General features: G+C 36.2%; 2 protein-coding genes across 4 annotated transcripts in view; both read left to right on the plus strand.

Moving 5' to 3' along the window:
* Positions 1-33622: 33622 nt before the first annotated feature.
* Positions 33623-51434, plus strand: ATP6V0D2 (ATPase H+ transporting V0 subunit d2). The gene is made up of 8 exons (XM_035318519.1): positions 33623-33902; positions 39565-39736; positions 41607-41785; positions 43687-43766; positions 45605-45682; positions 48893-49069; positions 50435-50512; positions 51031-51434. The coding sequence occupies exons 1-8, from the start codon at positions 33773-33775 to the stop codon at positions 51190-51192; spliced, it is 1056 nt and encodes a 351-aa protein (XP_035174410.1). The 5' UTR covers positions 33623-33772; the 3' UTR covers positions 51193-51434.
* A 19778-nt stretch (positions 51435-71212) lies between these two features.
* The window catches only part of WWP1 (WW domain containing E3 ubiquitin protein ligase 1), a 61819-nt gene continuing 60942 nt past the window's right edge, over positions 71213-72089 (plus strand). For all 3 annotated transcript variants that reach the window (XM_035318513.1, XM_035318512.1, XM_035318514.1), the window contains exon 1: positions 71213-71623. The gene's annotated coding sequence lies outside the window, so the exon portion shown is untranslated. The remainder of the gene's footprint in view (positions 71624-72089) is intronic.

Here is a 72089-nt window from a genome sequence, read left to right on the forward strand (position 1 = left end):
GGTGTAAATAATTATACAAACTGTTTAATGAAATGAGAATAACAGAATATTTCATATGTGTTTTATGGGGCTTTTGGGGCTTCTGTTTGTGTAGAAATTTTTTATTTTTCCTGTGAGGAAAAAAAGTCCTGAAATAAAGCCCTGTCTTCAGACCTCAGTATCCTGTGATGGGTCCAATTTGAAATTTAAATACATAAGAATTTTTCCTAAAAAAAAAATAAAAAAAAAAGTTTGTAAAATATTTTCATAAGTATACTAACATGTGTTTTCTATAAGCAATATAGAAATATTTAGAAATATTATATATAATATATATTATATATAATATTATTGCTTATATTATATAATATAAATATAATAAATATTATATAATATACATTTCTATTATATATAATAGAAATATTATATATAATATATAATATATAGAAATAGTTACACCATTTCTGCACTGAGAAATAGCCAAGTAAAATGGCTGAAAATTGCCATCTAGTGGCTTTGCAACGAGTATCTCAAGCTGGATAATGGCACCATACTGCAGTCTTGTGAGCAAAAGTGGTGCTTGTATGATTCTTCTCAGGCCACTACATAAAAGATTAAGAATTTGGGAGGAGAGAACAGCATTTTCTCCCCTAATTTTTGTGCTATATCAGACCCACAGGTTTTTATTTGTGGCAGCAATAGGAAGTTTTCCAATTAGAGAAATGCACTTCGAAAGCACTGACCTTTTCATAGAACACATCATCTAGTAGTACATCATGACTATGACTTTAACAATCACTAATGCATATAGTTAGCTCTATTTTCTGAGTATATACATACCTCTGTATTGGTGTGTATATATATATGTATATATATCATTCACCACATTGCTGTTTTGGCCTTGGCACTCTGTAAATAATTTCATTTCCTAGAAGCAAAACTGAACTTAAGTTAGTTGTCAAAGACATTGAAATTATTGCTATAAAACTGGTTTCTACATTTATTTCATCATTCTTTTTTGTCTAAAACTCCTTATCTCTAATGTCTGTTAGACTCTATTTCTACACAATGTCTTGTATGAGAGAAAAGACCTAACTTTTATCCCCTTCTTCAGATACATTACTCCTGGTATGGCCATGCCAGTTCACTTGGATGGTATCCCTACCTGTAGGTTGTTTTTTTTTTTTTTGTTTTTTTTTTTCTATATTCCTGCTACAGTACTGTCATCCGAAAGATGATATATATACATATATATATATATATGTTCTTACATCCAGTAAGAACTGGCATCTCCTAAAATAGATGTATTGCGTGCAGATTTTGTGAAGGCTGGGTGGCAGCACACTAAACCACTCCAGTTATAACAGTCTTTCCCAGCTGCTTGAAAGCTGGAGGACTTTCCAATTCCTAAAGATAAGAAGAGGAAGCAAAAGGAAGAAACAGGAGAGAAGTTTCTTGAGAAGCCCGAAGAATCCAAATTAGATATGTAAGTGTTAAAACAGACCTAAACCCAACAAATTTATATAGTTGTGTTTTGTCAATGGCATATGATCTATCCACTTTAAACATTTATTAAGTCTCAGTTTACAGAGATGTGGTTGACAAATAGTTGCTAACAGGAAAATATTTACCATGGGAGATATAAAATCTGAAGAGGACTGACTGGAACAACATAATGAGAAATTCTGGCTCTTATATGCAGAGAATTATCAACTATTGCTTAGATCTTGCTCCAACATTTGATTTGATTCAAAATTAGAAATTCAAAAGTGGTGGATTACTTTTCTTACCAGAGCATATGTACCTTGAATGAATTGCAATGTAGCTGAATTTTACCTGCCAAGGTACCTGGGATGGTAACTCCAGAAACAAGTAGTAATTCTTTGTGTGCTGGTATTACTGACATTATTTATCATCCATGGTTTTAGGAAATTGAGGTGGGAAAAGTATTTCAAATGAGAATAGGAAGTAAGAAGTGAAAGGGAAGAAAGAATTAGCAATAGAAGTAGAGGAAAATGTAGATAAAAACAAAGAAAAAAAGAAAAGAATAAGTAGACAATATAGCCTTCCAAAAAGGAGTAAGTTTCCAGAGGAAGTGGTGCATCAGTGATGCAGGTGAGGACTGGGCAGGTTATAGAGTAGATCCTGGTGCCCCAGAGGTGAACAGAGACAACAGAAGTGCTCATGGGAAGCTGACAAGTTCTGAACATTTTTTGCAGTAAGGCTTGAATATGGCCTAAGGGCCTAGTTTTGTGCTCAGGGGATTTGGGAACCCATCTCAACCCAGTCATGCAAGGGTGTATATGCCAAATGTTTCTTGGATTAAGAATGGCCCTGTCCAAGAGAAAGAAAAAAAAATAAAAAAATAAAAATAAAAAATAAAAAGGAAGACAGTGGGTGAACAAAGACAACTTTGATGATGACAAGTTGTTTTCTAGGAAATGGAACACTTTCATGGCTTCATTGTGTTAAGTTTTGAGCCCCCCACTACAAGAAAGACATTGAGGCCCTGGAGTGGCTGAGGGAACTGGAGTTGTTTAGTCTGGAGAAGAGGAGGCTCAGGGGAGACCTTATGGCTCTCTACAACTACCTGAAAGAAAGTTGTGGGAAGCTTGGGGTCAGCCTCTTCTAGGGACAGGATGAGAGGGAATGGCCTCAAGTTGCACCAGGGGAGGTTCAGGTTGGAAAATAGGAGAAATTTCTTAGAAAGAGTGGTTAGGCATGGGAATGGGTTGCCCAGGGAGATGTTGGAGTCGCTGTCCCTGGGGGTATTCAAGGAAAGGTTGGATGTGGTACACAGGGACATGGTTTAGTGGGTAATATTGGTAGGGAGATGGCTGGACCAGATGAACTTGGAGGTCTTTTCCAACTTTAATGATTCTATGATGGACCACATAATAAAAGATTTGAATACACTGAGCAAGTGGTTCCAAACTTTTTCTTTTTTTTTTCTTTTTTTTTCTTTATCATATTTATTTACATACTTCAAACACTGCATACTTTATTGAAAATATGTCAAATACTAAAGTAAGTATGTTTTCCAAATTAGGTCTGCTGTGTGTGTATCTCAGCTGTATTCAATCTAGAATTCACATATTGTAAAAGATAAAGCAACTTATACTGTATATGATGTGACAAATGTTTCTTGTCATGTTAGAGGGACTTGAGACATCATTGTCAGCCAGTTGAGTTTACTGTTCCCACGGTGACTGAACTGAACCCGATCTGCCCCATTTTGCAGTACCCTGGAAGGAGATGTTCAGTCATTTATGGCCTTCTAGTTGATTTTCAGCATTCACTCACTGAAGAGGCAGTAACTTCTATTTGAGAAGACAATAATACATAAAAGTAATTTGTCAACAGAGGAAAAAAGAAAAAACAAACAAACAAACTTAATACTTCTACATACAGAGTTAAATCTGAAAACAAATTGGACACATTTTCTTTGCTCAAGGAATGAAAATATGAATGAGTTCAGCTGACAGCTGATTCTTGTGTGCTTTGTGGCATAAGAAAGAAACAAACTTTTTAATTGACAAAAATTTTAGATGTCACTGAGGTTGCAAGATAAACTACAAGCATCAATGTAGCATAAAGCCATTTTTAACTCTTATGTATCTGTAGGATGTTTGTTACAGCCATAAAACACTTTGCAGCTCTTGACAAATCAACATTCCCCTGTTACCTGATAAGGCAAATTATTTATCTCCACAATTCTTTGAATAAAATTTACTGATTTGCCAATGGAATAGGAAATAGTCATTACTCTACTGGTGAATATAAGTAATTAAAAAAAAAAAAAAAGTATTTTTTGTCAAAATTAATAAATGGACCACAAATAAAACTGTAAATCAAAGACAGTTATATTGGTACACTCATATCCATAAAAAATAAAGATATTTGTAAATACAGTTCAGTAGTGTTATTATCCCATTCCATGGTTCGAATTTGAGACTGAGATTGCTGAAGATGCTGAGTGGGAGAGATTTGTGGGGAAGTCCCTTGAAATATGAAGGAAAATGACACTTTGTAAAAAACATATATATATATGTTATATATATTTTGCATATTATATATACAATATATATTATAATAATATGTAAATATATTATATATTGTGTAATATATGTAAGATTATATATGATATATATTATATATTAAAGATATATATTAAAGATGTCATGCCATTCCTCACTGGTGAGGGAAGAAATATTCATTGTTGTTTCCACAGTGTTGCAATGGGTTGTTCTGGAGTCACGCAGCTGCAGGTCTGGGAACAACCCTCTCACAGCAGACAGAACAAATAAATGTGTTGCTGTACCTTGGAGAACAGCATACTTAATGTTTGTCTGTCTGCCAAATCCTAGGCCTAGCTTGTGGGCAGTGGATGACACTGCTTGTATAAGCTTAAAATTAATCTATGAAAGGCTAGATATTCACTTTTTTTCAAAGGCAAAAATAAGAGAGAAATTCACTCACAAAGTATCCATTCTACCTATCGAATATGCAAGTTCACATGTTACCTACCAACAAAGATATAGATAACATATCCTACAGCAGTGATGGTTTTAAAAGCTTGGGACAATAATAAATAAGCATTTCTATAAATAACATCATTTGGAGATGATCTGAAGAAACAGCAACCACATTCCCATGGTCAGAATTATACTGCCCTTTGTCAAGTCTTTCCTTCTGGTATCATAAAAACTTTATGGCTGCTCAAATCCTATAACCTCTCAGGATTATGGAGATAATGAAGAATAATGTGTTCTTTTGGTTTTGGATACAGACACATGTCTCTCATCGGTGTGTTTAATATCTTCAATAAATTGAATAAATTAAACTAAAGTAAAAAAAATAAGAATGAACCCTCCCATTCCCAAACTACTGTTTCTCACACATCTGATGTTCAAATTCCCATTACATTTCAACAGCTAATGGATCATGAGAAATAAAAAATGGATAAGTCTCCATTGAAATAGCATAATTTCTTGATATCTGCCAAAAGTCAGGTAGAAATTACTACAGCTGAAAACTAGATACCAAAGTCAGATTTGATGAAAGCTTTTATTGCTTACATCTGGCATTGAAGCAATTCATCTGGTTGACAATCTCCATTCAGTCAAGTCCAAAGACACATTAATATTCCTGCATCCTGCATGCTGTATTGGGTACACAACTGCAATGGATTTTTTGCATTATTTTTCTCTCTGTATCCTCCAAGAATACAGTAAAAATATGTTCTAAGTGAAAGAGAACCTCAGTGACTGGTAAAATATTGTGTGAGTTCATAGTGAAATCTGTAATGCACTCACATATCCATTACTTGTAACTTCAAGACCTTGTGATAATATATTAAATATTGTAAACTATAACCAGGCAGCATGAAATTACTATAGAAATGGTCTCATAGAAAATGAGATGTTCTTTCAACAACTCTGATGGAAAAGGAGAGGCAAAACTGTCTTCATCATGTTTCTAAGAAGCTGCTGAAGAGTTTTGCAACACGTTCCTCTTTTTTTTAGGAAAAAAAAAAAAAAGAAAGAAAGAAAGAAAAACACCAAAAAGCACATTAACACATTACACATTACCCCAGAGAAATCTGCTTCTTCATTCCAAAAAAATATAAGTTCTGAACTGAAATGTCATATTGAAAATGTCACATTGAAAAGTTACTGAGAACTATTTTAAATATCCCAGTCTGAAAACCAGTGTAGCATTTGTCAGCTCCATATGAAATGAAATCTGTGGAAAACATATTTCAGTGGTCACAAAAAAAGCTCCACCCATTTCTCCTAGAGGCAGAAATTCAAGTGGAAAATTTTCAGTCATTTATGGTGGTAAGCTGTTTTAACAAGAATGACACCACTGGCTGTCTTGGGTGCAAGACTAGAAGAGAAACAGGAAAGCTTAGGGGTCCACTTTGGACTCTGGCAATCAAAATTGTTGAGTAACAACATGGTGGCATCAAGAACCAGAGGCTAGTTGCCAAAACAACAACAAAAATATTGTCAGAGATGCAATGTTGAGTTTCAACTATGGAACTCTAAAAGCAGCAAAATCTAAGGTAGCCTTGAGAGTCAGCAAGAAGAAGGGACAAAAAGCAAAAGATAAAAAGAATAGCAGGGAGCAAGTATGAGCAGAAATTACAAAAAATACAAATAAAAAATAGCAAAAAATACAAATACAAATAAAAAATAGCAAAAAAATACAAATTTCTGAAAGGAACACACAATCCAGCCAAAACTAGCAGTGAATTAGCCCTACCACTTCCTGTCTACGTCTGCCTCTAAAACATCATGTTTTCATCCCTATTTCCTTTTATACACACACACAAGAAAATGAAAGGTCAATCATGTTGTTGATTATATCCCATGGTAGGCAAGGTACCACAAATGTAACCAATGTCAGCTCTGATATTGGTCTCCCCTGGCTTTGCTGGTGCGTCATAGTAACCTTGGCTACAGGGCAGTTATTGATTCAAAATACTAATACAATGTGAGAGAATTTCACTGCACAACAGGATTATTGTGACTGACCTGAACAGTTCCTGCTTCAGCAGGAAATGCAGAATCCAAGTATTTGATCACCTTGTTAGATATTTTGCACTGCAGTCTGATGCATTCTTGTGTTTGTCCATGAACTTGAAAATAAGAAGTAAAAATAAGAATATAACATGTAATGCATTATTGTAGTAGTGTGACACAAGTGTAGTACTAGAAAAATGTGGGACCAGAATGATGATGTCTTTTTCCATTGCCAGAGAAAGAAGAATGCTATAAAAGTCATAACAACAACAAAATACCAACAAAAAAGGTTTGCCACCAATGCTACCACTGAAGTTGTTACCCAATTCTGCATAGTTAGAACTTCTAAGCATCTTCCGTGTCCTACAGCTTAGCTCATCCCAACTACTACTATCATGACCGATGCTCAGGTATTTTTCTCCGTGCTTTTTATTACTTCATTTTACCTTCATTGTAATAATATCTCTCAATCCAAGTGACACTGTTTGCCACTGGTTAAAGACAGTGGTTGGAATTAAAAATTTGGTTCAGGTGAATTATTTCTTTTGAACAAAAAATTGCCTGGATACAAAGCTATTTTGCAGCATACCTAAAGTTTTAAAATTATTATTACATACTGTTACTTAATCATGTTTCAACACTTTTTCACATGCACAGCTTGTGGAATAGTCTATTTATTGCAAAATTCATGCATAATTTACCTTTTTTACAGCTGACTGATGTTATATACTCATTTGTACTTCACTGGAGTGCAGGGAGGATGCAAAATAATATTCAATTAAAGCAAAAGCAGTTTTCTTAAGTTTGAACAACAAGCAAAGATGCAGAGCAGTAGTGAGGCATGCCCACAAGAGCCTGTTTCAATCCCTTCCAGACATGAGCAGCTTTCCCCTCCCACCAGACCTGTCAGTCCTTACAAACATGGCCACAGGGTGTCTGCTTTCTCAGCCAGCCAGCCACCCATTGAGGGGGATTTCTGTGTATTTACCCCTATTTGATGGCTTCCTCTGTGAGCTTTCTTCTTGGATAAACAAGACTTGGTACTGAGAGAATCTAATTTTTGTGAATTTTCTGTTCATGATGTAACACTTATAACTTGGGCACTACTTTTAAATAAATTTCACAAGTGAAAGGATAGTCTCTGATACAGCATATCAAAGCAATCACAATATTAGGCAAATAAACATTTTCTACTCTTCCTCACTCTTTGTTCCATATGTTCTTTCCTCCAAAATAAGTTGTAAAACTGATATGAACCCTTTCAATATCTATGGATTCTTTCAGAGTGAATTTTGTATTTTCCTACTTGGAAATCTGTTCTGAATTCAACCACACACACACACAGCTGACTTCAAAAACAGAAGTTCAAAGTCTTCTTCACAGAAATGAGAAAGGTAAATTTAAATATTTATCAAAGACCAAACCCAGCTCTTGGCTACTTCTCAGCCAGTTAACTGTTTTATTTACCCATCCATACAGACTTTCACATCAATACCAAAAGATACTTTTAATCTAAGCATATGGAATAAAATCTTCATCTGACAAATGTTGTTAGGCCATTTACCTATAAGGGTAGATCCCAAAGAGGCTCCGCTCTGCTAGAATTATGTCTTCTATTTACAGGATGCAGGGCTGTAGAGGAAAATTCTTAAGTTTTTCCAAATATAACAGAGCTCTTTCAGTAGACAGGTACTCCAAACCAGGAGCACTTCATATTTCAGGAACAGTGAAACTTAGTCAGTAACTTCACATCCATCAAAAGGGTACATATATTTCTGAGTGAGTCTTGGCCTGAATATTCTGAAATATTTTCAAGATTCAATATTGAAACAATAATTTTTTTCTATTAATAAAAGTTAATTGCTTCTGAGGAGTGATTGTGTTTACATCTATGAATGAAAAAATGGGTAAATTTTTATATTTTTAAATTCTAATAATTTGATGTGGTATGACATCCCTCTGATTATTAAAGAAGGTGTTGCTCTTCTGCTGTTCAAGAAATGGTGACGCAGAATGAAGGTTCTTATTTTACATAAGAAGGATTTCATATTATGTATGTAAAATAACTTTCACAGGAATACATGTTTAATGTGTTATGTTACTAAATACATTGTAATTAATGGGACTTACACATTAAGATATAAGTGCAACATGTTAGAACTTTAATGACTTGCTTACAAATCTTTTTTTTTTTTTTTTTTTTTTTTTTAATTAAGGATAAACTTGCACCTTCCCATATTAGTGTGTTTCTTTGCCTAAGAACATGGAGTCAGAATTGGAAGATGTATTTATATAGAACAAAATTTATTTGCAGGAGATATGTTAGCAAGTCTTGGAATGCATAACATTTAACTGCACAACAGTTCCAATTGCAAAAAAAAGAGATGTGGTACTGCACACTCAGTGATATCATACTAACCACGAGCATCTGGCTGTACTGCTGTAGGACAGGAGGTTCAGTCCTCCAAGTTCTCATTCTCTTCCCTCCCCACATATTTTATATTTTAGGTTCAGTAAAAGAATTTTGTTTAAATGTGCTCTCCAGGATCATCTTGCTGTTCTTCCCACAGCAGCAAATCTTTGTGTTAACTTTGCACCAAGAGGTATGATCACAGTTTCTAAGCCAGCTATGAAGAGGGAGGCAGAGGAAAGGAATCCAAAATTACTAATATCAAATACAACCAAAGATCTCCAAACCACTTGTTCTTTGGAAATCCTTAGTCAGTTTGGATCTGAATAGGAGAAATGTAAAAGAGTTTATGCTTAAAAAATGTTCTTCTTTAACCACCCACTCACATTTTTAAAAATATTTTCAGTACTGACCTTGTTTTATTCCATTTCAAAATCATTTAATTGATTTACTTTAGTGTGGAAAGGAAACAAAATGAATTGTTGAGCATATATGAACATGTAATCTTTTTATATGAAATACAATTTTAATATAATAATATTGAGAAATGAAATAAATATAATGGGAGCACATAGCATATGGAAAAACAATACAAAACAAACAAACAAAACCATTTTTTTATTGTGACAGAAAAAAAAAAAAAAAACAACATGCAAAACAAGATGCAACATTGAGCCTTCTGGCACATTTATTAAGCCTACTGCCTGCTTTTAGAGGCCACATTTTAATGAAAATCTTTTGTTTTCACTTCGAACTGCATGATCGGGCAAGAAATAACATGTAGCTACCATTATAGAAAACCACTTTATGAGATAAGAATTAACATTGAGTACAGATTGATAAATAAAATAGCTGAGAGATAACTGTGTAAATTCAAAATAATTCTCACATTCAAAATTAATTCATGAGTTTTATCATATGTCACCACACTTTCAGAGATGTTAACCCTAGACTACACTAATAAGGAAAAACAACAAGTATTAACTATATTTATAGGCCTCACTTTTAACAGCCAGACACTCAGAGAAGACCAAGAACTTCAACATAATGGTACAGACAGGAAAATCCTGCAACCATTTTGTTGAAGAGCTGAAATTCAGCAGTGCATCTGGGCTTCCATTCTAAATTCTATTTACAAGCTCAATGCTTGATTCAAGTACCCAGTTGTTTCCAAAATGGGATGTACACAGTGGAGTGTGAGAACACTCTGTGAAAACTTTGTAATTTGCATTCTTAAATAAAATAAAATGAACTCAATATATACTGCAAGTAAATTTATGCTTTAAATTTCTCTGTCTCAAAGTGACACTCTATCTTGCCTGTTCCGAGCTTGCCTCAGGTACAGTTTTTAAGCACTTACAAAAAGTGTTTTTCAAATATTTAGAATATTTAAAGTGCTTTGTTTTGCACAGAGCTGGGACCTCTGGTATGCTGCATTAGCAGCATGATTAGTATCCTTTATCTCACTTTTGATAACACTTTTTTAGGATTCAGTGTGTACACCAGTACTTTGAAATACCAGGCAATAAATGGAATCAGTCTACCATGGATCTTAAATAGTTAGAAAGTCCAATTCACTAGCTGGACTACAGATGCCACTATTGTTTCATTATCATGTCTTCTCTTCACACATTTGTAATGAGCTAGTTATTAATATTAGCTCTTAACATTCTTAAATTAGGATCTTATATGAAAAATTAAATAAATAACAGTGCTTTTATAGGCCATGTCCGCCCCTAAAACCATTTGCATTGTGTTTATGAAAAGAATCCCAGACACGAACCCTTGTGAATTTACATGCAAAGAAATTATTTTGAAAAATTACTAAAAAGTTCTACCAATATTGTGCCCTTCATGTGAAAGTCATCATAATGAAAAGATTCTATATACACATGCATCTGTAAGAGTTAGATGGATAATGTAAAATGGCTTATATAATAAAGAAAACTAATAAGTCTTAATATTTAGCAAAGGTGATTGTGAATTTTGGTTAATTAAATTTTGCAAACTGCTATGTTCACTAATGAGCACACAAGCTGATTTAGTAGAATTAGTCCTTTGTATTCAATAGAGTAATATATCCCTCTTTGTACTGCAGGGACAAAAGAGAAGTGTTGTCAGGGAACTGCCTGCCTACACACACAAACACTCTCTATAGAAATTGCCATTTTATTGGAAGCATGGAGGAATTTCACTGTGAAAACACAGGAAACCCAAGCCAAGATTTGACATAGCTAAATTCAATTATCAGACACTTTCATTCGAACTTGAGAATGGTGTTTCAAAAGCCACTGTTTTGTTACTGCCTGCTAAAAGCCCTTATGGCATTCTTTATGATTATTAGTGAAACAGAAATTAAATGGCAACTGACCCGTACAGTGTTCACAGGAGTCATGTGTTTCACAGACCCAGATACTGCATCTGCATCACTGTGTGATGAACATCACGTACATTCCCAATTAGGATTTGCTTTGGAGTGCCAGTATAGATGAATGAAGGAAATTTGATGAAACTTCTTAAAATGATGCCACAACAAAATGAAGGCAATGGTATTGTTTTCTGTTTTAAACTATGTATGATTGTTTTGTAAGCTTATGTTCAAGAAAATAATAATAACAATAGTAATAATAAAGATATCTCTGTAATCTCTACTAAATGTCTACTAAATGTCTACTAGAATCAACTAGAAACTGTCTCATATATTGAAAAAACATAATCATGCGATTTTTAACATGCAAAAAGCAATAACATGATGCCAGACAGCATAATCCTACTAACAGCAATATAAAAGAAAAACCTTGTTTCCTTGTTTCTCAGGTAGAATATTCTGAATTCATACTTTTAAAGATATACTACAGTGTCACCCATTGCTTTTAAGACAAAGTCAAGCTGATGGCAAACTGTCAGTGCCATCAGCCGTTTCTGCTGCCTTCGGCAGCAACCTATCACTGCTAGCAGCAATTTCCCACTATTCTGGTTCTGGCAGCAATCTACCCTTTTCAAGCAATCTAGCAGGCCAGAAAAAGAAGTCTGTAGTTTGAAGATGCCCAAAAACTGAATTGTTAGTGATAATCCTTTCTATGAGGTTTAACTGATTCAGTGTATTTAAGAAAGCCAAAAGTTATTGGTATTCTACATATTTTACTCCTGCCCAACTACATATTGCCATGTAAATATTAGGTTCATCCACATATTCAAAATTATCTTTTTATATGAGACTTAAAACAGAGTTATAATTTCCCCTTTTCTAAATGCTCTCTAATAAATCACAGTTGAGAGTGTTCAGTGGTAAGCATTTAAGGAGAACTTGTTATCTTTTTTCTTGTTTTCATTTAAAAGACAAATGGCATACCAACATACATATCACAAGCACACACACAGATGATCTGGGAAGAGTTATTCTCCAGGTATAACTTTCCAGCTGTAACAGTACCTCAACACTGTATTCCCCAATAATTGCTTTACATGGCAGTTTTATATGGAAAATGTATAAAAGTCCCATTTCCTGATAAGCTCCTATGCAGCTTGCTGAACCGGCACCTGCACAGCTCTATTTTCCCAATCCCATTCATTTGCAGGGCCATGTTTTTCATAAGCAGAAAGTTATTTACTACCTCTTGTCCACACACAACCTGACTAACTTTTTGAAAACACTTCCTCTTCTTTCACAGATATCATTTGTTACAATTTCTGTGAGTCCTACACTCGCCTCTGCAGAACAAAACTAAGACTAATTCTTTCCTAAAGGTTTGCTTGACACAATAGAAAAGGAACATGCAGGAACCAAAAATATATGTTGGTGAAGAGCCTGCCAGCAGCCTGAAAAGGAGTTGAACACTGGTCAGGCAAAAGGCATTTCAATTAAAACTTTACAAATACCATATTTAAAGTCTCTTTACAAGGAAGCCTCAAACTGCCATTGTTCAACACGATTTTCTGCCTCTTAACTAGACAGGGGAGATGGAAGTTGGCCCTCCCTACACAAGACAAACTCCAGCTAAGGCTGTCTTCCTTTATTACCATCAAACTTTCCCAAATGAAGTGAACCTAAAATATAACAGCATTTTTAGGCAGACAAATCAGTCTGGGCATTGAATTTTCATTCGTAGAGGCTTGTCCAAATAATAACCCTCTGTCTGCTGTCACTTTCTTATGAACAACATAATTTAAGATGGTTTCAGGAGCATGAAATTAAATCATTCACAGTGGATAGATCTAATAACAAGACACTTTTATCTCACAGGCAGCAGTGTTGTCAGACTTAGGCATAATTAGGACTGGCAATCAGTAATTTTGCTGTAAAGCAGCTGACTGAACAATAGAGAATTTTAAAAATAGACTGCAGTTAAAATCTTTAATATTGATTCAGATTGTTTATTTGGAAACTTCCACACAACTATGCAGCATTTTGCTCTGCTAAATATTAACATGTACAGAGTTTGAGGTAATTCTTATTTTCTAACTAGTCACTCTCCCTTTGAATTCCAGAACTGTAGTTATTCCTACTCTTGTGTATTATTGATGGTGGAAAAAAATTATCTTCTGGGATTTTGGAAAATGTAATCACCCAATGAAATCTTTAATGCAAAATATCATACTATCTTAACCTAAATTGTAGAGCAGACTAATGTGGGAGGCTAGCATTCTTAGTAAAATTACTGAGTGTCATAAAAGATCCATAAGAATGTGAAAGGAACGGAAGAAGCAAAATACATTGGGACAGGAAAGTCAAAATAAAGATTAACATTTGAAAGTAAGACACTTCAAAAGAACACTAAGTCAGTGTTTTCCTTTAATATGCATGTCTCTTATCACCTTTCATTAAAAGATGAAGGAAACAATACATATGTAATGTACCATAAAACCACATACTGTATTTGCATTATTTATTTATTTTTCATTTCTGTTACCTGTTGTGGTGCTTTACCTTCCCACAAGTTTTAGCTTATTTTATAAAAACTTCATTCTTATCAAAGCTCGTTAGGTATAAATCACCTTAAATTTTCCTTTAACTCACTTCTCTCACCATGGTTCCTTTAAAGTATTGCACAGCGTCACACAAGTTTATATGGTCAATGAATACTTTGAAGGACAAAGACAAAATGATTTGCCCACGATATAGAAAAACAATGGTAGAGCAGGTTAAAGGTGACATGTTTTGAGCCCTAGATCAATCAGAATATAGCTGTTTAACAACTTGTAATAAGGCTAGAGGTTCACAGGCTACTCAGAAATATTCTTACATCAGACACTGGTATATGACTTTTTCTACTTTAATGTCACTACAGGATATCCAATGCAGCAAGCAGTTACTAAAATAACGCCGCAGGTCACTCATAATCTTTTGGAACCAAAGAAATTATACCAGAAGAACACAAGGTCACTGTTGACTTAAACCCTGATCTGTAGAGTTGATCTTTCTCATCTTTTTTTTATTGTCATTCATGCAAGTTTTCAGGCATCACCTCCAAAAAGGTTTCCTGATCTCCTCACACAAAGAGGAATTGGCCTAATGATAAAACACTATCATTCAAACTACTCCTATTTCCTAGTTTTCTTTTCTTGCCTTATCTTCTGATCAGCAATAACCAAAAAAGAACCGTAATCAGTTGTTTTTCCTTTCCTACTTCTCTTCTTGCCAGATGTTTACTGCCTATTAATTCACTGTGATATATTAAAACAAAACAACGAGGGCTATATGTTGTGTTCCACTAGAGCGTGGTAGCAAACCTAAATGGTCAAATTAAAAAAAAAAAAAAAAAGCAAACAACAACAACAAACAGAAAAAATAACTAAACTACATCACTGTTTAAATTCTATCATTGTTTTAGAGCTTCTTCCTCCACTGGAGAAGTTACTTTAGATCATGCACCAACCAAGTCAAAATTAGTCTAAAAATGATCAGATGGTGTCATCAATAAAGACCTTTAATGACTGTTATAGATGCACAAATCTTAATCCAAGCTCCATGTCAAAATTCAGAAGAATTACTTGAAATTCTCGAACAGGTCACATTGTGGTGCCTGGACCAGAACCCTATTGATCGTGTATGTCACAGAGACCACATTATGTTGTTGGGGGAATATAGACACTGACCCTTTCCTCACTCCCAGAATATGAAATAAACATAAGATTAGGGATGTGCAACCTGTTTTCTTCAGGTGGTCCCTGTTTTGTTCCACCTGGAAATTTTGTCTGAGTAGAAAAGAAGATTTATTTTACTGGGGATAGCCAGATGCTTCAGAATGGAGCAGTTTTCTTTGATGTTGCTGCAAAATCACCAGAAATCCTACATGAACTACCATTTGTAGACCTGTGTCAGCCAACTCCCCATCCCATGCTCAGATTTCTCTGGATTCTCTGAACATGTCTACTGTGTATAAGCACTGTCTGACACATGTAGAAAGTATCAGGTTCTACTAGAAGTTTATTTGTAGTTTGTCTGACATACATTAGATGTGTTACATCCACTCTCCATGCAGTGCATGTTACATATACCTACATTTCCATCCAATGTTTTGTAAATAAGTCCTGAGTGGATGACCAGAGACATATTAAAGAAAAAGAAACCTAGAGAGGTTGTTGCGCAGAAAAACTCATGCAATGAAAGATCTACTAGCTTGAGATCCAAAAAAATGTAAAAAAAAATATTTTTTGGAGGTTAATCTCATTTCATATAAGCTATATGCGTTTTAGTATCTCATTAACTTCCTCAATGATTAATATTTCAACACACAGAGAAACTACTAATCCTTTTGTATTTTTAACCATATAAATTATAGGATGTGATGGATATAAGATATGATAGTATATGGTCATAATGCACCCATAAATTATAGAATATTGACTATTGTAAATTTTAGTTTCACAGAATCACAGAATCACAGAACTGTAGGGGTTCGAAGGGACCTGGAAAGATCATCGGGTCCAAACTCCCTGTCAAAGCAGGTTCCTCAGAGCAGGCTGCCCAGGTAGGCATCCAGAGGGGCCTTGAATATCTCCAGAGAAGGAGACTCCACAACCTCTCTAGGCAGAGTAGAGGGGGAGGATCACCTCCCTTGACCTACAGGCCACGCTCCTTTTAATGCACGCCAGGATCCCATTGGCCCTCTTGGGCACCAGGGCACACTGCTGGCTCATGGTCAACCTGTCGTCCACCAGGACCCCCAGGTCCTTCTCCTCAGAGCTCCTCTCCAGCAGGTCGTCCCCCAGCCTGTACTGATACTTCCAGTTGTTCCTTCCCAGGTGCAGGACTCTACACTTGCTCTTCTTAAACCTCATTTGGTTTCTTCCTGCCCATCTCTCCAGCAGGTCCAGGTCTCACTGAATGGCAGCACAGCCTTCTGGCGTGTCAGCCACTCCTCCCAGCTTTGTGTCGTCGGCGTACTTGCTGAGGGCAGACACTATTCCCTCATCAAGGTCATCGATGAAGATGTTGAACAAGACCGGACCCAGCACCGACCCCTGGGGAACACCGCTAGTCACAGGCCTCCAGCCAGACTCTGCTCCACCGATCACCACCCTCTGAGCTTGGCCAGTCAGCCAGTTCTCAACCCATCTTACTGTTCACTACTCTAGCCCATACTTTCTCAGCTTTGCTATCAGGTTGTCATGGGAGACAGTATCGAAAGCCTTGCTAAAGTAAAGGTAGATGACATCCACCGCTCTCCCCCCATCTACCCGGCTGGTGATGCCATCATAGTAGTTGGTTGAGCATAGAAGAGGTTGGTCGAGCACGACTTCCCCTTGGTGAATCCATGCTGACTACTCCTCATAACCTTCTTCTCTTCCAGTTGCTTGGAGATGGCATCCAGAACAAGCTGCTCCAACACCTTTCCAGGGACAAAGTTGAGACTGGCCTGTAGTTTCCTGGATCCTCCTTCATGCCCTTCTTGTTTCCCAGATCCTCCTTCATGCCCTTCTTGTTTCTGTTGCTGCACTAACAAATAAAGCCATATATTTTAAAAATCGATTCGTATTTCAGGGAAAACAAAACAAAACAAAAAACTATTCAAAGTTTTAACTATAAATTGTAGTCATGACATCATGGACTCCTTTAGGTTGGAAGAGACATCTGGGTGTCTATTCTGAAATCCTGCTTTAAGCAGAGCCAACCCTGATATTAGATCAAGTTGCTCTAGCTGAGTTTTGAAGAATTTCCAAGAATGGTGTCACAGGTCACTGGCTAATTGGTTGAGGCAGCCACAAAAACAGCACCATACCAATCATATAATCAAAAAGTATTAACATAGCAGGGCAGATATAGCAGACAAGCAATATTTCTGTTCCAAGATTTCTATTCTACTACATGCACTTATACACTTGCAAATCAGATCCCAGCTCCTCTTGGCCAGTTAATACAGACTTGCACCATGGACCTGAGGGAATGGGGCACTCATTGTGAGTGTTCAACACATGGGGTTCTGCTGGCATCTTGGCCCTTGCACATAACTGTTCCACCTCAGGCTCTGCCTTTTACATGTCCAAACATAAACCCCTGGTGTTTCCCTCTTTTTCCAGCTTGTACCAGGTTAATCTAGTCAGTTCTCCGAATGGGTAGATACAGTCAAGGTCTCATTTTCTTTTGCAGTACTTTAGGCTGTGCTTGTAGATTTTTTTCCTATACCTAGTCAGAATTTCTTTTGTAATTTTTAGAGAAGTCTCTTGTCTTTTATTGTGCACCTCTGAGAATAGTCTGGTTTTGTTTTCTCTATAAATTTCTATTGGACCTGTGAAGATAGCAAATATGTACCCCTTACCACATTGGACTTCTCTGTTGATGCAAGTTCAGTTTGCTCACTCATCTCCAAACATTTTTTTTTTTTTTTTTTTCTGTAAAGTAGCTCATGGTCAATTGGCCTCCTCTTGCACTGCTGAGTGGACTAACTACATCCCTAGGGGACAAAAGTTACTGCATTTTCCTTTGTTGAACTTCATGAAGTTCCTACCAGCCTAATCCTCCAATATGTTGAGATCCCTCTGACTGTCAGCCTGCCCTCCTATGTGTTCTCAGTTCACCCCATTTTGATATAATCTACCCATCAGTTCACACAAGCATGGGATTAGGAGACTTATTTCAGTAGTGTGAAAGTGGCTTTAGCTACTTCTGCTTTTTGATGGAATGGTCTGTAGTAAATGGTAAATGTGACATTTTCATTGTCCACCCACAACTCTCAACCTCTTGACAGGTCTCCAATAGACCAGAGCTCTATGTGTTTAAATCATTTTAGGCAGAACACAACCTCCCTTCTTTGTGTTTCTTTTCTCTCCCAGAGAATGTATTTGTACATCCTGCAGTGGACTTTTCCCACCATCTTTCTTTAACACCAATGATTCCATATCTGTGACTATGCATGGACCTCTTTCTCCTTTTTGTTTCCCATGCTGGGTGTATCGGTGTACAGACACTTCAGATGGCCCCATGGTAGCTTTGTTTCTTAGAAGACTCTAAGAGTCTTATCTGTTATGCTGCCCTGGCTGCTGTTTCCACTTTATTTCCTTGGGCTGTGGACTTCATCCCTGGTGAAGCTGGTGTGACATGGAAAGCTTTTCTTAATTACTTCGTCAGTCAATTGTGTCTCTTTTCAGCAGTCCTCCTTGCTCAAGGAAGTTCCATGGCCATATCAGACAAGAATTCTAAAAAGTCCATGGGAGGCCTTTAAGAAAGCTTTCAATAATGAGAAAGAGTACAGATATTCTCATACATATGCATTTTTCTGTTAAATCCAATTATATAATACATCAGAACAAAGAGATGATTTCATATTAGTACAAAGAACTGAAATTTCAATTAAAAAAAAAAAAATACTAACCCAGAGACATCTGCCTTAAACAGTCAGTTAGAGACAGAAAAAAAATACTGCAATCCTCACATTCTTCAGATGTTTTCCAAGTTTTCTGTTTAATTGAACTTACTTAGGTTGTTAATGCTTATCTTCAGTGATGGAATAAAATAAGCATTGGTTACAGACTAATATGCTAATTGTTCCCATGTGACCTCATCAGCTCTCTAGAAAGCATTTTTTCTTATTGTAAAAGAGGATTGCTAATAGCTACTTATTTTACTGTCACACTGTGTGAAATAAATATTCAAAGTTCCTTTACTAGTTTTGAAAACACAAGTTCCCATATATGTGTATTATCACCAGCTTCAACTCCTTAGCACTGAAATAAATTCTGTGTTTTTATACATGTATATGCCAGCATTTCTGTCATTAAGCCATAAGGTTCACAGCAAGAAATAATGTAATTTTTTTTCTTGAGTTAACAAAGGCAAATTTACGTGTCAAGTTAACCTATAAAGACTGAAGACAAGTCACAACAAGCTACAAGATTTCCTTAACAAATTTATTTAAAGAGATGCTATACTACAGAAATTTTACATAGGACCAAAAATGTTATAGCAGTTTTGATAATGAAAACCAATTAAAGCAATAAAATTGTATATCTTTTTCGGAACCTGTGCAGTAATGTATGATTGAGTGTATGGACAATGATTATGACCACACTTATCTAGAGAGAATTAAAGAAAATAATCTGAAATAAGATCTGCTCAATTTTTGGAAATAGAAAGAGTATTCTATTCAGAGTATTATGATCGTCTCTTAAGGACCATGGCATCTGAATTGTGTCTCTGGTCTGTCTAAACTTCCAGCAGTGCCAGAATCTGACTACGTGAACCATTTATAATTGCCCAAGGGGAAAAAAATCAGTTTGTATGTAATTTGTAATCTGAAGCAAGGCATAGGAATTTAGACTGAATTTAGATGTTGTAGATGTTATCAATTCTAATAATACTTATTTCCTTCTTTTAATTCAGGATGCAAGTAGCCTAATAATGGGACTTATTTCACTCACTGAAACTTCTGAAAGCACACTGAAGCTTCAGCTTGTCTGTGGCTTGTCTAAGTAACAAGAAATAGATACCCCAAACACAATCCACTCTTAGGAGACAGAAGATTTAAGGTTCTTGTTGAAATCACTTTAAATGGACACAATTTGGTGTAAAGGGTAAAGTAAACATTGTTTGCTAAAAATAAAAATAATAAAAAATAAATAAAGCATAATTACAAAAATGCTTGTATAGTTTTCCACATGATTCTTGTCTCTGATTACAACTGAATATATTATTGAAATCTCTGATCTCCAATGTATGCAAAAATTTTGCAGAGTCAGTTGTGGAGTCCTGTCCTGCTTAGTCTGATATATGTTTATCTTCCTGTTCTTTGGACCTTGATATTAGAGCATGTCTACAGCACAATACAAGAAGGATGAACAACTGTTTAGTTCAAGTACTAAAAACTACGTAGCTTTGATGACATGGAATTTTGTTGTAGCTAAAGCTCATGCTGCTTGTACTTTATGAAGGTATTTGGTAGCTAAACTAGCTCATTTATGTCATCATGAGCAATATTTCATCTTTGGAATGGAAAAGCAGAGATAACAGTAACTTATCTGGTGAATGTTGTAACTGGCCAAAGGTTAGATATTTTTTGGTGCCTGAATATTCTTAAAAGACTTGAAACAATGAGGAACATGTAGTAGGCATCATTAAAACAGTCTTATTAGAAGGTTATTATTTATAAAATCCAGAACTTCCTTTTGGAGTACACTTAATTATATCTTAAATCCATTCTGGTTCTGATATGGGGAAAAACATATTTAAGCTCTTCTGTACCTCGAGAGAAATGTGAAGCAACTGGAGAGAATCAAAAGGAGAGCAAAAAGAAAGATCAGAGGTCTAAAAACATCTGTTATAATAATACATAAATAAGAATAAAGAATACATAAGAATAATAGTAACTTTTATTTTACATGTGCACAGTAAGACAAGCAAGTAATAAATTCAAATTGCAGTAAAGAACTTTAGACATTAAGACAAACTTTCTAAAGCTGTGGACAGCATAACTCTGCAGTAAACTGCTCATTAAGTTTTCAAGAACAAGACAGACAGATATCTATCAGAAGTGAGAAGCAGTTTTTCCTACCTGATGATCTCTTCAGATTCCTTACAGCTCTCCTGTGCTGTTACAGAAGGGAATATTGTGAAGATGTAGTAATGCAATCTTGTGTTTTCTGGAGCAAAAAGTACTTCACCAACTAAGCCAAAAAGGGACATTCCATTTCTTTTTTTAAAAAAATCTTTAATGAAATCTTTTCATCTTTAAATCTTTATATATATATATTTATTTTCAGAGGAAGAAATGGGATGTGCAAGGAATATTATGATGGCAGATTTATTTGAAATTCTGTCTCTCAGTTTTTGAGTACCTCATGAACATTCTACAGATTTGATGAAATAGTGAAATATTATAAATTAGCACATTTGGCGCCATTAATTTATTTCAGATATTTTTCCGACACTGATGCAGCTAGAGTGTTTTGGAACATGTTCTGTTAGTTCAGCATGTTTTACATGTGGTGCAAATGGATGAAGTATCCACAGTGGAATTAAAGCCTCAGGGCTCCTCCCTACTAACTAAACATAATTTTGGTTTAAGAGACTGATCAACACAAAAGTATAGCATACAGCAGGACAGGCAAGGAAAGGAACTGCAGGGCCAGCGTTTCAATTGCATTTACTAAAGCCACTAATTAAAGTCTTAGAGATCTGATAAAAACTAAACTAGCACTGTTTCCCTCTCTAGATACTTAAAATATTTAGATGATTCGTTACAATATACAATTTTAAAATATATGCCTGCTTTATTTTTTATTAATTTACCAAAAAATAAACCATTAAAAAAACAAAAAAAAAAAAAAAAAAAAAACTGTGGAAAACCAGTATTAGTTAGGCAAAGGGGATAATGTGATATCATCTACAGAGCTCAGGGAATAAGAACAGAACAAGAACTCTAGAAATGAACATTTCTTTCCTCTGAGTTAGTCCTTGTATAAATTACCTCTACCAAAATACTTTATATATTTATATGTATGTCTGTGTTTGTAGATGGATGTTTAGTTCATAGGTTCTAAGATGAATGCTTGACCTTTGTACAATAACTGTAGCTACTGTAAGAATTCTAGTTTCAAGAGCTTACAGCATTCATATGGCAGATTTCTTCTCATCTAATTTTTTTGATTATTTCTATCCTTTTCTTCATTTTTTTGATTATTTTTATCCTTTTTTCAACTTTAGTGGGACTTCTGGCAATACTACTAACAGTAGCTTAAGTAATATGCAATGCTTTCAAATAAATTTAGTCTTTCAATATTTTACTCAGTATTTTATATTTTGATTTGATTGGTGAGACAGATATAGGCATAAAACCATAAAAAAAAAAAAAAAGTCACAATTTGAGGTCACTGCATGCCAGACACCCTGAGGCACATTTTCCAGAGACAAGTGAAAATTAGGACACCAGTCTCACCAATGTCATTTGGGAATCAGTTGCATTACTGCCTCTTTTAGCCTAGGAACTGTCCTCCATGGCTCTGATTTTCAGAGACACTTAGCATTTATAACTCAGTACCTACAGGTAAACAAGATTTGGAAAAAGGGAAAAATAAGCAATCATTTTGGAAAATTTGGGTCATATATTTTTGTAAAGTACTTACTGGACTACCCAGTTATCTTCCCCAAAGTTTGATTCTCTGCCATTTATTACATCGTTCTTCCATTCTGAAATAGCTATATGCTTCACTGAATTAGAAAACAATCATGGATTAATCATGGAAAAAATATCAGAGAACAGAAGCCTCTCAGGTAATATGAAGTTAACAGATAAGTACTTGAGCAATACATATTTAAGATTTATTTTCTTTGCAGAACAAGGGAAGAAAGAGGGAAAGCATGCAAATTAACAATGAAAAAAATCACAATCATTTGAAAACAAATCTTAGTGATTTCTGTTATGGTGTCTTGTTTTATAGTTATGAATATTTCAAAGTCATTGAGAAGCATCATCCTGTGAATACCACTTGGAAGTTCTCTGGGATATAGTCCAATTAAATTCCTTGGGTCATAAATCTGGTAGATAAATGAATGTAACTAACTAATACATTATTTCACAAATTAGCTGAAAAAATTCCATATTTTCTATGAATAAAACTGAAGACAATAACCAGCTGCTGTTTAGCAGCACCTTTTGCTTGCACTTGCTTCTTATTTCTGTATTTATGTAGTCTATGTAACTCAGGGGATTCCATAGATTTACCTGGAATGGCAGTGGTAGATGTAGAGAAGTATGAATAAAAGAATTTTTTACTGTGAGAAGCCCAACCTAACTTTTTTTTTTCTTTTTTTTTCTTTTTTTTCTTTTTTTCCCCTGGTAAATGATCTTTTGTGTAACTGGAGTTCTTTCCATTTCTAACCATTTGTGCACACAGGCAACCATAGGAGTGAAAAGACTGTAGGTATAGTACCAACTTAAACCTTCACCGTATTTGACTTCTGTTCATAATACCAAAGGGAAGGAACAATAAATATAATTTGCTCAAGATAATATATAGGATGTGGTGATTAAAAAGGTATTTCATGGTATTATTTTTAAGCAAGTTACTTACCTGTTTTCTATGATTGTTTGCATCAAGACCTCCCATTTTATTATAAAGCTTAAAGTCTCTGGTGAATCTGCTTCTATTTATGAAGACATGAATGTGCTGTTTATGGGCTCTGTGGACCAGATCCTTTCCTCTCAAGGTATTATAAGATTTTCATATATATTTCTTTTATTACAATTACTGCTGTGACAACATCAGCTTCTACTTGAAGTCAGACAAAGTTCCGATCTGTTTACTGGCACTCATCCTGTCCATAAGAGTTGGAAAAGTTTGTCAATTCATTATACCTTTATTTTTTTGACCTATTGGGTCTGGGATCAAGAGGGCCTGAGATGCAAAACTCCAGGGTGTTTAATTCAATACTCCTGGCAGCATGCCTGATGTTTGCAACCACAGAAATCCATGTTTTTACATTTTAATGCTAAATCAGATCCTAACTATGCAAATAATGGGGAATATTTTGTTTTTAATCATCTTTCCCACCTGTCATTGGTAAATATGAATATGGACAAGCAGGCTCTGGCACTAAAGAAAGTTTAGCATTTTTATTTATTTATTTATTTATTTTAATAAAGGAAGAACATGCATTACATTTTATCACTATTAAATATTTTTACATTTTTTTGAACCAAGTATATGACTCTTTACTGGAAAAGGTAAAAAAGAAAGCAAAGATAGCAAAAAGAAAGCAAAAGAAAGATAACCTTTCCCATGATTTGTGCTTACTTGGGTTTGTAGGAAAATGTTATATTCAGAATTTTTACCCTGAATAGTACTTTCATACTTCTAGTTTTGAATTCCTTCTGACTATGTGCTCTGGCCATGCAGCCACTCATTGTGCAGTAATGTTGAAGTACAGTTCTGTTCAGCCAGGAAATAATAAAGAGGGACAAAGATCTCTGCATCCAAATATCAAAAAATCGCAATAATTGCTTAAAACCAACTTTGACATTTTACTGAAGACTGAGATTAATTTAATTATGACATTCCCATGTGTCAGATCTCAAACTATCTATAAACAAAAAAAACTTAGAGATAGAAGGTGATTAATAAAATGTAACAGAATATCATTTCCATGTTTTCTTTCTAATTTAAGATTTATTTTATTCATTCTTTCCAGTAGCAGATCTAAGCTGTCTTTACTGTGTCTGATGGTTATTCCTTTTCTAGTCTTTTTATATAATTACACAAACACAACTTTAATTCTGCTACATGTGTAGGAAATTTAGTGAGCAAATGCATTATCAAACTCGCTCACAATATTTGATATATTGATTTCACTTTATATAACATATCTATGACCATCTGCTCCTTGAAAAACATCAGACACCACAGAAATGCAAAACTGAAAAAAACCTCAGTCATTTCATAAATTATCAGAATAACACATTCAGGTATTATTTTCTAAGCCTGAAGCCACAGAACTGGGAAAACATAATAGGAGAAAATCAAGCTGTGAACTGAAATTTAAGTATTAAAATGTAAAACAAAAAGATATCACTGAGTACTGAATAAAGAGTACAAAACTATCACCCTGAAATGTTGTTGTAAAATTATATGGACATCTTTCTTTGGAAAATATAGCCCTGTAGAAAACAGTCATTAATTTTTGATAAAGAATCATTATCAATCCAGGAATCGAGAGGATTTCTTTATTAAAAGAAATTTCTATATTCTAATTTCTATATTCAAATTTCTATATTCATTCTATATTCTGAAAATTCCTAAACCTTACCATCAGCATTTCTTGAATTAAAAATCTTGAGATGTGATTGAAAGGGTTTTGATTTTTTTTTTTAAGTATCACTATGTTTGAAAGTAATCTACCTTGAAAAGAGATTTTCACACAAAATATAAAGAAATGATTGCCTAAATTTGAATGTATGTGAAATGACATTTACAGAATTGTAACTAGACATGTAGCTACACAACATAAAAACCACAATTTGTTTTTATTTCTTGCTACATACTTAAAAATAAATAAATAAATAAATAAATAAATAAATAAAAATAATAATAATCTCTTTTGAATGATTCTTAAGAAGTATCTGAGTTATAAAAATGCTTGTCTGAAATTGAAAACAAATACTCAAATAGATTTAAAAAAATACATTTCCAAGTTGTAATTCCCCGTTTACAATATACAATGATTTTATCTTAGAATGTCTTTGCGTATTTATCATTCCCGGCACAGCAGCTGTGAGCTGGTCATTTTAGGAAGGGTGTCTGGCTCCATCTAGTGACAAATTTGTAACACATCAGGCTTCAAGTCAAGCTGAAAAACGTACGCATCAATCACATCCTCAATATTCAAGCAACGAAAAAAAAAAATAAAAAAAAAATCCCGAGTTATTCGTTCCTGTGTTAAAATAGAATTGTGATTTTGCAGTTCATACAAAGGTTTAAGACGTTATTCCCAACCATTATACATAAAAATAATAAATGGAAAGCAGAACTGTAATAAAGAAGTGCATGAAACTGAATGTAGATGCTCTTTATCCCAAATGACTGAAGACATCTCAGTGTCCATCCCTTCCCCAGTTGCCCTCTCTTGCAATAAAATCTCTCTAATCTCGATTAATCTAGTTTTTCTATCTTATTTTCTCTCTAGTTTTTGACAATGTTTAATAACCTATCCATCTCATGGTATCCTCCTTTTTTTGATCCTAATTCACGTTATTCTCACAATTTTCAATAAAAGTCATCCCTGTCAATGGCCACTTCCCCAAATTCATTTTTCTTAATTTGTGTGTTTGACAGCAATACACATGAATATCATCTTCACTTATTAAGCACTGGGAAAGTCAAAAGAGCTAAGAATAACAGAAAACTATGCCCTCAGTAAGGCGTTTTTTTTTTTTCTTCCCTGGCTGTTCCGTTTCCAGTCAGGTCAGGAAGTGGAAACAATAGCTCCAGGGCTGTTTGATTTTCAAATTCATTGTGTTGTTTGTTTTACATTGAATAACATACTAAAAAAATATTTTTTTAAAATGTTCATTTTAGACACAAATATAGCCTATTTACAGTAGGGTTTGTTTGTTTTGTTTTGTTTTGTTTATTACACATGTTAAATCACAGCCCTTGTGAAGAGGCTCATCTAGCATGTGTGTACATTATTATTTCTAAATGATGCATTGCACATTTGTGCAGAATGTCTGTAAAATGTAAAATAACATAAAAAGTTGTGAGAACCAGTGTAACAACTTAGATTACGTGGTGGAAGAAATAATAGGGGATGTCTTTTCAATGTGTGGAATGTATAGCTGCCCTTTCCCATTTTATAATTAACAAGAACTCAGAGTGGTTAGAAACATGTTACTATCCATTAGATTGGAAACCAATGTTAAAAGTTGAGTTCTGATAATACCTGCTACTACTTTATCTGAAACTTTTTTTTTTTTGACATACTGTATAAATGCATTTAAATTATTAAATTATTTCCAAAAGTTAATATTTTCCAACTCTACCCTTCACGGAACTTTCAAAGTACAGTAAAAACTGTTTTTCCAATTCTACAGTTGTCTTTTTATTCTGGTATGCAGTTTTCTGCCATAAAAAGACAGACTTCTGGTATGACCCACGTAACACAAACACATTCATGGTTGCTTTCATGTGCTTAGCTGCTATGTTTAATGAGCAAGAAATAAAGGATCCTTCTGTTATCTATCATCAACTTCATGATACGTTAACAGAAGGCTACATTTTGTATTCATGTACATCTTCTGAGAAGTTTCTGAAGTGGATAAAGTTGACAGTGAAAAAAAATAATAATAATGTCCAATTACTTTATCAGCAAAATTAACTTTCAGAATTCGAGTCTGTGTCAGAAACTGTTATGGAGCTGAGTAAACAGCTCAAGTTGCAGTCCTTAGGGTGGGGGGATTGGGACAGAAGAGAACTGTGACTGGGGGGAAGCAATGGACCATTTGCACTTCATACTGTGTGTACTTTTTATTTTAAAGTTTTGTCAATCTTATTTTGCTTTCAGGATGTATCAAGGATAAAACCTTTATGGAACCTGATGGAATCTGAAGATACTGTCAGTTGATTGTGGCAGTTAAGGAATAATTGGCCCATGCAGAAGAGAAAAGGGTATTCATCTGCATTAAAAACTTGTCAGTAAGAGGACTAAAAATTAAGATAACAGAAAAAAAAAAAAAAAAAAAAAAAAAAAAGCTGACACTGTGCAGATAAAGACTTAAAGGCCTTAAAGATAGGAATTCTTGCAGTCCTCACTAGAATTACCCAGCACTTGAGTCCTGAGCAGAAGGCTGCTGAGTTCATGTGAATGCCAGCCCCAGCCCCACCCCTAAAGTACAAATTATTCACACCAAAGTAGCCCAAATTTGTAACTGAGTGCATACATTTTGTAAAATTCCAGCCTCAGTTCTGAAAGCATTCCAGAGCTTTGTTAATTCTCTTAAATCTGCTTTTCTCTGCTTACATCTACCAATAATGATTTTCTGCTGGCTTCTCACCACAGACTTACCACTTTAAGTCTCTGATAAAATCCATCTTATTTCACTGGCATGTAATTCCTTGAACAAAGACCAAAAAAAAAAAAAAAAAAAAAAAAAAAGCAAAGCTGCTAGATTAGTTGAGAGATGTTTGTGAACCCAGTATGATAATAACACTTCGAACAAGGAATAGGAATAAAAGATGCATTTTATGTAAATTGTATGAAAAGCTAGTCGAGATAGGGAAGTTGGGGGTGCCTTACTGCTGTGAAGGCTCTCAGCAAAGGCAGTGTAAATTGGCTGGGTGGGTTAGCACTGGGTGTGCCTGCTAGGTACAGAACTGTTGTTGGTACACAAATACTGCCTCCTGTGCATAAAGGCTTAGCTATCAAGAAGATCTGCATGAGCATGCCCCTTTATCTTGCTTTAGAAGTAGCTACAAAGCACGGAAGCTGGGTTTTGTCTATTCAGGTATAGTCTACCATCATTCTCAGATAAAGTACTCAGAGTATACTGGGTTAAATGACAAGGTTTTGGTAGCAGGAGGGCTGCAGGGGTGGCTTCTGTAGAGCACAGCAGCCGCCCCACCTCAGATCAGCCAGCTCCAGTCAGCTCCAAAAGGGGCCCACTGCTGGCCAGAGCTGAGCCAGAGAGTGACACTGGGTGTGCCTCTGGCAGAGCAGATTCAAAAAGGGGAAAATAAAAGAACAACAAAAATTGCTTTACAACAGCAGCAGGAGAGAGTAGTGAGAACCAGCCCTGCAGCCCCCAAGGTCAGCGCAGCAGGGGGACTGGAGGTGCTCCAGGCACACAGCAGCAGTTCCCCTGCGGCCTGTGGAGAGGCCCCTGGTGCAGCAGGCTGTCCCCCTGCAGCCCATGGGTCCCACACGGAGCAGATCTCCACGCTGCAGCCCGTGGAGGAGCCCCCGGTGGAGCAGGTGGATGTGGCCTGGAGGAGGCTGCGGCCCATGGAGAGCCCCCGCAGGAGCAGGCCCCGGGCCGGAGCTGCAGCCCGTGGAGAGGAGCCCACGCAGGAGCAGGGACCTGGGGGGAGCTGCCGCCCGTGGGGGACCCGTGCTGGAGCAGGGACAGAGACTGACCATGAAGGAGCAGCAATAGAAGAATTGACACTGACAAAGCAATGTGGGCTGACTTGACCCCATTCCCCTGTGCTGCTCGGGGGAGGAGTTAGAAGAGGGTGGATGGGGGGGAGAAAGTGTTTTAGTTCTCACCAGTCTAGTCTGTTATCAAGAGGCAACCCCTGAAGTACGTCATCATATTTTCTCCCCGTTCTTTTGAAGGGTGGGAAGTGAGAGAGCAGTGTGGTGGACCTGGGCTGCCCATCAGGGAGAAAGCACCACACAGATGCAGCTGTATTATGGGCTATTTCTTCATGTATGAGTGCAGCTCAGCAAAGCACAGAAACAGGGACCAACATAACTGTGGCACTTGTAGCTGAGCTACACTTCTGCTACCCATGGTAGCATGTTTCTAGCTAATTAGAGTGCTAAGGTGCACAGGGTACCTAAATGTATTTGCTGTCCATCTTACAAGAGCTGCAGGTATTCAACACCTCAGAAAGGCAGAATCTCAGTCCACACCCTGCAGTCAAAATTGTTCCACTATTATTTCAGAAAATAAGGGATTTCAATAGATCATATTCTGGAAGGAGTTTTAGGAAAGGGTCACATCCTTCCACTGGGAAATTACAGTAGACTTTCCAACATTTACACAGTATAGGGAGTTCTGATGTGCTTGGCTTTCAATGCCAGTACAAATGTATGTAAAAAAGTCCACAACACTGGATACACTACATTCTGAAAGTCTCTAAATCAGTTTGTATACTGTTAAGTTGCATTAGAAAATTAAGAGTCTTAATGTCTAACACACAGCTCCTAATAATTCTTAGCTGATCTAAATATATGAATATATTTTATCCAATTTACTTTTGGGGAGAGAACAGCTGAAAGAAAGAAAGTAGACAACAGGTTATGTTTTCAAAAACACTTCTGATTTCCATGTAAGGCAGGTGCATTTTCTACAGATCATGTATGAATTATAGAGTGTTAGGTCAAAAATCTCCCACATACAAACAGAAAGAGTCACACCATACACAGAGATAAAGAAATCTGTTTAACCCACACATTGAATCAACACTTTATACTGATAACAAAACTGGCACATGTAATGCTGATTATATATGTAAGCAATTGTGCAATCACAACTTCAATGACTTTTATTATCTTTGTGTACTTGTGAAAGAAGGAGTAAGTTTAATTCATGTGATTTAGGCTCAACATTCCACTGGTATAACACATAACACGCCTTACTCACTCTTCTGCTGATTCTTCATCATTTGTTCATCAGCATTAATCTCGTGGCTGTCAACACTGCTAAAAAAAGGAAAAAAAGGAAAAAAAAAAAAAAAAAAAAAAAAGAGGAAGCTCAGAGAAAATCTGTAGATGTAGCAAAAATGTATGTCAAACGGAAATACTTTGTTTGCCACTTCTGAGTATATGTGGTTTTTATTGTTAACGTTAGATTAGTTGAAAACAAATTAAAAACACCAGAACTTTTTTTGTATTTCTTTCCAAGTCAATTTCTTCTAGTGAAGGTGAAAAATCTGGCGGTGGTTTACAGCAGTCTTAGGATGACCTCTTGTGGTTAAATAATATGCACATTTTGTTTCACAGTTTCTCAGAAACCTTGATATCAAAGGTTAAATTCTGCTCATAGATTTGAACAGTTTTGTATTGCTAATTCTGCTTAACCTCAATTAACATCTGCTTACAAACATGCTATCAGTATTTGCTTAGCTCACTGATAGAAAATTCTTTTAAATATATCTCAACCTTTGCACTCCACAAAGTTAACAGGTGAGAGTATTGTATTTTCTCACATGGTCATTTTTTTAAGTCAATTCATAGCTCTATCTAAATGAGTTCATAAATATAAAAAACTATAATTTTTGAATAAAAACATACCCACCCCAAAACACTGAAGAATCCATTGTAAGAAATTACAACAGATACTGAAGATACTCTTTCATATATTTTTATATAAAAATTTAGTCAGGTCTCTAATTATGTGCATTGTTTCTAAGTGTTGCTGGTAAAACTGTCTCCTTTCAACCACAAGTTCTCTTGTAACAAATACAATAAAATAAAAAATCCTGATGTTGCTGAATGCAACCTACTAACCCAGATTATAGCATTGGACTCCTTATCCCCTAATAGATAAAATCACCCAAGAGTTAAGCCTGCTTTCATGATGGTGTGAAATCTTTCAAAAATTCAGAGATTTCATGAAACAAGTTTGTTGAGAGATAACGCTTCACATGATGGGCCCGAAAGCAGTATTTTTGGATCTTGTGGTAGCAGTTTCTCACTGGGTGATCACCGGTGGTGGTATTTGCACCTGCCAGTCAGTATTTACTTGACCCCAAACCTTACTAAATTTAGGCTCTAGTGCAAAGCCATTTCTGCACTGGCTCTGCTGTTTGGAGTTCTGGAAGCTCTTCAGCAGGACAGGCTTGGACTGCCACCAGCTGGACGTGTTCCATCTTCTGATACACTCTGATTGCAGCTGGGGGAGGCCTGAATTCACCTGCTGCAAGACATTACTTGTTTATGTAATGCACACTTTTAGAGATGTGTAGGGTAAAAACAAACATTGCTGACAGTGTACACAATAACGAGTCCCTCATGTTTTTATTTTTTGTTTATTTTCCTTGAAAAAATGAATAAGAGAGACAGTTGAGTGGAACAAGCTAGAACAACGATGATGACAACATCAAAAAAGCAGGTTTAAAGTTAAATTTAGATATCTTCATGTGGCAATAGGAGGCACTGACAATAATAACATACCTTGAAAAATTTCCCTGCATTTTAAAACACCAACAAACTCCTGTCAGTTTCATGCAATCTATGCAAGAGGAGAATCTGGATGCTGTGGGCATGGAGACAGGAGACAAAAACAAATAGCTTGTCTGGGGAAGGGGGTCATCTGTTTCATTCTTTTTCTGGGATAACTCTGCAATGCTAAAACCAGACTTCCTTAAAATTGCTAGCCCAATTTTCAAGAGGGAAACTTCTATAATCCAGGCACCATTTGAACTTTCAAATACTTACACTTTGCATATAAGTGCACATGATTTTTTAAACATCCAAAATGCTGTCATTATTTCTCCGGCAGTTGCTTACAGACATGGAATTAACTGTGTCACCCTGAGTCAATTTTAATTCAACCTTCAAGCTACTAGTACTAATTGTACTAGTGTTGGCCTGGCCTGACATGTGGGCCATAGCTCCTGCTAGCCCACTGGAGAGCACCTGGCCAGGAAGCCAGGTAGCTAGTGACCTTCTTCCTACGATGGCTGCTTGGGCAGCAAATACCCACGCACCTCGTGCCTCCTTGTGTGGCATGCAGAGCTGTGCTGCGGCCAGGAGTGAGGCAGTATAGACAGGAATGACCTGGTGCGTACCAAGTTGTCATCACTCAGCTCTCAGGTTAGGGACAAAAGTCCCATAGTTTTGCCTGTGCAGCTGCCAGCTCACAGCTCTCACTGCAGCCACGTTTCAATGCAAGAGATCAATAGAAAAGCCAAGCTGCATGTCTTCAGCTGACACAAGGCACCAAACTTGTTAAAAGCACTGAAAACCAAACCTAAGTGTTGAGATGCGGACGGCAGACAGCTGCTGTAGTTCCTGTTGCTGGTGCTAACCCTCCAACCACCTCCAGTCTTCAACACCTCACTGAAATGTTCCTGAGCTCCAGTTAACTACATAGCTAAGTATCACCTAGTGCACTATGAGACCTTCCCTTCCAGCAAAGCCTGAAGACATATGTTGCATGTGATAGTGAATTCAGGGGGAAAAAAGGACTTTTTGTGTTGATTACAGACATGTAGCCACTTTGAAGAGTCAGACTGGGGGCACCTAAATCTGAAAGGCAGCAGACTTACCAGTTCAGTATAAAATAACTGATAAATTTAGCACAGTTCTGAGTTAAATTTTTAATCAAAATCCAGAAGTCTACAAAGGCCCTAAATTTGCATTACTAAAATCAAGATTCTTATTTTTCCAATCTTTATTTTGTAAGAGGAAAAGATATAAGTTATTTCCACATCTTGGTGAATATAACCAGAGTATTTTGACTTGATCTTTGACAAATTATGGTTTTGAGATAAATTCTGGATATCCACTTTAAATGTTAATATTTAAGGTTAATGGAAATTGAACCTTTTAAAGACCTTTCACTTATCGAGCACCTACAGACATAATCTAATGTTCACAATAATTATTATAAGACTAATAATTTATATACATATTTATCAATAGTGATGGGCAGTAGAAAATTTTGGATAATCAGAAATAACAAGGCATACACAGAGACTTTAAAAGCATTTAAGTTACATTAATAGTTTATGACATACTTTTTCTGTGGTCTACTGCAGCTGACCATTTTAGTGTGGAAATATTTATTCAATATATATTCACAGATAACTTTCTGTTTGTTTCATATTTAAGAAATATGAAAAGGCTATCAAGCTTTTTAATAAGCTTTTTATTTTCCAGTCAGTACAGAGCATTCTTGCAATCAAAGGTTAAATCTCATGCTCCCTTTTTGGCTTCTCTTTCAACGATAATAGATTCATTTTCTGGCTCTGACAGGAGGGAGTTGGATTTGCTGGCTGGCTGTTGTGTAAGCATCAACTATACTGGAACTATATATACTTGGAGCAAGAAACAGGAAGAAACTAGTTGGTAAAACACAATCATAGGCTGGCAGGAAAACAGTGACTATTTGTCACTCCTTCCAAAGAGGAGGAAAACAGTTGGTGGCAAATACTCAGTGCCATCAAGAATCCAACAGAAAACTCAAATCTCCTTTTCTCCATGCCGGGATACTCAGAATTTTACTTCAATGTGGACCATGGCTACTTGGAGGGTCTGGTCCGAGGGTTCAAAGCTGGGATCTTGACAAGTGCAGACTATGTCAATTTAGCACAGTGCGAGACACTAGAAGGTAAGTCTGCTGGATTATTTTATTTAGGAAGAAATACTGTTGCTTGGACCTTTGAAGAATGGAAGGTAAAAGACCAAAGTATTGACAGCCTTATCTTAAAAGCCAGATATAACCCTGATTTCCTTTAAGAATTGTTCTCATATTTAAGCTAATAGTTTTCCACTGGAATTACCCTAGGATTGTACAGACTGTGATTTGCAAAGTGATCCAGATGATGCGGTTTTCTAGTTTACTGATAAATCTTGGAAATCTCATCCACAGACTTCCTTTGGGCATTGGTAATCTCACATATATTAACCACTGCACAGGACTATGAGAGTATGGAAGTTTTGTAACATTTCAGCTGGACTAAATAGTTTGCAAAACCTTATTAAAAGCTTACCATTCAGCACTGAATTTCTCTATAAAATATATAGAATATAATTTCAGTACTTTATTACCACATGAGTTCTAGGGCAGTCAAGGACATTTTGCTTACCATGAAGAGAAAACTAGATGTCAGAAAGGTAGAAAGAAGACTGAAATATTCTCAAGCTTAAAAAAAAAAAAAAAAAATAGCTTTTTCTTTTTTTTTTTTTTTTTCAAGGTGACTTTGCCACAGTAATAAAAGAACACACAGTAGTTTCCAAAGCAGCTTTCTGTGGCCAAGACTGGTCACAGCCTGATGAAGACAGACTTGTACAAAAAATCATATGACATACCTTTGGACACTTGGCAAGACAAAAAGGCAACAGAAAAATTCACCTTTCTAAAGGAACATAAAGTTTCTTTCCTTGACCCCAAATAAAAGCTGTGATTGTATACTGAAATCTCATCTATAATATGGAGTATATTAAATTCATTTGCCAAAAGAACAACAAGAATTAATAAGCTCATTCTGTTTTCAGCTGCTTTGTCTATGCAGTGATAGAGTTGAGGAAATGAGAAGTGAAGAATGTGATGATTCCCACATGCATCAGAGTCTTGAGGCTGTCTAAACTGTTACAGTATAAGCCTGAGAAGGTTGCACACCATTAATCTTGCAGATTAAAAGAACTGCATTTAAGTAGGCAGAAGTAGGTATTTAGCTGTCAGCTGGAAAAAAAATCCTCTCATAGTTAAAGAAGAGATTTTTCAGTACAGTCAATGGGACTAGAGACTGTTGAACTGACCAAGTACATGTGCCTACTCTAGTTGATAAGCTGGAGAGCTACATCAGCTCTTCATTTAATACAGTGGCAGTTTGGACATATAGAACACATGTAAACACTTACTTACACTTACTCTGAGAACTGAAATCTATTCTTTATGTCAGCTGAACAAAACCAGCAGTGTATGATCTATGAAAATTAAGGACTCTACAGATATTGCATTTAACTGCTTAAATTGAAGGGTCCTGCTCCATGAGTTTACACATGGTTTAGGAAAAGCTAATAGAGCTTCAGACATCTATAAAGGACAGGAAATACAGAATGATAGAATCATTAAACCTTGTTCTTACTCCATTTTTCTCTGCAGAGGAACTCAGGAGGTGATGTCACCAAAGGCTCCATGAAGAAAAAATAAAATAAAATCCTGGCTATTTCTGAATAAGATAAAATTTAAATATTTTAAAAAACATACAAGGAAATTATATTTTCTTCACCCTTTCCAAAAGAATTCTTGCTCCTGCTCAAGAGACACAAGAATGGTTAAAAATTATATACATTTTTAGTGATTTTACAAGAAAGATATTTACAACCAGGGAGTAGTTTTCAAATATTACTGAGATATATGAACCTTTATTAAGAGTGTGCCTTGTTCCTTATGGGAAGATCACAACAGAGAGGTGACATCATTTCTAAAGTAAGATTTGCAGGAGAAAGAACAGCAACTTTTTTACTTTTGAACCTTCTTCTTTCTAATGTTCATTATATTTTAGAATGTAAATGCATTTCAGCTACAGAAAGAACAGCCTTCATCAAGCTGCCTACAAGAATATCTTTAGTACCCACTATCACTTCCTATTTTATTTTATTTTTTTTCCTAATCGTCTTCAGAACATCACTATCTCCATTGTAGCATTTTTCTACTTGTAGAAAAATATTTTTTATTTTTTATCAGGTTGCCATCAGTTATCTACCAAGCATGCTATTTATAATGAAAATAAGAGAAATATTGGATTTGTGAATGGGGTTAATTATACAAACCTCTCTGCACATAAATGATGCTGTAGTATTGAAGTTGAATCACAAGTGTACAGTACACCAAAAGCAGACTCTTACCTCTAAATTAGAAAATGGAGCTGGATCCAGCATATGTATTTGTGCTGTAGTATTATCTTGTTTGTCCTATAATGCCTTCAATTCATGTATTCACATTCAAAGGTAATAAATTTACACCACTGTGCATTCTGTGGCATTGTACCAGACCACAAAAAGTGGCATAAGTTTAAAATATTATAAATATGCTAAAACCAACAAGCAGAAACAAAATCAAAACCACCCCAAGTAACCCATAAATAGAATCAAAAAGATCTTTTAATTTCAAAGTGGTTTAGATATCTCTGGAGGAGAAACCATAATGCCAGTACGGAAGAACCACAAGCAAAAAAAACATGGGTTAGAGCTTTACATCTGCTTGGCAATAACAGGGTACGTATAAAAGTGAAAGGGAAAGTTAAAAAAGGAGGTCTCTAAGTGGCTTAAATTAGCATTGTGTCCTCTCAGTTCAGGGCCACACAGAGAGAAGTGCCCTTCAGCTGAATTTAGGCATCCTCTTGGGCTTGTATGAATTATTATCATTTTCATGGAGCTACCTTGTGGTCTGCAACACTGGCTGGAACCTCAGCAACATGGCATGCTACCAGTCTGGCCCTACAGCATCATCTGTCTTGGGGGAATGAGATCCCCAGAGCAACACTGCTGGCACTGAAGCAGAATATGTGAGGTTTTACATTCAGTGCTTTGTTCTTTCCTTGATTCCTTGTGTGATGGAAAGAGTTCTGCTCTCTAGAAGGAAGGCTAAGTCACAGAAGGATAAGCAGTCCAGCTCTGCTCCCACCAATGAAATAAGTTCACAACTTGCCAGTGCTGGAACACCAGCATGCAGCAGCTGAAATAACTGTAAATGAAAAGTGATGGTAGCTGGCTATTAAACTGAGGAGTCAGACAAGACTCCGTGTGCTTGATGCTTAGGGACCAGGCTAATACTTGGTTCAACTTCTTCCAGTACTCTTTCTTTGTGTTTTAACCACACTCATCTTAAACTAGCCTCTCTCTGCCATGGTGTGAACTCTGATTATGATGATCCTGATTTATTTTATTGGAGCTTGTTGATTATTATTTTCTCAATTGTTCTGGCCAAGGCTATGGCATAAGGTTGACTATGTTTTTTTACATAGAGTAAATGCATGCATGCTGGAATTTATTAAATTGGGTAGAAGAAATATTTCTCTAAAATAGGCCATGGAAGTTACAGGGTCATTCATCCAATATTCCTGGCCATAGTATTTCCTTCATAATTTTGAGAGCCAGGTAGGACTATACCATGTGTTATGGCTAATATTTTTTTATACCTTGCAATTTGGTGTAGATTCTAAAACTACTCAGACAATAAAAGAACCAAGGCAGACAATCACATTCTTGTCAGAGACACACTACCCACAGTAGGCTGGTTTTGCTTTCTGTTCATCATATTATACTAAACATATTTCAGAATGGTCAGTACTTGGGGTTGATATTTGGGTTTTGCAGTCTGCTTTAGATGCTACGCTCCTGGAAACCACTGTGTCCAGAATGCATTTACAGAGTGTGACTCAATGTTGGTATTTGGTTCATTTGGAAAGGATTTGAGGAAAGATAGATTTTGGCTCTCTGCATGTAATGTGGTAGTGTATTGTAATCACACCACACACCAAATATTTTTACCTTCTTTGCAGTAAAGAGAAAGTAAAAATTATCAGTTTGCAGAGCAAATTTAGCTTTTATATGAAAATATTTTTGTATTGTTTTTTGTTTTGTTTTGTTTTTAAGTTGGTCTGAAATATTTAGATAAACTTCTCGTCCTAATTCTGCATTTTTGTTTCTCTCCTTCACCTTTCTTATCTTTCTCTTGAATTAAGTAATTTTCCTTTTTTCATATTTGTATTCTTTTTTCTTCTTCCTGGATAGAAACCTGTACTGAAGCGATGACTGTTTCCTAGTATATGGCTCTGATGATTGAAAAAACAACTCCCCAGCGCTCTCTTTCACTAACAGTTCTGTGATGACCTATATTATTTTAAGAATCAATTAGTTTAAACTGACAACATGACTTCAATCTCATGCAGGAAAATCTAGAGAAATGCTACCAGTTCTAGAGTGCTAGCTGAGCAAGACTGTCCTATCCAAAACAGTGCATTGGGGTAGTCAGTGGAATGAGCTGTAGTGCCAGCAAAATTCACATAAAAAACTCTAAGGGTTATCTATCTTGTAGTGTTAGTGCTAGACTTAGGAGTCAGAATCGCAATGCACTAGTTCTTTTGCATTAAGTCTCAGTGTAGGCATAGTAAGAAAATATGCATGTAGGGAGTTAGGAAAGAGTAGCTACTCTCTGATAAATGCACACCTTGCTAATGCATAGTAAATTCTTTTGTAGACACACCCTTAATTCAGTCGGTGGGAGTGTTGCTATTCATTTCCCTAATTATCACTTCAGTTTTTATATGGAAATCTAATAATTATAAATGCTAAAGCCTTATAACATTATCTCAATCTATAATTTATGGTACTTTTAATAAAGCATTTGAACATAATTACACAATATAGCAGGGCCTTTTCTAAAAGGAAGTGTTAAACTGCTTTGAACACTAAGAACTGATTCACATCTTTACTTTTGCTTCAGGGTGGAAAATAGCTAGCAGAGGAAACTTATCAAATTAATTCTTTGATATTATAAAAGATTCTTTCAACTTTGCTGTCTAATCAACCCATTTTCTTCAGTTACCATGGTGGGAGCCCTGGCAGAATGTCACAATAACCCAAGTTTCTGGAACAGCTTCTTAGGATCTGTTAATAGCAGCCATAAATCAGGCAAAGCCAAAACAGAAATGCTAAGGGAGGGTAACTGTGCCCTTTCAAGCACTCTCCTGCAGACCTCATTTGGAGACCAGAGTCTGAGCCAGGCAAGATGTGTTCTCTCATTTTCTTCAGGCAGCTTGATTACATGAGATTATAGTCTTACATGAGATTTAAACGTTTCACATGAAAATTGAAGATCTTAACAAAGTTACAGGGTAATTCTTTTTGATACATAACAGTCCACCGTATCACAGGAGACAAAACTGACACATTATAATGATTCAATACTGGTGCCCTGAATAAATCTGTGAAATCAAAACATTGAACTGGGAAGGGGTGAGGGACAGCAGTAATTAACACTGTGCTTGTTGTGACTGTAAATTAAATTTACAAGTAAAACTTATGGCAAAGGTGTAACCTATTTGTGGTTTCTTGTAGCAATGAGTCTTACTTGAGGAAAGCAGTATAAATTTGCAGTAATTATGCATTTACTCTGTATCATCTATAGTAAAATCTTATGGATGATCAGACCCTTCATATGAAAATATAACATTACAAAGGAACATTTTAAATATTGTTTGATTTGATTTGTAGACAATATAATGGCAGTTTATTTTCATGATCTTCCTTGAATCTAATTTCAGATCTAAAGTTACATCTACAGACTACAGACTATGGCAACTTCTTGGCTAATGAACCTGGCCCTCTCACTATTTCCACCATTGATGATAAACTGAAAACAAAGCTACTCACAGAATTTCATTACTTTAGAAACCATGCTTTTGAACCACTTGCAACTTTTCTGAATTTTATCACGTAAGTAATGTTACCACATCGCTTAAATTATAGACGCAAAGCAAAAACACAGCTTCAGGTTAAAACAATGTAAATACATCTTAGTGGAACTTACATTAAATTTCAAAAATAGTTAAATTAGTTTGATACTGTAATACTTACATAACTTATTTGCTAATATCCATTCTGAAAATATTTGTTGCCTTTGCAACCCCTTATTTTAAAGAACACAAGAAAAGCAGATTTTTACTGCATACAGGGCCTAGAGTGGTAGTAGAGATTGAGAAAAAAATATTATTTTCAAATGTCATTTAAGTCAGAGAACTTGCAAAAATAAGTTTGTGGGGGTGACTCATGAAAGATGAACAATTTCATGATATCCAGTGATTTAATTCCTAGCCATGTGGCAAATTCTAGATTTTGTTTAAAGACTACACATCATATACCCACCATACTTTTTATACCATTTGAACATTAAAACCAGAACAACTTTATGTTGTATATAGCAAGGTACTTAGATCCAAGTGGCTTTGTTTAAAAGCACAAGTGCTGTTTGATGTCAGATGAAGAGAAAGTTCTGATCTCTATGCAGTTATAAACAGACAAAACTTGTAAATAAATGACTTAACATTAAGGAAAGAATGGGGTTCTGCTTTATAACAGTATAACAACATGGATTAGTGAAATGTCACTAGAATATTTTACTTAACTGTTTACTCCCCTTGGTCTTATCTTTTTAATGTATTCTCACAAGACTGTTCATCTTACTTTCAAGGAATATTTTTATCATAAGAGTAAAATAAAGTATCATTTTTTTTGTTCAAGTGTGACTAATCAGTTTTAGGTTGTTATATCAATAAGATCTTAGAGACTGCCCTGGGATAGACAGCTACAACCTATTGGTATAGAATGTTTAGGTTTTGCTTCAGAGAAATGAAAGTAAAAATATGAAAATTATGGCAGCTCTTTTCTTATACTGATTGACATGCATATGTATACGTGTGCATACACTCTGTATGCTGTTGTTTTGTGATAATGGAGACATTAGTTTAAGATATTTAACAACACCATTGCATCACTGAACTATATATCACCAGATCCTTGAGCTCCATCACAGATTTTGTGTGAGATCATATTAATCTCTTTATGTTGATAGCTGTGTTGTGAAACTACAACACAGCTACACTACAACTACAACTACAGCAAACTACAGCAAACTACAACTACAGCAAACTACAACTACAGCACAAGCTGAAGACTGGCATCCTTGTTATAAGCATCCCAAGGGAATAGCTTTCACATTTCCGTTTCTGAGTCACTGATGAAACTCTTACCAGTCTCTGACAGCAAAACTAGTAAGAAGCTCATAGAAAACTTCTACTGAAAAATTTAGCAATAAAGAAATCTGTGAAACTCTGTTCATAGTTTCCTCCTGAGAGGATGTTTAAAGCTGAGTGGGAAGAAAGCCTGGTCCATCTGCATGAACTCTGAAGTTTTAGTGCAGAATCCCAAACCAGAGAAGATCTTAGCTCAGGTGATTTACTTTTCAATACCATGCATTGTCACTTATATCAAACCTACATTTCACAGCTGCTATGCTTATTATACTCATGTTTCAGTTTCCCCTTGTTTAAAAGGGTCTCTTTTGCAAACCAGTCATCATGTGGTTTAAAACAAAAACTGTGTTGCCTACTTGCAATTTTAAAACTTCTGTTTGTTTTTGAAAAATGAGACGTTGATAAAGAGTGAATATAAATACCAGCAAATACTGTGGACATTTCTGACTTTAGTGCTTTAACTAATTTTCAGAAATCTTGCTTTTGTACTTTTTCAAACAAAAATTCATCATAAAGCTAATATTCATTTATTTTACTTTTTATTTCAAATACAGATACAGCTACATGATTGACAACGTAATTCTTTTAATAACTGGCACATTACATCAGCGACCCATAGCTGAACTGGTTCCCAAGTGCCATCCACTTGGGAGTTTTGAGCAAATGGAAGCAGTCAGTATTGCCTCAAACCCCACAGAGCTCTTCAATGCAATTTTGGTTGACACACCATTAGGTAGGAATACCAATTTACTTCTTATTTGCTTCTTGAAACTAACTTTGTATACTTGAAAATATCTGAGATCAAGTAGCATGTTTTCACTGGATATGCTGTGCTTTGGATACAAAAAATGTTTAAATAATTGGCTGATGAAACTGGATCAATCACTTCTGAAGTGGTGTTCAGGACTTTTTCTGGTAACATTTATATACAGCTTCTATATCAGCCTTGATAGCAGACACAAAGAAAACGCTACTCAAGAAGAGTAATGGATACCTTTTATACCCAAAGTAGCCGTTGATTTAGAGCATCTAGATTTTTATTTCAACACCTGCATCTATAATTAAAAAATGTAAGATAAAATCTTGCCTATCACTCACTAAGGATCAAGAAACAGACAGTTACTAATAAATATTAGATGTTGTGGTATAACCTAGAATCTCTCTCCTGAGGATTTGGGCATTATTCAAGCACACAGATAATCCCATCCTGAAGGACTAATTCTAAAGGCAAAATAGAGCCAGGGCCGGGAACCTCACATTCTGAAAGTGGGATGAAGTTCTCAACAATATGCTGCAGCAGCCAACACAAACAAAAAAATACCAAGTTGTGAGGCATTGTTGGGAAAGGTACAGAGAATAAGATGTATCTGAATGGATTTGGCCATCTATGGAAGCACTGCATGCCCTCATCTTGAGGACTGTGTGTGTGTTTTAGGGTTCTGCTACTCAAGAAGGTATGGTGGGTTTGTGGGTTGGCCCCAGCCAGAAGTGTGACTCCCACTCAGCTGCTTGCTCTCTCTCTGCCTCCATTGGGACGGGGGAAAAATGGACAAAAAAAGGATCTTGTGGGCTGAAATAGAGACAGAGATCACTTACCAATTGGTGTTGCAGAAAAAACAGACTCAACTTGCTGAAAATTAATCTATTGCCAATTACTACATATATATATGTTTAATTACTGAACATGATCAATTATTATTATTATCAAATACTGTTTTTAACAGTTAGTATTATATATTATATATGCAGTATTATAATACTGAGTATTATAATATATAATAATGAGTATTATCAGATTTTTAAGAAAACAACAGAAATTCATGGGCTATCAGATACTCAAGGAAATTATCAGGGCTATGCCCCCTAGTGTCTTTCATCTCCCAGCTGAGTGCTGGGAGAGTAAGCAAGGCCCACACACTCTCCCTAAATACTATCTCATGTTGCCACTGTCTGAGACAATTTTCTCTCTAATGCAGCACTGGTCTGCCCCACTGAAAAATTTAATTAACAGTGACAGATTGGAATACTTTTGCAAATTATTCTATATAGTATTATTAAGTGGCCTAGCCACATAAATGAACTTCATCCCCTGCCTGCCTGTTCAGAAGTTCGCTCTTTAGCCAGTTCTGCAGAGGACCTGGAAGTACAGATGGTCAAGGTCAACGCCTGTGCCCCTTTCTAGTTGCATCCTGTTACCTTTTTCCCACTGACAAACATATCCAAAGAGGAAGAGGTAAACTAGGAAAGAGGATTCTCCTTAACAATGGAAAAATACCTGTGTGATTTAGGACAAAAAATATCTTTCATGTTCCTCACTGGGAAATCTCCCTAACGACCAAACCATCTACTTCAGAGAAGATTAAGGCTTTCATTAGCATCTCCCATTTGATGGTCTTTGGAGACGTGGACTCTGACTGCTGCACTCATTGATTCTCTTCGCAACAGATTCTTATTAAAAAGGAGGGAGTACAAGGATAAGCAGAAAATTAAGAGGATTTCTCTTCTGTGTATCACTCTGTCTCGTACGATAGAAATGTCAGATCCTTGCTCATGCACTGGTGAATGGCAATAGACAAGAGATGCATATTACCAGCATGTACATTCATACTGCAATATAATAAATTCTACTTTCAGCTGCTTTCTTTCAAGACTGCTTATCTGAAAATGACCTGGATGAAATGAATATTGAAATAATGCGCAACAAACTGTACAAGGCAAGTTCTTGCAACATAACAATAACACTTGGGGTTTTAAAAGCATTTTAGAAAAGGAGGTCAGTATCATTAACCCTGTTTTATGGATGGGGAAACAGAAGTGTGGTGAGATGAAGCAAGCTGTCTAAGGTCACCTGGATGATGACAAATCCAGGAATCAAATCCAGCTCCTCTGATTTCTACTCCAGTGTTTGAAGAGATTTCAAATTTTAGGTCTGCATCCAAAATCTAATTTAATATCTCATTAAAGAAAAAGCTTTAGATGTCAGGCTAATATCCAGATCCATTTGTTTGTGAATAACTCTTTTATCTATGAAGTGCCACAGAACTGTTAGCTCCTAAATAATCCTAGGCAGACTTTTGGCTAACATTTATTTTTATTCATAAAAGGTAGATGTGATTTGAAAAAGGTCTAATTGCTTTGAGTCTAGATGAAATTTTTATTTAATTAATGTTTTTGCTTAATTTTCATTCTTTTTAAAATTATATTTAGCATTGCTATGACGCACTACCCTAAGAATATGCATATAACATATGCCTTGTGTTTTCAAGGTACTTTACAAATATTAGCACACAGGTCAATACTTTTATGGTGGTGTCTTTAAAGGCTATACATATTTCATCCCGTTAATGGTTTCTCCCATCACGTTCTCTCCAGATTCTTTGTTGTCTTTCACAGTGGATGACCCAGACTGCAGGAAGTATTCTTAAAGTGATCTGATTGCATTAAGGGGAAAGAAAAAAAAATCTTCTGTTTGTCTTAGAAATGATTATTTTAAATTCCCAATATGATATTTAATTCTTAAGTACTCTGCTAATTTCTATTATTCTTAACAATATCAGTTACTAATAAACTAGACACTTTATATTTGATAACATAGAGATTTGATTCTTGTTTCCTGTATTTGTGTTTGTAAATTTGTATTACCACAGGTTTACACTTATTAAAACTAATATTTATATTTTTTCTTCTCACTCTGCTAAGTGTCGGGGATCATTTTGCAAACCCTTCTAAATTATTAACATATCCTTTCTCCTCTGCTTCAGCTGTCAATGTGATCAATTATGTTTCAGCTCTATTATCAGAACTATACAGAATCTAACTAAAAATCCCATGCAGCAAATCCCCCTCGAGACGTCTCTACTTAAAATTCACTTAATTGCATAGCTACTGACAGCTTCCTTCAACAAGATTGTGTGGAGTTGTAGCAAATGCATTCTGATAACATAAATGTTCCTTAAGACAGTATTTTGAGGGAGGGGGAGGCAGGGGGAATAACATTTCTGAGGCATGTAAGGTCCTTCCTGCTCAGGTGTATTGAAATGGGTGCAAAGGAGGGAATCTTCAATAGATCAGAGGGTTCTGCAGACCATTATTACAGAAGCTTTGTCCACTGTTCTGTTCTAATCCAGGGTTTTGAAGGGTAGAGCAGTAGGGATTAGTTTGTGTATCCTCATAGTGCTGGCCAAACAGCTGTGGCATATACCCAAATCCCCTCCTCCACACTATAAACGCATAGTTGCCTTCAGCCATCTGCTTATTATGCAGTGGAAGCTCAATGGAGCTAAAGAAGTTCATTCTTTATGAATGCAAAAGAGAGCAAAGAAAGCATAATATTTGTTCTGTAACATCTTTTAAAAACATTTAAATATATATTGTAAGAACATGATATTTGCATTTTACTATTCAATCCAGCAAAGTAATTAAGCACATAAATGAATTTAAATTCATAGGTAGAATTATCAAAGTTAATGGAAGTATTAAAAAATGAGATTCATGACTATGTGGTCAACTTCTTAAGTAGCATTTAAAATACTTTTCTTCTTCTTTTTTGTAGTCTTATCTTGAGGCGTTCTATAAGTTTTGTGAAAAACAAGGAGGTACTACAGCAGAAATAATGAGACCCATTCTTGAGGTAAGAAAAAATTCACTCATTGTACATGAAAGTACTCCAAAATGCTTTTATAATTAAGTCACTTTGCTTTTCCTGTTTCTTCTCTCTCCATTTGCAGTTATTTGTCAGATGTTTGAATAATAACCGTATTGCTGAGACGTACCAAAGTCTTTATTCTAGAATGGGTTTTACCTCCCGAGTTGAGAAACAGCTAGTCCAGGGAGGAGTTAGCCTCAGTTAATATTTTTCTATAACAGAGAGCAGAACAAAAAAAATGATTCACTAATCTTACACTGTTGCCTCTTAACATATTTCTGTATTATATAGAGAAAATAAAGAAATAAAAAGGGAGCTCTTACATCTCCTAGACCAAAATTAAATTTCGTATAGCTACATTCTGGCATTACTGTATATGAATGAATCAATATTTTTTAAACTTCATGGCACCATCATGTTTATTTACTCTTCTATTAGAATTAATGGTTGAAGTTATAGTTGAGTGGCATTCAGAAAAGTCCAACATTTAAGGATTTTTGTCTCAACTCAGAAAAGTTAAGCACTTATTTTTTCCATGGTATACAACATTCCTAAGATCCTACTCGCCAAAGAATACGTGCAGAATAGTGAATGACATTTTCATATCTGTTACTGTAAAAAAAGAGGCACACTCATAAAATTGAGTTGAGTTCTCAGCATTCAGCTCCTTTTATTTATTTTTTTTCTAGATCATTTCCTTCCAGGAGGAAATGACCCCCCCCCCCCCCTTTGGTTTTTTTTTTTTTTTTTTCTGGGTAAGCAAAACTTGTACTCTGCAAACTGACTGAACAAAATTCACCGAGCTCTTATGACCTCATGCTAAAAGTCTACATTATGGGAGAGAGATAATAACCCTGGGAGCTCATCCCTGAAGGAAGAATGAGCCTAAATTATATCATACAAAATAACATACTAATAGGACAATGAAATTTGATGTTTTATTTAACCAGTTCATAGTGTTATGGTTACTTTCTAAAGAAAATATCCTTAATCAAGTTGAATTGTACAGAAATGAAATATTTTGACTATTCCTTTTGTGAAAAACAAAAATCAACAGATTTGTTGGCAGAGGTAAAGATATTTCTCAGTGATTCAGATTTTGCAGAAAGTTCATTTTTAGTTAGACATTCATGCTGAGAGATTACTAACTAACATTGGGTTAAGCATATTGTAAAACTCTGTTTATACTAGTGATAACAGTTTGGTCCATTATAAGCTCTTTTAAAATTCCGGTCTAATGTCAGTCAGTAAGCAGGATAAACTTTTCTCTAGATTTCCTTTTCTATTTTAATAATGTGAAGGTAGATTGTTGAGCTTACAAAAAGTCAAAAATTATTCAAAAGAATACTTGTTATTTATTCTGTCAAAATGAGGCTGCAGGTTTAAAATCCCCAACTTCTTGACCATCAGTCACGGTGTCAACCTACCACATTAAAAGAACCAGTGATCTCTCTTTGGACAACAAATGTTGCATGTTTAATCCTGAATTTGACAAGAAACTACAGGACTGCACTGCATCTAGTGCTGGGCCTGTTCTTAGGGTACCTTGCTAATACTCAGGTAGCAGACATAGAGCTTCAGTTTTTCATAGGGAAACCAAAGCAATTAGCAAATGGCCATCCTGTGACTCCACCCTCACTTGCAGCAATGAAGTGGCCCAAGTCACTGAATAACTATCTGCCTCCTGACATTACCCTCTATAGAGAATCTTGTGTGCCAATAATTTGATTAGTTGAGAGGTCTGGCTGGATGGGACTTATTCTGCAATTTTTCTCAAGCTGGGAACCACCCCAGGATTAGGCCTCATACGTGGTAGCATTAGTTGCAATTGCCTCTGAGCATGCTTTTCCAACAAATATTACAGAACTACCAGCTAAATTCTACATGGCTTTAATAGGTTAAAAAAGCAAAGCATTCATCCTTCCAAAACAGTTTTGCTAGGGCTGATATGCCTGTTCGTATTAATATGGCAAGTCAAATTTGGCCCTGTTATTCATTAGCCAGAAATCTTTTCAAGCACACTTATTTTCTTCTCATTATTTCTGTATTGTTTATTCATTTTCCTTACTCTGAAGTCAGTGCCAAAGGGCAGCTGAGTACCTGTTACAAAGTGTTCCAGTACATAGGAGTAGGATTTATGTGCTTCACTGCTAAATTTGTAGAACAGTGTCACAATGGCACTTGTCAGTCTTTTTCAACAGAAAAGGGTACCTTTCTGCTGAAAACAGTACAAAAGTTTGCAGCACAGGAAAAGTTGCAAGCTGCCTAAAATCTGCACATGCTGTATTTTCACTCAGAAGTTTTTAGACACTTCTGAGTGAACACTTCCGTGTTCTTAAAAAATGAAGGTAAATAATAATAAAGGGAAGAAAGAATACCATAGTCAGTTTAGATCTCCAAACAAAAGAACAGATTTAAATCAGACAGAATTGGGTAAGATTATTTTTATTTGCCATATTTTTAATTAATGTTTTAAGTATGGCAGGCCAAATTTTGCCTTGTAGAAAAGAACAATGCAGGATCTAGTCATCTGAATGACCTTCAGTCTGCTGCTGCAGGGAAAATGTAGTCACTATAGGCTTTTAAACCTGGGAGAAGAAATATAGCCCTTGATTCTATGTATTTAAAAATACCTCTTATTTGAAACATTTTAAAACTTTAACTTGGCAAGTAAACAACCTCCTCCACAGAATTAAATCATTGTTTTAAATATGTGCCTTCAGAACCTATTTTTTTCCAAATTTTTCATTCAACCTTTACTCTCAACAGCACTTTGAGGTATCCCTGAATAGTGCTATTGATTCTTGATCCTTTCAATGTATTATTATTATTATTTCTAAGACTATTATTTCATAACTTCAAAAGGGTGTGTGAGGTGATTTTTTGTCAACAACTTGTCAACTGAGTAGGGGAATGAGGAAGTAGCAGTGTTGATATTTTCAGTACAAAATTCACAGAATAAAAGCTGTGCTTGCAAAACACTGTTTGACTTTCTAGTTAAAATTTAACAAGTATTTGCAAACTAGAATTTTCAATTTGTAAAATAAGATGTTTCTAATGCACTGTTTAATTTTTTAAGCCTCCATAGTTTAGCTTACTGAAAATGAAACAAAAACAAAACAAACAAATAAACAACTGTTATTTTGTACTGAGATCTCTAATAATGCTTCTTTATTCCTTATTTTATGCATTAAGTTTGAGGCAGACAGACGTGCTTTTATCATCACTATTAATTCATTTGGCACTGAGCTGAGTAAAGATGACAGAGAGAAGCTATATCCAACCTGTGGAAAACTGTATCCAGAAGGCCTGCACCTGTTGGCCAACGCAGATGACTACGAGCAAGTGAAGTGTGTTGCAGATTACTATGCGGTACGTAATCTAATTTCTTAAAACAAAAAACAAAAAAAGAAAATAAAAATACTTAACATCTTTTGATGTCAACAAAATTGTAACAAAAATTCACATAAGTTGAAAGCATTTTTGAAATAATAAAGGATTCATCAAAGATACAAATACAAAAGATCTCACAGAGAAGTATATTGAATAAAAGGCCTTTGATATAAAGACATAGAGTAACTTATTATCCTAGTGCAATACAAAGTTCTTCTTACAGCAGTGTTTAAATACCACTAAATCACATCATAATAAACAAAACTGTTCTTACTTCATTAACCCTCCCCAAAATGAAGTTCCCAGCTGCTGCCTGATTTTGGCACAAAAACACGTCATTTTAAAATAAGAGGATCAAATCATTCATGCCACACATGACTGCAAACCTGATTCATTGCTAGGGTACTGTAAAAATAAAATGTTGTTCTTAAAATTTTTCTCTAAATCACTGACTGAATCCAAGAAGTAGTTGGAGTTATTAATACTGATGCAGATAGCACTGCTATTAAAGATGAACCAATATGGAACATTTGCTCTGTGAATTAGCTATGGTACTGTGATTACTTTTAATATTTAACCTACCTCAAAGTAGGTACACCAAACAGAATTATGTCCAGTCTACTGATTTCTCCATACCTGTTCCTGTGCACAAGCAGAATGGTAGAAGAACGTCACCATATCAAATGTGGTACAGAGCAAGTATGTTCATGTGATGGTGGGACATTTAGATGAATTTGGGAACCATTGTCCTAGACCTATATTGCACTGCTGCTTTATAGGAAAATCACAACCAACACACAGAATAGCAAAACACACAGAAAGGTAACACATAAGAAACAAAGTCGAATATGTCTGTGCAGAATATTCCAGTTACATATCAGACTGATGGATTACAATATTAATGCAGATAAAGCAAAATCAGGTGACTACTGGAATAAAATGATCACCCATGTGAGGATCAGAGTTCAGGGTTTTGGCTCCATTTACAACTCTGGCTCTGATGGATACTATTTGTACAGGAAGTTCAGTACTCTATATCCAAAGGAGTGAAAGGTCATGTGTCATTCTGCAGTCAGCCTCTTTCAGTGCCTTCAGAAAATTACTTTAAGCTGTAGGAAATGGCAATAAGAAACACAAGAACAAACTTTTTTTTTTTTTCCTCCTATTTATTTTTGGTGACTATATGCTTTCAACTTTTGATTTATAGAAAATTTTAATCTATACATAAGTTCCACACAGAAAGATTACTTAATGTAGATTAATTAATAAAGTAAAGTAAGGTAGCTGTGGTGCACAGAATGCAAAAGTAGCTTACTTCTGTTGTGTGGTTGTCTATGCTTTCAGGAATACAAGGCTGTGTTTGAGGGTGTAGGGAGTGACGCAGGAGAAAAGACACTGGAAGATGCATTTTTTGAACATGAGGTAAGAGGTTCTAACCATAAAATATCAAAATGAAAGTTACCCCCCTAGAATAACAATTAAAACAATAATGAGATACTATGCTTTTGATTCTACTATATTGCATCATTCAAAAACACAGAATTTCTATGACTGCAAACTTTTCAATGAAATGAAATAGGATTAATCTTTTTAAATAAAATAAATCCCAGGGCATTTTTTTTTGAAGAATAGCTATAGAACTGTCAACCCTGATAGCCTACCTGAACCCCATATGCTTAGTGAAATTTCCTTTGAATAGTCTACTGAAGAAGGTATTTGACTGCTGCCCTTTACTTTTTACTTGCCTGTAATCCTGCTGTAGTCTGTTACCAAAACAGATAAGCAGAGATGACATTTCAATTACATTTCTACTCAGGAGTCTCCTAATCAGTCATGATTGCAAAGTTACATAGAAATCTTCATGATGAAAGCTCCTGTTTAAAAATCCCATTTGCCTTCTTTAATATTTTATCATAATACTTGTTTAATCTTTTCCACAGGTAAAGCTGAATGTGCTTGCATTCAATAACCAGTTTCATTTTGGAGTGTTTTATGCCTATGTAAAGCTAAAGGAACAAGAATGCAGAAATATTGTATGGATTGCTGAATGCATTTCTCAGAGACACAGAACCAAAATTAACAACTACATTCCAATTTTCTAAATCTGAGAATTTATAACCCTACTGTGCCTGAAAAGAAGTATTATTTCATATAAAAGAAGAAAAATGTTATTTTGAAAGTTAATGTTTTGAGTTATATTACTGATTCTCCGTCTATAGAGCAGTGTGACAAAAAAGTAATATAATTATAGATATATGTATCAGAAAATATTAATGGACTCATTCATAGCTTTTGTGCCCATTTTAATTTAAAAGATCAATAAAAAGTCTCTGAAAAGGCCTTATATGCATATTCATTCTCTCTTGTGGAAGTAAGTTTTATACCAAAGATGTCTGTAAAGCTCTTTAATGCTTAACTTTGAATTAAAAGTTTTCTCAAAACCACTATTTCTGTCTTACGCTTATAGTCTTCTTCATGGCATACAAGATTCTAAGGACTTACAACACAAGCAGGGATAAACTTTAGTGTTACTCTGAGAGTCCCCTCAAGGAATGTCAAGAGAGAGCTTCCTGAACCTTCGTAACTGTGAGATGTCTCTGGAGTTAAGTGTAAATAAGTAACTGGGATGTCATGAACATGTGTTCACTTACTTCTTTATGGTCACTTGAGGTGCACCAGAAGTGTCCAGCAGGTGTCTGATCCACTTCACAGCAATATAATTATCTCCTCCAGCCACACCAAAGATACCATCTTCATGTATGCACTAGGGAAGATTATGAAACATGAATGAAACTACCAGCCAAGTCTGTATCAGTTTTACATCAGGCACAAACAACACCAGCTCTGAGCTATTTAGGACCTGGCTAAGATCAGTAACTAAAAATAGAGCAGAGAGTTGAAGCCAGATTGTAGCAGGACAAGATTAATTCTGCTGAGGAAAAAGAAAGGATTTTGAAAGCCACATCAACATTCTGCCTTCATAATCCATTCAAGAAATTTGCCCTCTTGTATTTCAAACAGGCTATACCTTGATTTTCTGCATGATTTCTTAGCTTCAGGCTGCACCACAGAAAATCTCAATCTTCAGCTGAGTATGTAATAAAATCCATTTCCTGCTGAGTAAACAGAATATATATATAAATATATATATGTATGATGTCAACACCTTAGAATTATGGAAAACATTCAGGCATCATAGTTTTAAAAACTGAGATATATCTCTCCTTGTAACACATACATGCAGGCATATATACATACATAAAACCCAGAAAATTTCACCCTTTTTATAACTAAAACCACACTTCTTAAACTGTAAATGTAACCAATGGGTTATATCCCAGGACATCCCATACAGATTTAATAAAGAATTTGGAAGATTTTCAATATTTTGCTTTATCATGAATCACTGAGAACTTTAAATAATTACTTTAAAAATACTTCCATTTAGAAATAATTTAGTAGGCATTTAGGAGGGCCGACCAAAAAGAAATAATTGTAAAAGAAAATAATAAAATCTTATTTCTATATTTAGGCTTCTTTATTTTGTAAATCTGGTAATCCAGAAGCAAAACAAAACAAAACAAAACAAAACACCCCGACCTGTAAGATGTCTGCATTGCAACTGCAATTTCATTTTGGAATGTGCATCTGGAATGTGTATTTCTTAATTTGTATTTCCTATGCTAATCTTTGATCAATATTTTCCAGTTCACACATATATTGCAAACTATATCATAAACTGCAGAAAAGAAAGCAAGAGGGCTGCATTGTCTCAAATTTGCATTTTCCACATAGTTTAGTAATTGCATAAGAAAAAAAAAGTTATGAGCAGAAGAACAAAATCAACTGATCTAGGACACAGAAAATGAATTATTGCATTTCATTGCAGTATTTATAAGAATACTTTTTCTGTACTGATAGATCAAACCTCCCTACTTGAACAAAACAAATCAGCTGGCTTTCTGCCAAGAATTTTCTGAAGTGATTTGAAGGGGAAAGAATCTGCTCTCCACCCTAAATCATTCTGTGCCAGGGAAGATATGCAGCTGCTATTGCTACAGTCCATGGACACTGTTAGCTCAGAGAGAAATGAGTAGGAGTTGCAGCTTACACAATTATGTTGTCAGCAGAACTGGTCTTTAAACTATGGAAAAGACAGCATGAGTGTTGATTTTTTATTTTTATATTTTTTTAAACCAACTTTCTAGTTTTCTTATTTTCTTATTTGTTAATTAAGCACAGGAAGTAATAGGCATTGGTTGTGTTTCATTTAAGAATAAGCAACAGAATCAACAGACTAAGAAGGAAATTGGGACTTCAGAGTTACAAACACCTAGTTTTTTTCTACAAATAGTATAATTTAAATTATTCTTTTGTTAACAAATTAGCCTCCGTGCTAGCCTATATACATCTATATACAAAGAAAAATATGATAATATGTAATCTCTAACAATATCTATAGCAAAAGTCCAGATCACAGAATCACTACTACAAGTATCATTAACTTGATCTGTCACTTTGTGGAATAGGGGAACATGAGACAATGAGCTACTTTTCTTGTTCTTCTTTGCATTTCTCAACAGGAACTTGTGTTCCCACGCCTAAATGACTGAACTTATCCAGACAAGTTTGTTCAATATTATTATCATGACTATGCACCTTTGCCTATGTGTTCAATAAGAGATGGAGAGCAGGACCAGGCTCGAACTTCTGCTGAGCTCTGATAGCTGTCAATCTTTTGTTCTCATCAGTTGCTGTAGCCCAGGCTTGAAGTGCTCATAAACAGCTGAGCAGCACTGAACTGCGGATGGACAGGGCTGCAGTGTTTCAAGCACTGCCCACGAACAAGCCCTCCTTCCAGCACAAATGATAATTTGTGTCCATGCTAGAAAAAGAAGATTGTTCACTTATAGAATGAACGAGAGCAGAATGTGATCTTAAGACTAGATCTGAACCTACGATCAGGCAACAGTCATAGAGACTCTCTTATTCTAGTTCTATCAGTTCTAGCATAACTTTAAGGTAAAATTAAAAAGAATATTGTGCAACTTCATGTTCTTTCATACATGACAATATGATGCTTCCAGTTTTAAATAACTATGTCTAAGTAATACAGTGTATATAACTTTTCAATAATTCTACTTAAGATCTACAGCAGATCCAAAGTATGTGAATGGAGGGATGGTTGGCCATCATTATATTTGCATCAGAATTATGAAGCTGTTATCTTGAAGATTACTGCAAGTGTTTAAACACTTGCATAAAGTCCCATGATCTGCATAAAGATATCTTTATGCATATCTTGCATAAAGATAAAGTCCCATGATCTGCTGGACAACTGGATTACTTTACTAAGTAGAATGGGAAAACATTGTAATATAAATCACAGAAATAAATGGCAATAACGTCTATAAGGCAGTCAAAATAGTTTATAAGATACACAAACTGTTCTCAAACACAAAATAAATTATTCAATATATAGGGATATCTCCTGAATGACAATGAGAAAAACAAGTCATGGAATTAAATAAATAGCATGACAAACCTCTCAAAGAACCCACGTAAGGATTTCATATTGATGACACACAGTGAGAGAAACATTTGACAATTAGAATGTTTAAAAGATTTTTAATAAAATCCATTAAAGACAAATAAAGCAAAGTATTTGCATTTTCAGCTACACTGATTTAAATCAGTGTGGAGGAGGGGATTTGGGACAAGTACTGCATTCTCTTTATATTGTTCAGCACAAAAGGCAAATGACAGCACTCAAATAATTACAGGCCAGATCTAAACTCATAAGAATTGTTTATAACTATAGCAACACTTTAGTGAAGTTTGATTGAGCCCTACATGAGTGTTGTGTACAACCTCTGACTGCAGTAACCAAAAATCCAACCAACCAAAAAAAACCACCACCAAAACTAATATACACACACAAAAACAAATAAACAATAACAGCAAAAAATAAAATAAAATAAAATAAATAAATTAAAATAAATTAAAATAAAATAAAATAAAATAAAATAAAACAAAATAAAATAAAATAAAATACAAGATTGAGTATGCACAGCTTGGGGACCAAGAAATTCTAAAAACTCAAAAGCAGAAATTAATCTTTAAATAAGCTCCCCCCTCCCCCCAAGCAGATTATAAAGGAGTTTTGACAGAAATAGCTAATTGAATATATATATATCTTGTAGCAGAAGATAAGATTGAGCCATCATAACTGTTACAAAACTGAAGTGTTTTTATCTATCATCTGCTACACAAAGAGGGAGTACCAACACTGTTACAAATGTGTAGGAACCAATGGAGACAAAATAAAACAGATGAAGTTTATTTATAGCAAATATTATGACTTTTGTAAATGTATGAAAACCACAAACTCCAAATTACTCAGCATGTTATAAAATCATATTGCTCAAAAAAATAACAAATGATTCAACAAAATACAGAAAACTACAGTAAAAGCTACCATAGGTCATAGTCCACTAGAATGCTCTTAAGGAAAAACAAAAAAAGAGCAATATTCCTTTTGGAGACAGTGAGAGCAGGGTTAGAACCTCTGGAGATCTATAATTTCTTATATATATATATTTTTTTTTCTTATATATACATATATATTAAATATATTTATAGCCCCATTTGCTGTGGGCCTGTGAGTTGTATACATATATATATATATATATATATATATATATTAATATAAATAAAACCTGAAGCTGTTCTTAGAGCTGCCCAGTATGTTAGACTGCTGTCCAGCAGGCTGCAGCAGCCAGGATGCTGAGGAGAACTGTTGTGCTAGGTGGTTAACCAGCATGGTCACTGTGCCCAGCACAGGTCACAAAGTACTGAGCAGCAGATAACATTTTTCTTAGAAACCTTACACGTGGTAGTGTTGATGGCCAGCAATATCTATTTATTTGAGCACATTTCTCTAGCACTCTTTGTTGGCAGGAGGCAATAACGTAGAAGTTCTGCTGACAGTGTTATCACTAACTCCCATCTCTGGTCTTCATGATCTATCGTTAGAGGACTTCTGAGGTTCAGAGGTTTCAATGTCTGACTAATTAAACAAATCAATTTAGTATATTGGGAGCCAACCACATGAACCCTCCTCATTTTGATCAATACAAGCATGCGGAAAACAGTGAAAGCCACTGCTAGTAAAGAATGTGACTGCATAGAATCACATCATCACTAATGTATCAAAGCTCTATTTCTGTCCTTCTAATGCAATTAAATGTGTGAGCTTTAACTTTTTTTCTTAAAAAGAGCTGTAACAGTTTACAGCCTCCACCATGAAACAGTGGCTATCAGTCTATAAGTTATCCTATCAGTGCAGCTTTTTGCTCTGATGGTGTTCAGATCAGTCCTTGCTATTGAATCACAAGTAAGTAGCAGTTTCTAGTTTATCTTAATCTCTCAGGACCTTATCCTTACCAAAGCTTAAGTCAAGTTTTGTATTTAAACAAACTCTTGCCAAAAAGTATTAACTCATTGATCAAAATGCCTGCCTTTCCAGTCAGGCCTACTCATTCTAACCACGTGTGCATTAAATGCTATTTTATCTAAGTGTCTCTCAGCAAATCAAATATTTCATTGCAAAAGTCTTCAAGAGGTGTTGGCCAGACCTTGAACAAACATTCCATCTAGCTGTCCAGTCTTGTCCTTGATGTGGAACCTTCAGGTTCCTTGGAACTAACTCTGAAGAAAAAAAGTTAAGTCACTGAAACAGATTACAACTACTCACTGAAGAACTCAGAGTACTGTAAATTCTGCAATCCAAAACTGGATTTGAGGCCTAGCAGGATAATAAACAGGAAATGAAGAAACTAGAAAGTTCTTTCCTGTGAGTATTATGAATAGGAATCAAACTCAAAACCAACTGCAGGTGGGAAGAGTGGTTTGCTAATAATGAGTATTACTGACTGGAATCAAACTGAGTAGTCCATACACTGCTTTGATGATCTCAAGAAACAAACAGAAAAAACGCCTGCTACCGTACTTTTGTAACTGTATGGAGGATTGATTAATCTCAGAAGCCTCTTTATAGATATCTGGGACTTCCAGCTCCAAAGGAAAATCACTGCTATGGGAAGGTCCATACTGTTCTTAAATATCACCCAATGAACGGCTTCAGAGATGACTTGCACCTACAGGAGACTGAAACAGTATAGATCACTAAGCAAACTACGCTCTTCTGATGTTTCTATGGTTTCTTGGCAGCAGGACAGTCAGTGAATTCCCATTTTGTGAGAAATAACAAATTTTGTAAATGGCAGTTCAGAACAATAGGGAGAGTCTAATTTCTGGGTGTGAAATAAACAGATATGGTTTAGTATCTCACAACAGTTTTAAACAAAACCTCTAATGCTGAAGAGGTTATTTGCAACTAAGGCTATGCACACTGGGAAAGCGGGAGGAAGATTTTGAAGTAGAGACAACAACCGAGGAGATACAGGAGCCATAAAATGGTTTGGGTTGGAAGGGATCTTGAAGATCATCTAGTTCCACACCCCGGCCATGGGCAGGGACACCTTCCCCTAGACCAGATTGCCCAAAGCCATGCAGGTATACCCATAACCAACATTACCTCAGACATGGTTAGGTTCAGTTTTAGTCAGCTGCTGCTTTTTTGTTTAAATGTTGAGCTGGACAGTATGGGGAATGTACTGCTTGAGATGCTGACAGAAGACAATCTTCTAATAAATCTTCTAATAGATTTAAATTATTTTTCTTCTTCTTAGGCTTCGTCCTTTTGGGGAATAAAAGCAACAGCATAATTTCATACCAGTAATAAGTCTCTGAAATGCTACAGACAAAACATGTTTACAAAACAATATTCACTTGTATTCTAATGAAGCGATAGCAATTAAAATGTGGGAGCTCTCGCATGTTCTATTCCCTGATTTTACTTTCAAAATAGGTAAGATATGTAGGTATGTTTGAAATACAATATCTATAGCTCTTAATGAAGATAATGAGGCCCCTCACCCACCAGCAGAGTACACAATCAAAGGACTAAATACTGAAAGTCTGCCAGGTACATGGCTACCTCACAGGGTGTCCTAACATTAAGATTTGTTTCTTCCCATGAACTGTCTGGACTGCTTAAGCAACTCAAAATGGATCCTGCACACTAAGCAAAGAGACATATTGCTGATTAACAGCAAATACTAAGCATAGGGCATATCTATACTTCGCAGAAGCATAAGTGAACAATCCAGTGCTGGAAAAGGTACCTATATCTAATCAGAATCTAGAGGCTGCTCCTATATATGGATGCCAACAACTGCATTAACTTATCAATTAAAGCCTTCTGCAGGGAGAAGATCTTGGGCTTGGTCCCTGCTGTGAGAACCAATTCTTTATCTATATTCAACAGAAAAAGAGCTGAAACAGTTTTGTTGACTGGCTCTTGAACAACCCAGGCTCAATGAAGCATTCTAACCAGCATAATTTTAAGGCATGAGCTTGCACAACTAAGACATTGGAAACCAGATGAAAACGGGCCCTGCAACCAACAGATTTTAGGTATCTGGACTTCTTGCATATGTACAGAGTGTCTCTGCATGACAGGAAATGACTTGGAGTTGCACCAGTTCCTTCTCCTAAGCGAGTTTAAGCAAGACCTAGTCACTAACTTGTTCAGACTGAGACAATTCTGAGCAGACAGTAAACCAGCAAACAACTGGAAAACTCAGGAATCAAATAACAGGTGAATTCAGACATTTTGAAGAGCTGAACAAAATTTGCTTGGAGCAATTTTAGAATAAAAAACTTCAAGCATGCCAGAGTTCTGTTTTCAATGCCAAAGTCCTAATTGGTTTAAGTCCTATAAACAAAACAGAGTGGAAAAATATTAACACGTTCCTGCTAGCGGATCAAAGAACAGAGTGATTTCCCAAGGCCACTTTGGCAAAAGAGACAGATACTGAACACACATTTCCCACGCCCTAGCTTGGCATTTCCATCAGAAGATTCTTTTTAAAAGATTTATTCCCCCAGATAATCTTACCAATAATGCACAGTTCTCTTACCTCCCCTCTACCAAGAGTTGATCAAATTATCATCAAAGAATAACTACCCTGAAAAGACTGTTTGCTCTGCTGTTGTGCTAAGCAACTGAAACAAACTCAGTCTTCCCTTGTAGATCACATTTTCTAGATGCCTGATAAAATCTGTTGGTTTGCTCTGGACTCTTTCCAATTGGTACACATCTTCTGAAGTGCACCAATTCAGATTAGTTTTGGGCACAGCACCAGGCACATTAGTGACAATGATGATTATTAAAAACTCTCTCAAAACATTTCAGTTTGTGCACTTATAGAGGGCACAAAATGAGCAGAAAGAAAAATAAATAAAACCTTTTGGAAATTAAAGCCTCCCAAAAGAGTTCTATCACCTGCTCAAGGATGACGGAAAACAAAGTCTGATTATTATTCAGACAGTATCTGAAGTCACAGAAAGTGCAAATAGCTGACATATTCTGGCTAAGTCAGACAGCATCCAGAATGGCGACAATGATCTAATTCCACTGAAAGAAAAACAGTTAGACGGTCTATATGAAATCAGAATTCAGAAGTATACAGATTACTATCAAAAACTGCCATAAGCCTGAAAAAGTAAAATGACACAATCTAATGGTATTTTGATACCAGCTCAGAACCGTTCAACTTCATTGATTTTTTTTGTTGTTGTTTTTGTTTTATTGTATGTATTTCAAGCAATGTGTCTGAACCTAAGGGGGGGTGGAGGAAGGGAAGGCAGTTTTTCATGATGTATCTGCTAACATATACAAAGTTAATACTCGCTGCAATAGGATGAGTATTAAAAGATTAGTATTCGTGTATGTTAACATACAAACAGATATGTTTGGGTGCAATTTCCCCTCAGCTAAGAAAAGTGATGCTCACACTCAGCTCAATGGCTTCTCTATCCTTAACACAGACACTTATCAATCTCAACATAACTAATGCCAATTTTTCAGAAAATATTCTATTGTTTCCCTGTTACAAATGGAATCCACCAACTTAATGAAAGTTACAGCAATTTTAAATGGTTGCATATCTTTTTATACCTTCACGGTGCATGATACAGATACCTTCCTGCTCTCCACAGTCAGGCAGGCTCTTATAGTCTCAATATAAGAAAATGCTCAACAGTGAAGGGAGCCTGTCTCAGAAAGAAGACTGGATAACAGCCAGACTATTACTCAGAAGGAAAACAAAACAAAACAAAACAAAACAAACAACCAAAAAACACTTGTTCTGTGGCAAAAAAGCACTCTTGTCAAGATGAAATCTAGGCTGTGAAACAAAAACTGTAATACTTTTTGTCTTCTTAAAACAATGGCAAAGGATTTTCACCTCCTCCCTATATTCAGGTATTCATAGTTGCCTATATAGAGATAAGAGTTATCATTACTAATAACAAACACAATTAGGGTTGCTTTTTGCCAAATTAATACAATATCTTGTTCCTGCTTTCTTCCAGGCTCCAAGCTACATAAAATTAATTAATAAGCTGCTTCCAGGATGTGTCTTACTCCCATTCATAAGCAATGAAAAATTAAATTTATCATATTTCATGCCCTTACTCTTTCAAAGAGAGTATTGAGTAAAAGCGAACTTTGACTTATACGTGAATAGTGCAGATGATGAATTTAAACCAACCTAAGCTCTCATCTGGGTTTTGAAAGCTCAGGAATTATACTGCCTTGACAGACAGAATTACATTAGTTAGAAAAAGTCTTCAGGCAAAAGCACAGGAGGAAAACAACAAATCTACCACAGAATAAGCTAATTCAGTATTAAAAACAAAATAAAACCACTATACCTAAACTCCTATAGAAGTCTTCATAAAATGGTCAACATTTCATGACACTATAGATTACATATATCACAGAAGTTAAAACCAGTCAGTTTACTGGTCAAGTCTAATGACTGAACTCAATGGAAATTGAGTTTAAAGCTTCCATTACAGTAGCTTTCTCTGATCAATTTCACGCTTGCTCTACAATCTATTAACAGTGATTTTCAGAAGTTTTATAAATATAAGAGGGAAAACATTAAAAAAAATGTTTTGGAATTTTAGATGACAGTTTTTGCATTAAACCATGTAGAAAAATATGTTCAGTTCGCATAGACCTTCCAGGCCAGCAGTGCAAGAAATGGCCCTTAAATAACCAAAATACTGGCAATGCTAAAGAATAGAAGAAATTTTACTGACTGACAATCCTGGGACAAAGAGTCAGCTCCTCTAACTAATGATTAAAAAATTAATTAAACTCCTTCATAAAAATAATTTTACTTAATTCTTCTGACTGGAGACTATCTAGCATTCCTAGTTATGTTGACTGTAACAAAAAAAAAAAAAAAGTTGGTTACAGCTCAGTCCTGTTATCAATTATTTATTTGCAGGTATTTAAGTATATTTAAATTACAGTGAATCCTTTTAAATATACACAATTTTTAACTTTTACCCTTAATCTGTATTTTCATGCCTTTTTTTAAAAAAAAAAAAAATATAATGCCCTCTCTTCTCCATTACAAAGTAATCCAAATTGAGTACTTCTGCTTGCTATTGGGCCACTGGCATTGCACTGGCATTGCAGCTAGCAAAAATAAATAAATAAATAAATAAATAAATAAATAAATAAATAAAGTAATACCTCTGAGACAGCAAATCCTAGCATGTAGACCACTATTGTGCATAGTATTTTATGAAAGAAACCTGATTCAATAATACCAAGAAGCTAATGGAATTGAACATGACCAGATTGCCACAGCATTGCAGAAAGCCAAAGCAATAGTCTCCTATGAGCAAACTATTTCAGAATAAGTCTGGAACATCTATGTCTTAGAAGGAAGAATACTTATGCAGAAATACTTCTTTCTGCTTTATTTATTTCCCTTTCAAACTGTTGCTGACCTTGAACCTACCTGAATATTTTAAATCTGTCAAGTTCAAGGTGAGTTACTACTAAAAAATATGTATCATCCAATATTATGAGAGTTCTCACTTTGTTGCTAGATGAATATTTTACCCTTTCTCGTTTACTGAGTTACAGTTTTGTTAACTTTAACAAAATAAACGTGAAATTAATCTTGTATCTCAGGACAAATCAACAAAATTGGTCTGACTTCCGTGAATACTGCTGGACTCGCATGTTCATTATCAAAGTTATGTGATATGTCTTGGGAAAGAGGGGAGAATACAAGGCTTTTACAGTTGAAAAAAACAAGTTAACTCTCACCCCCCAAAAGTAGTTTTTAATTCCATTCTTAATAAAATCTGTATCACGGGGGACAATGGCCTTGCTAATTGACTTTTTTATTATTATTATAGGTAAACAACACATTAGAACATTGCAGTGTTTTCAAATAAACCATTGCTTTACTGGCAGTAAGTATCAAGAAACATTACTGGAAACCTGTTATTGCTGGAAAAGCATTTTTGAATGTTGTGCAGAAAAAGTACAATAATCAAACATCTTAAAGAGTTACATTAGTCAATATCACTTTTTCCTTAGTAAATTTTTGGAAGGAGGCTGAAAATGAATCATGTTTTCAGGGTTCCAAAATGATTTTGGTATATAACAATGTTATTAAATCTAACAAATTACATGTAAATAGCACTCCTTCTAGTTAATCAGTCCTTCATAAATATCAAAGTAGTTTTTGTTTAGTTCTAGAGAGGAAAAAAATACCTTTAAAAGAACAATGCACCAGCCATGTTACATCTTTCATTGCCAAAACTAGTTGTTTTTTCTCCCTTAGGAAATACTGGAATTGTTAGCAAAAAAATAGGAAGAAAAAATAAATTAATTATTACTACTACTAATATATATGGTCAGCAACCTTGTAGATTTCTGTTATTACATGTGATCCTTCTTCCCTCAATTTTCTCAGTTCAACCTTGCATTTATTTTTCTGCTACCTATTACCCAATGAACGTAAGACAGATGGTGGGTAGTTCTACTTTCTGCAAATAAGAACCATCCCTGAGGCTGTGTTCATAAAACAGTCTTTTGGTACAGTATCTCACGTCAGTTCTGTAATTCACTCAATGCTTGGTAGGGAGCCAAAGGAGATGCCTACAGTTCACACACAGAGATGTGCAAGATAGGACTCACCCTTTAAACACACAACAAAACAAATCTATTTGAGTTTATCTCCCATATATATCTTACAAATACCTTTGCATATAGGAATCTATGTTCTTGAAAATTCTGAACAAAGCCTTTTCTTCAAAGCCTTACATCAGACAGAGAAATTGCTATGGATAAACATGGATTTTCTAAATGAATGGGTTTTCACTTGTAGCTTACTTCTGTCCACTATATGGCAAATACTTGAGACTACAGCAGGAAATACTACTTAACATTAATTGAATTACTTGTGACACTGCCAATATTTTAGTGATCATATAACAAACTGGTTTTCCAAATCAACTGGTGTCATCTAGGTGAATGCAGAAGACAAAAAAAAAAAAAAAAAAAAAAAAAAGTGGAAGAATGGTTCTTTCTATTTCAAACTATCTCTTGTCCACCTGTCAGATTTGTGTTAAAAATTCTGTATTGTAAACTGAATGTGCAGAATGTGAAAGTAACACTACAATTCATTTTAAATGCTTTTAAAAAACAACATACTCTGATTTCTTCAGTAAGCATGCATGTGTTGTTCCATATTAATATTTAATTGGTTAAAACATTCCTGTATAAGTCATGAGAAAAGTTTTAAAAATAACAATTTATAAATATTCTTATTCCCCTTTGTGCCTAAAACACTTTAAATATCAAATTAAGTATACACAAGTATGAATTTTGTATCTCATTTTAACTATACAACATGCACAAATTCCTAGTGAAACTTTAATTACATTCTGGGGACAATGTCTTATAGCTGAGAATAATAAGAAAGCCTAAAGCAGTACAGAAATTTCTAAGGTAAACATTCTCTAGTCTATCCGTAGTTACAGTTTAGTCATGGAAGAAACTTCAAGATTACTATGTTCTACCATGGATGTGCATTGCCTTAATAATGAAGTGAACTTAAATTACTTGAAACATTGGAGTTATACATACAGAAACATAGCAGTACAATACTGGAAATACTTGGAAAAAAAAAGAAAAAGTTCATATTTTTAGAACACATGCATGGAACTGGAAGTCTATTTTATTTACTGTACTGTATCTTGGCCTAAGTCTTATCTCCAGTTCAGGAAAAGAAGCGATGGTTTTCAGAGATAAAAGGAGTACTAGGGCTTGAGAAAAAAAGGTTTGCAGTTAAGAATCCAAGAAAGGTCAGAAAGGCAGGTCAGGAAAAAGCTGAGGTTCACGATCTTTGTTTTTCCTTAGAAGAAAAGAAAGTCATGGAAAGAGGTTTTCACAGAAATGCAGTATGGACATGTTCTCTATCAAAGGAAGAGTTCTTAAATCAAGTTCTCAGTTCTTAAATAACCATGAACATTACGACAACCCATATAAAGTTAAGTGGAAAAAATAGTTAGTCTCAGAAAATACAACAGTTGATGATTTGGATTTCTTAGTGGTTCAAGGTAATGCTCAGAAAAGGATCAGGAAAAGATGAGTAACTTACAGATAAAACCAGTGTCTGACTGATTCACTTAGGCCATGCACTCAAAATGGGTGAACACAATTTACACACTCTTGAGAATTTTCAGTTCTGCTACCTACATAGCTAGACAAAGGAAAAAGGACTTATAGTAAACAGAGCCTTGATTCCCTTTTACTGTGGCCCCCAGAGCACTACATTTCTCAATCTTTTAACTGAAGAAACACTTAACCTGTGGAAATAAGTAAGTAAGTAAATAAATAAATAGAACCAATCTCAGATCTCAAAGACCATCTTGCACTTACTGTTACAAAGTAGTCACAAATGCTTTCTCTTACAGACAAATATAAAAAAAAAAGATCCAAAATTTATCCTAATTTTTATTTTCCTCTTCCATTTGGCTTGTATGTATGGGAGACCACGTGTATGCATGAATTTCTGGCTTTGACTCACTTTTTGAGTTCCCTTATTATATGTTATTGGCCATCAATAACTATCAGACTATCGGCTTCATAGCCTTCCTTTAGGTAATGCTGCAATTAAATCACATCACTCAGTGGTACTGGAGCTAATGAAGCTTGGTCTCCTAAAGATGTGTTTTTCATGGTTGATTGAGTCTAGGGCCTAAAAATGCAATTCCAGCTGAAGCCTTCTCTTACAGCAAGCATTCATAGGGTTGGCTAGCTTATTGCTTACTATTTCTCTTCCCATTTGGTGGTTAATAATGTACAGTTTAATAATGTAGCTTTTCCTGTCTGTAGCCCTTCCACAAAACATTTGCAGAAGCTTTCTACTATACCCTGCTATCTATTTTCTCAAAGTCTGTAGGAATTGCCTGTCTGTTTGAGACACATTTGAAGTCGGCCACCGAATTCGAAAGTTATTGTGGAGGTGTAGGGCTAATTGGTCAGTGAACACACACTCACTCAACATTGATCTTCTACAGGAAACGACAGTAAAATCATTTTCCATACTCTGTTTTTCTTTTCCAAAACTCATTGTCCATTATTGCAGAGAAAAAAATAATAAACCTGCTGAAATATTAATGGAACAAAACAATCTATTCCTGTCACCTTACTTCAATGGCCCTCTCATACCTCATGCCTTTCTCTTCCTTCCCCTAGCTCCACACCAACTTGCTATGCTCCCACATTCTTCTGGTGCATACCACTTACTTTCATAAACTAGGACTAGAGTCCCTCGTTCTCCATTACCCGACTCTTATCTCCACAGACATCTAAGCAACACCCAGCTTACTAATTATCTGCTCCCAACCTCACCCTACCTGAGACCTGCTTCCAACCCAGAAGTGCAGACATGCTTCAAAACAGTGACCCTGGATGAGGCAAGGATTTCAGACAGAAGCTCAAGTTTTTTTTGTTTTGTTTTGTTTTGTTTTGTTTTTTTCCTGCTACAAGAAAAGTGAATTTGTGTTAGTAAATTAAACACTACTGCCAGCGTGAAAACAGCACTTGATAAAACTGTACACTTTGTCTGCATTTCAAATATTTTTATGTAAAATTTGTTTTTCTGAGTTTGGAGAAGACCTTGCAGTATCAGACTTAAAGCAAATGGGTCATCTCCTTACAACAGGAGATGAGACACACTGGTTTGTACATGATTTATTTTCACAAAGTCTTACATCTTGTGAGATAGCCCACAAGAAATAACAACACTTTAAAAAGTTGTTTTCATTGACTTTTAGGATTTGGCACACAAACCTGCATGCTTACATGAAAAAATAATAAATTCATTGCCGGTTCACCAGTGCCTCAGGGATGAGTAACAGACCTGAAAAGACAAAAATGTCAAGGTACCAAAATAATTGTACTCCTGAAACACAAAGCCATTTTGGAAGGTATCTGTATACAGGGAACCTACACTTTATTGGACTGTAGATAAAAATAAATGTTTTTTACTCCTCTCAGCCATTCACTTGTCCTTTAAAAGTACAACTTTTGGATTGTAACATTTTGGATTGGATTAACCTTTTTTTTAAAAAAAAAAAAAAAAAAAAATTGGTCCAGGCACAGGAAAAAGATTCTCCTTTTATTTCCAAATTTATAGGTAAAGAAACTAATATTGTGTGGAAGACCAGACCATCAAGCAATTTTATTGATTCTACTAACTGGAGCCAACTCTTTGCAATTTGTCCTTTTTGAATTTCTCCATAATGCTGCTTAAAAACAAAATAAACCAAAAAACTATTTTAATGTGATCAGACAGAAAATTCTTGCTAGGCATCAAGTTAATCAGGTGTGGCCAAAGTGATTACTATGTATTATTTACACTGCTACACATGCAAAAAACCTGTATCACAGACTAGATCCTTATGGTGCCAGATACTGTGTACATAACAGTAGAATCCATATTTCATACCTTAAATAAGAAGCAACATACACATACCTCAGAGAGATGGGAGGAGATATGAAACAGTAAATAACTGGAAGGTACAGTACCCAATTTCCCTAACCATTGTAAAGCTAGAGACTTTAAAAATATGCTGGAAAAAATGCCTAAGGTAGGATTCTACTTTGAGTATAATGTTAAAAAACATATACCACCATTAGCATAAAACCCTGCCCCTTGCTTGCCATATAAATATTTTCATACGTTTGAGGTGTAGATTCATAAACATACATATGTATATAAATAAAATGTATATATAACTATACTCAATCCACTTTCAGATCATAATAATCATGGAACCAGAGAGAGAAATATGAGGAGACTCTGACAGGACGCCAACAATGCAGACATTCAGTTGTTATAGGGAGTGTTTATTGTCCTGGAACAGGAGCCAATATTGTGCATTGAAAAGCCATTGGTTATGTCTGAACACTATTGGGAAGAAGTACCAGAAACTAAAACTTTCCAGCTGCTCCAGCTAAGTTCCCTAATTGCTGGGCCATCCAGCAATACTCTAGCAGTACTTCAGTGTGCTTTTGTGAAGATGCACAGAGACTGCTCAGGATGGATAATCCTGACCCAGATCAGACAACCCTCACTGGTCAGTCAGTCTTGTCAGAAGAGGTTGGTCTGAGCTTTTTGAAGCTCAGGAGGGCACAGAATGCAAGTTCTCTAGGTCCCAACTTACCTACACATGATAATACTGTAAGCCTGGTGATCACTGCTACCATATTTCCATCTGCTTTTATCCTTACAGCAACTTCCGTACTTTGTGTGGGTTTCAGATTTTTGTGCACTGCATGTACCCTAACCATGCCTCTCCGATCCAGCCCACTGTAGATTTCAGATGATATACTACCTACAGTTTGGACTGCAAACAAAACAGGCAGAAGTCGATCAGCAATTTTTTTCTGCAGTGAAGACATCATGTGCCCACTGCCCATGCTTAGAGTCACCAAATACACGCAATGAAAGACCTGAGTGATGACATCGATGGTGTTCTGTGGCTTTTGCTCTTGAAGGGAGAATTTAATTACTACCTAAACCACACCTCATGTCCCCAGATGCATTTTTACATATGGTCCAAAGAAACTTATACATAAGTTTTCTTACTCTGCACGAGTTTTGTATAATAAATCTTCATTTAAACTGTGTTAAAGTTGCCAGGCAAATCTTCCCTCTACTCTCATTAGATATTGCTTCTTGGATTTTTCACAGTTGGAAGATGAACGCTGCATAAGCAACCAACCTAACCACTTGCATTTAAAACATAACTCTTTGCTCATTTCAAACAACAGAAACCACACATACATGCACAATAGTTCTACATGCCTTTTCTCAAGTGAAACCAGCTTGTATTTGAGTCTCTTAAAGAAAGAAAGATTTGGTTTCAGCATCATGTTCTACTACTGTATTACTGTTATGGAAGTTGAATTATTACACTTCATTTTTACTCTTTTTTTTTTTTAATAACATTTTCTAAACTGTTCTGCAGCATGAGGGCATTATAGTTTAATGGAGCTTTTATAGATGTCTGAGAAATTCAAAAAGAACAGAAATTAAAATAGATGGTACCGTGTACTAATCTTATGTGCTGCTGGAGATACATTTATATCTTTTAACGGTTCATTTCCTATTGAGTTCCAGAAGAGTTCTCTAGAAGCATTGTTTGAGCAAAACCACTGCCATTCACCTAGACTTTCCAATTAAAGGTTAGCTGTGCTCACTGCCAATCCTCTGTGAGCAGTTATGTTCACTGAAGAGGACAGATACAACTCTGACCAGTGGATACTCTGGTCTTCTCTAACCTAAATTTTGCAAAAGCCCACCCCCAAATCCATGCCGATTGCATTTCAAATAAATCTTCACGCAAACTGTTTTGTTCAGACTTTGGGTGATTTATGTTTTGATAAGGCTTCTGAGACCTTACTTGAGGTTAACAATGTATTTCAACCCCCTAAAGAACAAAGCTTTGAAGCACTGAGGCAACTGAACCTGCATTCATTCCTCCTAGTCTTCAGCTCTGTTTGGCAGAAACCATCTTTACTAGCCATAGCACAGTAGAGAAAAATAAGGTGGATATCTGCAAAATGAAATAAACTGTTTGTACTTTTTCTGATAGCAAGTATAACTTAAGTATAACTTACATTTTCAGATAGTTTTCCATGTATAGCTTCTAAACACTATGCATATACTTTTATTTATTACCTATTGCCCTAAAACTGGTTGTAAAAATGGAAGAATCTTGAGGTTTTATAAGACATTTAAACCCAGATTGTGCCATTAATCAACTTGTGACATTTTGCTTTCATAAGTGTATCAAATGTCTTTTTAAGAGGGAATAATACTTGGAATGTCACTGTTCCCTAGGGTGAGACAGATGTACGACAAAGCTTGTTTTGAAACAGACAAGGCAAGCCAGAAAAGTCCACAACTTCTGTACAGAGTATTGTCTCAAATCACCACACACTTTTCATACTTCTTAAGGCAAGGGTAATTTTAGTAATTTTACACATATAGACTATTCTGAAGAAATAATGCTCATATTTTTCATGAAATACCAGTATCAGATTACTGGCATTAGTAACGAGCAAAGCCTTGGAAGAGGAGAACCTCAGAAATGGAGAAATTAAAAGCTTATGTATAGAGCAGGGATGGAAACATTGCTATTTACACCTTCACTGGCCCTTTGCTGCTGAGAATGCAACGCTACCTCCAATGAAAATTTCCTCAACATAATTTTTTCCCTATTAAGAATTTTCCCTAACCAAAGGTATTGGTATTTTTGCTCTAGATTTCAATCAGATTACTTTACATCATATCAAACAAAAAATAAATTAGCAGGAAAGAGAGATGGACTTTACTGGCAGACTCTGAAGGACAGTAAGAGTAGTTCCTTGGAGTAAGACAGTAGTTCATTTGGGGCAATCTCATAATAAAAAACAGGACTGCATTCTTTAAATGTAAGTCTTAGTTGATGTACAGAAAATGTAATTTATTGAATTCTGCAAATCAGATGGCTTAATTGGGTTGCTAACTGAAAACAGCTAGCCTTATGGCCTGTGATGGAGTTTGTGAGCCCGCAGCTCACATCTGTTACAGCTGTAGTGTGCAAATACTCAAACTACCCATTTTCAGGCACTTGTACAAGTGTCACCAGTGAAGAGAAGACTTAGTGTTATCTTCTAGAGAAGGCCATTCTAAGATAATTCCTAAAGTTGAATTTTACATTTTTTTTTTCCTCCAAATATTGTGGTTTTCCTACAGATTTTGTATAAAGAGCAAACAGGTTGGAAAGCATTACTTCTGCGAGCATCCTGAAGGACTTTATGTGCCACCAGACTGCTGGAGTGTTTTTTTAAAACCAACAAAATGCCATACTTGGATGGAATAATAGAATCATTAAGTTTGGAAAAGACCTCCAAGACCATCTGGTCCAACCATCAACCTACTACCAATGTCTCCCACTAAACCATGTCCCAGAGTACCACGTCCAACCTTTCTTTGAACGCCCCCAGGGACAGAGACTCCAGCACTTCCCTGGGCAACCTGTTCCAATGCCTGACTGCTCTTTCTGAGAAGAAACATCACCTAATTTCCAACTTAAACCTCCTCTGGCACAACTTGAGGCCATTCCCTCTAGTCCTGTCACTAGTTATCCGCAAGAAGAAGCCGACCCCCAGCTCCCCACACCTTCCTCTCAGGTAGTTGTAGAGAGCAATAAGGTCTCTCCCCGGAGCCTTCTCTTCCCCAGACCAAACAACCCCAGCTCCCTCAGCCCCTCCTCGTAGGACTTGTGTCCCTTCAGGCAGTCCCTTCAGGGTTCCACGCTGCGAGCTTTTGCTCCTCGCAGTTCACCGTTTAGCCCTCGGCGTGAGGCTCAGAAGCCTCTCGCGGTGCCCCGTCGGGACAGCTTGTGCCTCCCTCAGCCGTGCCGGGGCCCCCGTGCTCCAGGTGCAGCTGCGGGGGGAGCCCCCCGTCCCCCTCGAGGAGCACGTCCCAGGCTCCATCAGCCGGCATCCCCCCGGCCGCGGGGGAGCCCCTTCCCGGGGCGCTCCACCTCAGGGGGCAGCACCGCCCGCCCCAACCCGCGGCTCCTCCTCCCCGCACGGCTCTGCTCGGCTCCGCTCGTCTCCCCGCCGCGCCGCCCGACTTGGTTCAGCCCGGGGCAGGCGCTCGGCAAAAGCCCTGTCCCCCTCCGGGAGCCTCTGTTCGGACCCTCCTTTCTCCTTCCCTCCCTCCGTCCCTCCCAGCGCCGCTGCGCACTGCCGGGCTCCGAACGGGCCCTGACGGCCGGGCAGCGGCGGCTGCTCCGCCACGGTTCCCGCAGCCCGTGCCCGGGGCGCGCACACGAGGCTGGCTCGGCCGTTGGGGGCGCGCCGCGGCGGCGGGAGGGGGGTTGCTGTGGGCGAGCCGCCGCTGCCGCGGTGAGATGGCATCATCCTGCGCGGCGGCCGAGGGGTGAGGAGGAGGAGGAGGAAGGCGAAGGAGGTGGGGGGAGGAGGAGAAGGAGGCGGCAGCTGCGAGGCTGCGAGCCACGGTAAGGAAACAAAACAGGCTGCGCCGCTTTGCGAGCTGGCCCGGCGGCCTGCCGAGCGAAACGGCCGCGGTTTGGGTTGTTTTATCCTTATTTTATTTTATTTCACGCCCCCCCCCTCTCTTCCCATCCGCGGGGGTGGGCGCCGGGCGGCTGCGGGCCGCCCCTGTCACCACGCGATGGGCGTGGGGGCTAAAATGGCGAAGGGAGCCGGGGCCAGGTCGCTGCCGCCTCGGCCTCCGCGCCCCGGCCCCTCGCCCTCCGCAGGCCGACGCGTTTGCCGGCTGGCTCCGGAGGGGGCTCCGAGGGCCCCTCGGCCCCCACCTGGCCGGGGGGGGGGGAACGGGGAGCGCCGCCGGTGCCGGGGAGGAACTCGTCTTATCGCGGCCCAGGGCTGGGACCCGACCTGTGGGGAGCCGCCCGGCGGCTTATCTGCGGTCTGGGGGCCGAGGGGCAGGGGGGTTCGTGC

Source organism: Oxyura jamaicensis, chromosome 2, assembly GCF_011077185.1.
Source record: "Oxyura jamaicensis isolate SHBP4307 breed ruddy duck chromosome 2, BPBGC_Ojam_1.0, whole genome shotgun sequence".
Taxonomy (NCBI): domain Eukaryota; kingdom Metazoa; phylum Chordata; class Aves; order Anseriformes; family Anatidae; genus Oxyura; species Oxyura jamaicensis.

Coding starts and splice junctions, on each gene's coding strand:
- ATP6V0D2 (XM_035318519.1), top strand. CDS start 33,773: ATGCCGGGATACTCAGAATTTTACTTCAATGTGGACCATGGCTACTTG. Junction 33,903..39,564: donor ACAGTGCGAGACACTAGAAG/GTAAGTCTGCTG, acceptor ATCTAATTTCAG/ATCTAAAGTTACATCTACAG. Junction 39,737..41,606: donor ACTTTTCTGAATTTTATCAC/GTAAGTAATGTT, acceptor TTTCAAATACAG/ATACAGCTACATGATTGACA.